Source organism: Oncorhynchus gorbuscha, unplaced genomic scaffold, assembly GCF_021184085.1.
Source record: "Oncorhynchus gorbuscha isolate QuinsamMale2020 ecotype Even-year unplaced genomic scaffold, OgorEven_v1.0 Un_scaffold_1651, whole genome shotgun sequence".
Lineage (NCBI taxonomy): Eukaryota > Metazoa > Chordata > Actinopteri > Salmoniformes > Salmonidae > Oncorhynchus > Oncorhynchus gorbuscha.
In genome coordinates, this window is record NW_025746370.1 from 31,167 (window position 1) to 103,255 (window position 72,089).

The 72,089-nt window shown below is 44.9% G+C and overlaps 2 protein-coding genes across 3 annotated transcripts; both read right to left on the reverse strand.

Moving 5' to 3' along the window:
* Positions 1 to 30,775: 30,775 nt before the first annotated feature.
* On the reverse strand, positions 30,776 to 37,511 carry LOC124023596 (uncharacterized protein C11orf98 homolog). Of its 2 annotated transcripts, XR_006836708.1 has the most exons (6): positions 37,398 to 37,511; positions 36,907 to 37,031; positions 34,104 to 34,201; positions 31,364 to 31,681; positions 31,287 to 31,309; positions 30,776 to 31,196 (listed from the first exon to the last, which is right to left on the reverse strand). XR_006836708.1 is itself a non-coding variant. In XM_046337977.1 (5 exons), exons 1-4 carry the CDS (start codon positions 37,443 to 37,445, stop codon positions 31,449 to 31,451), a joined length of 504 nt encoding a protein of 167 aa, XP_046193933.1. In that variant the 5' UTR covers positions 37,446 to 37,511; the 3' UTR covers positions 31,281 to 31,309; positions 31,400 to 31,448. The 2 variants fall into 2 exon arrangements, 1 of the variants encoding a protein (XP_046193933.1); XM_046337977.1 differs by lacking the exon at positions 30,776 to 31,196 and having other exon boundaries at positions 31,281 to 31,309; positions 31,400 to 31,681.
* Positions 37,512 to 51,430: 13,919 nt separating this feature from the next.
* LOC124023595 (extensin-2-like) lies at positions 51,431 to 55,470 on the reverse strand. Its single transcript, XM_046337975.1, has 3 exons — positions 54,330 to 55,470; positions 52,919 to 54,268; positions 51,431 to 51,651 (listed from the first exon to the last, which is right to left on the reverse strand). The coding sequence occupies exons 1-3, from the start codon at positions 55,468 to 55,470 to the stop codon at positions 51,431 to 51,433; spliced, it is 2,712 nt and encodes a 903-aa protein (XP_046193931.1).
* Positions 55,471 to 72,089: the final 16,619 nt, after the last annotated feature.

Sequence of the window (72,089 nt, forward strand, 5' to 3'; positions counted from 1 at the left end):
AGTTAACAATAAGAACAGAACAGAGTTAACAATAAGAACAGAACAGAGTTAACAATAAGAACAGAACAGAGTTAACAATAAGAACAGAACAGAGTTAACAATAAGAACAGAGTTAACAATAAGAACAGAACAGAGTTAACAATAAGAACAGAACAGAGTTAACAATAAGAACAGAACAGAGTTAACAATAAGAACAGAACAGAGTTAACAATAAGAACAGAACAGAGTTAACAATAAGAACAGAACAGAGTTAACAATAAGAACAGAACAGAGTTAACAATAAGAACAGAGTTAACAGAGTTAACAATAAGAACAGAGTTAACAATAAGAACAGAGTTAACAATAAGAACAGAACAGAGTTAACAATAAGAACAGAACAGAGTTAACAATAAGAACAGAGTTAACAATAAGAACAGAGTTAACAATAAGAACAGAACAGAGTTAACAATAAGAACAGAACAGAGTTAACAATAAGAACAGAACAATAAGAACAGTTAACAATAAGAACAGAGTTAACAATAAGAACAGAGTTAACAATAAGAACAGAGTTAACAATAAGAACAGAGTTAACAATAAGAACAGAACAGAGTTAACAATAAGAACAGAACAGAGTTAACAATAAGAACAGAACAGAGTTAACAATAAGAACAGAGTTAACAATAAGAACAGAGTTAACAATAAGAACAGAACAGAGTTAACAATAAGAACAGAACAGAGTTAACAATAAGAACAGAGTTAACAATAAGAACAGAGTTAACAATAAGAACAGAACAGAGTTAACAATAAGAACAGAACAGAGTTAACAATAAGAACAGAACAGAGTTAACAATAAGAACAGAGTTAACAATAAGAACAGAGTTAACAATAAGAACAGAACAGAGTTAACAATAAGAACAGAACAGAGTTAACAATAAGAACAGAAACAATAAGAACAGAGTTAACAATAAGAACAGAACAGAGTTAACAATAAGAACAGAACAGAGTTAACAATAAGAACAGAACAGAGTTAACAATAAGAACAGAGTTAACAATAAGAACAGAACAGAGTTAACAATAAGAACAGAGTTAACAATAAGAACAGAACAGAGTTAACAATAAGAACAGAGTTAACAATAAGAACAGAACAGAGTTAACAATAAGAACAGAGTTAACAATAAGAACAGAGTTAACAATAAGAACAGAACAGAGTTAACAATAAGAACAGAACAGAGTTAACAATAAGAACAGAACAGAGTTAACAATAAGAACAGAACAGAGTTAACAATAAGAACAGAGTTAACAATAAGAACAGAACAGAGTTAACAATAAGAACAGAACAGAGTTAACAATAAGAACAGAACAGAGTTAACAATAAGAACAGAACAGAGTTAACAATAAGAACAGAGTTAACAATAAGAACAGAACAGAGTTAACAATAAGAACAGAGTTAACAATAAGAACAGAACAGAGTTAACAATAAGAACAGAATGTCCTGTTTATGACCAAAAACTAAAACAATAAGGACCCCTATTGTGTTAACAATAAGAACAGGACAGGCCTGTATATCACAATATAACCCCTTATACCAATGGGTTGACAGGCCAGTATATCACAATATAACCCCTATACCAATGGGTTGACAGGCCTGTATATCACAATATAACCCCTATACCAATGGGTTGACAATAGGAACAAATATCACAATATAACCCCTATACCAATGGGTTGATAGGCCTGTATATCACAATATAACCCCTATACCAATGGGTTGACAGGCCTGTATATCACAATATAACCCCTATACCAATGGGTTGATAGGCCTGTATATCACAATATAACCCCTATACCAATGGGTTGACAGGCCTGTATATCACAATATAACCCCTATACCAATGGGTTGACAGGCCTGTATATCACAATATAACCCCTATACCAATGGGTTGATAGGCCTGTATATCACAATATAACCCCTATACCAATGGGTTGACAGGCCTGTATATCACAATATAACCCCTATACCAATGGGTTGATAGGCCTGTATATCACAATATAACCCCTATACCAATGGGTTGACAGGCCTGTATATCACAATATAACCCCTATACCAATGGGTTGACAGGCCTGTATATCACAATATAACCCCTATACCAATGGGTTGATAGGCCTGTATATCACAATATAACCCCTATACCAATGGGTTGACAGGCCTGTATATCACAATATAACCCCTATACCAATGGGTTGATAGGCCTGTATATCACAATATAACCCCTATACCAATGGGTTGACAGGCCTGTATATCACAATATAACCCCTATACCAATGGGTTGATAGGCCTGTATATCACAATATAACCCCTATACCAATGGGTTGACAGGCCTGTATATCACAATATAACCCCTATACCAATGGGTTGATAGGCCTGTATATCACAATATAACCCCTATACCAATGGGTTGATATATCACAATATAACCCCTATACCAATGGGTTGACAGGCCTGTATATCACAATATAACCCCTATACCAATGGGTTGACAGGCCTGTATATCACAATATAACCCCTATACCAATGGGTTGATAGGCCTGTATATCACAATATAACCCCCCCTATACCAATGGGTTGATAGGCCTGTATATCACAATATAACCCCTATACCAATGGGTTGATAGGCCTGTATATCACAATATAACCCCTATACCAATGGGTTGATAGGCCTGTATATCACAATATAACCCCTATACCAATGGGTTGACAGGCCTGTATATCACAATATAACCCCTATACCAATGGGTTGATAGGCCTGTATATCACAATATAACCCCTATACCAATGGGTTGATAGGCCTGTATATCACAATATAACCCCTATACCAATGGGTTGATAGGCCTGTATATCACAATATAACCCCTATACCAATGGGTTGATAGGCCTGTATATCACAATATAACCCCTATACCAATGGGTTGATAGGCCTGTATATCACAATATAACCCCTATACCAATGGGTTGACAGGCCTGTATATCACAATATAACCCCTATACCAATGGGTTGATAGGCCTGTATATCACAATATAACCCCTATACCAATGGGTTGATAGGCCTGTATATCACAATATAACCCCTATACCAATGGGTTGACAGGCCTGTATATCACAATATAACCCCTATACCAATGGGTTGACAGGAAAATATATCACAATATAACCCCTATACCAATGGGTTGATAGGCAAATATATCACAATTTGGTTGAAGTCGAAAGTTTAAAACTCGTTTTTCAACCACTCCACAAGTTTCTTGTTAACAAACTATAGTTTTGGCAAGTTGGTTAGGACATCTACTTTGTGACACAAGTCAATTTTTCCAACAATTGTTTAACAACAGATTAATTCACTTATAATTCACCGTATCACAATTCCAGTGGGTCAGAAGTTTACATACACTTTGTTGACTGTGCCTTTAAACAGCTTGGAAAATTCCAGAATATGATGTCATGGCTTTAGAAGCTTCTGATAGGCTAATTGAATAATTTGAGTCAATTGGAGGTGTACCTGTGGATGTATTTCAAGGCCTACCTTCAAACTCAGTGCCTCTTTGCTTGACATCATGGGAAAATCAAAATAAATCAGCCAAGACCTCAGAAAAATAATTGTAGACCTCCACAAGTCTGGTTCATCCTTGGGAGCAATTTCTAAATGCCTGAAGGTACCACGTTCATCTGTACAAACAATTGTTTGCATGCCGAAGAACACCATCGCAAACGTGAAGCATGGGGGTGGCAGCAGGCTACCAGAAATGTTTGACCCAATTTAAAGGCAATGCTACCAAATACTAATTGACTGTGTGTCATTACTCACCAACAGCCTGGGAGCAGGTCTCCATTAATATGTCTACAGGTCCACAGTTCAGCTTTCTCTCCTTCCTTCTCCCACACTCTCAATTCACAGTCCAGATCTCTCTCTTTCTCTTCTCTCAGTCCACGTCTCTCCGGCTCTCTCTCTTCTCTCAGTCCACGTCTCTCTCAGTCGATGTCTCTCCTGCTCTCTCTCTTCTCTCAGTCCACGTCTCCCTCTCTCTTCTCTCAGCCCAGGTCTCTCTCTCTTCTCTCAGTCCACGTCTCTCTCTCCTGCTCTCGTCTCTCAGTCCACGTCTCCCTCTCTCTTCTCTCAGCCCAGGTCTCTCTCTCTTCTCTCAGTCCACGTCTCTCCTCCCAGCAGAACTTTGCCCCCTCCTTGTTTCCTGAAGAAGGAACAGTATCAGTCCTACTGGTGTTATCTACTCCAGCTCTGCTGCTATCTGATCCCTGGGATTACCATGACTACTACAGGATCTGTTAAGGAGGTCTGGGATTACCATGACTACTACAGGATCTGTTAAGGAGGTCTGGGATTACCATGACTACTACAGGATCTGTTAAGGAGGTCTGGGATTACCATGACTACTACAGGATCTGTTAAGGAGGTCTGGGATTACCATGACTACTACAGGATCTGTTAAGGAGGTCTGGGATTACCATGACTACTACAGGATCTGTTAAGGAGGTCTGGGAGACATGAGAGAGAGAGGGGGAGGGAGGGAGAGGGGGAGAGGTCATGTGTGTGTGTGTGTGTGTGTGTGTGTGTGTGTGTGTGTGTGTGTGTGTGTGTGTGTGTGTGTGTGTGTGTGTGTGTGTGTGTGTGTGTGTGTGTGTGTGTGTGTGTGTGTGTGTGTGTGTGTGTGTGTGTGTGTGAGAGAGGGGTGGAGAGAGAGGGGGGAGAGAGAGAGAGAGAGAGAGAGACAGAGGGAGAGAGAGAGAGTTTGTGTGTGTTACATAGTTACAACTATTCTGCAGCTAGAGCTGGGTCCTGGTTAGAGCCAGGAGACACCATACAGCTAGAGCCAGGAGACACCGTACAGCTAGAGCTGGGTCCTGGTTAGAGCCAGGAGACACCGTACAGCTAGAGCTGGGTCCTGGTTAGAGCCAGGAGACACCGTACAGCTAGAGCCAGGAGACACCGTACAGCTAGAGCTGGGTCCTGGTTAGAGCCAGGAGACACCATACAGCTAGAGCCAGGAGACACCGTCCAGCTAGAGCTGGGTCCTGGTTAGAGCCAGGAGACACCGTACAGCTAGAGCTGGGTCCTGGTTAGAGCCAGGAGACACCGTACAGCTAGAGCCAGGAGACACCGTACAGCTAGAGCTGGGTCCTGGTTAGAGCCAGGAGACACTGTACAGCTAGAGCCAGGAGACACCGTACAGCTAGATCTGGGTCCTGGTTAGAGCCAGGAGACACCGTACAGCTAGAGCTGGGTCCTGGTTAGAGCCAGGAGACACCGCACAGCTAGAGCTGGGTCCTGGTTAGAGCCAGGAGACACTGTACAGTTAGAGCTGGGTCCTGGTTAGAGCCAGGAGACACCGTACAGCTAGAGCCAGGAGACACCGTACAGCTAGAGCTGGGTCCTGGTTAGAGCCAGGAGACACCGTACAGCTAGAGCTGGGTCCTGGTTAGTGCCAGGAGACACCGTACAGTTAGAGCTGGGTCCTGGATAGAGCCAGGAGACACCGTACAGCTAGAGCCAGGAGACACCGTACAGCTAGAGCTGGGTCCTGGATAGAGCCAGGAGACACCGTACAGCTAGAGCTGGGTCCTGGTTAGAGCCAGGAGACACCGTACAGCTAGAGCTGGGTCCTGGATAGAGCCAGGAGACACCGTACAGCTAGAGCTGGGTCCTGGTTAGAGCCAGGAGACACCGTACAGCTAGAGCTGGGTCCTGGTTAGTGCCAGGAGACACCGTACAGTTAGAGCTGGGTCCTGGTTAGAGCCAGGAGACACCGTCCAGCTAGAGCTGGGTCCTGGTTAGAGCCAGGAGACACCGTACAGCTAGAGCTGGGTCCTGGTTAGAACCAGGAGACACCGTACAGCTAGAGCTGGGTCCTGGTTAGAGCCAGGAGACACCATACAGCTAGAGCCAGGAGACACCGTACAGCTAGAGCTGGGTCCTGGTTAGAGCCAGGAGACACCGTACAGTTAGAGCTGGGTCCTGGTTAGAGCCAGGAGACACCGTACAGCTAGAGCTGGGTCCTGGATAGAGCCAGGAGACACCGTACAGTTAGAGTTGGGTCCTGGTTAGAGCCAGGAGACACCGTACAGCTAGAGCTGGGTCCTGGATAGAGCCAGGAGACACCGTACAGCTAGAGCTGGGTCCTGGTTAGAGCCAGGAGACACCGTACAGCTAGAGCCAGGAGACACCGGACAGCTAGAGCTGGGTCCTGGTTAGAGCCAGGAGACACCGTACAGTTAGAGCTGGGTCCTGGTTAGAGCCAGGAGACACCGTACAGCTAGAGCCAGGAGACACCGTAAAGCTAGAGCTGGGTCCTGGTTAGAACCAGGAGACACCGTACAGCTAGAGCTGGGTCCTGGTTAGAACCAGGAGACACCGTACAGCTAGAGCTAGGTCCTGGTTAGAGCCAGGAGACACCGTACAGCTAGAGCCAGGAGACACCGTACAGCTAGAGCTGGGTCCTGGTTAGAGCCAGGAGACACCGTACAGCTAGAGCTGGGTCCTGGTTAGAGCCAGGAGACACCGTACAGCTAGAGCTGGGTCCTGGTTAGTGCCAGGAGACACCGTACTGTTAGAGCTGGGTCCTGGATAGAGCCAGGAGACACCGTACAGCTAGAGCTGGGTCCTGGTTAGAGCCAGGAAACACCGTACAGCTAGAGCCAGGAGACACCGTACAGCTAGAGCTGGGTCCTGGTTAGAGCCAGGAGACACTGTACAGCTAGAGCCAGGAGACACCGTACAGCTAGAGCTGGGTCCTGGTTAGAGCCAGGAGACACTGTACAGCTAGAGCCAGGAGACACCGTACAGCTAGAGCTGGGTCCTGGTTAGAGCCAGGAGACACCGTACAGCTAGAGCTGGGTCCTGGTTAGAGCCAGGAGACACTGTACAGTTAGAGCTGGGTCCTGGTTAGAGCCAGGAGACACCGTACAGCTAGAGCCAGGAGACACCGTACAGCTAGAGCTGGGTCCTGGTTAGAGCCAGGAGACACCGTACAGCTAGAGCCAGGAGACACCGTACAGCTAGAGCTGGGTCCTGGTTAGAGCCAGGAGACACCGTACAGCTAGAGCTGGGTCCTGGTTAGAGCCAGGAGACACCGTACAGCTAGATCTGGGTCCTGGTTAGTGCCAGGAGACACCGTACAGTTAGAGCTGGGTCCTGGATCGAGCCAGGAGACACCGTACAGCTAGAGCCAGGAGACACCGTACAGCTAGAGCTGGGTCCTGGATAGAGCCAGGAGACACCGTACAGCTAGAGCTGGGTCCTGGTTAGAGCCAGGAGACACCGTACAGCTAGAGGTGGGTCCTGGTTAGTGCCAGGAGACACCGTACAGTTAGAGCTGGGTCCTGGTTAGAGCCAGGAGACACCGTACAGCTAGCTGGGTCCTGGTTAGAACCAGGAGACACCGTACAGCTAGAGCCAGGAGACATCGTACAGCAAGAGCTGGGTCCTGGTTAGAGCCAGGAGACACCATACAGCTAGAGCCAGGAGACACCGTACAGATAGAGCTGGGTCCTGGTTAGAGCCAGGAGACACCGTACAGCTAGAGCCAGGAGACACCATACAGCTAGAGCTGGGTCCTGGTTAGAGCCAGGAGACACCGTACAGCTAGAGCTGGGTCCTGGATAGAGCCAGGAGACACCGTACAGCTAGAGCTGGGTCCTGGTTAGAGCCAGGAGACACCGTACAGCTAGAACTGGGTCCTGGTTAGAGCCAGGAGACACCGTACAGCTAGAGCTGGGTCCTGATTAGAGCCAGGAGACACCATACAGCTAGAGCCAGGAGACACCGTACAGCTAGAGCTGGGTCCTGGTTAGAGCCAGGAGACACCGTACAGCTAGAGCTGGGTCCTGGTTAGAGCCAGGAGACACCGTACAGCTAGAGCTGGGTCCTGGTTAGAGCCAGGAGACACCGTACAGCTCGAGCTGGGTCCTGGTTAGAACCAGGAGATCTGTAATGACCCTGTATCCCAAATGATCCCCTTGACCCTTTATAGTGTCCTGCTTCTGACCAAAGGCGGGTCAAGGCTGTGTACTATAAAGGGAACAGGGTCCCATTTGGGACCGTCTTATTCAGGTTCTGTACGGTGGTCAGAGATGGTGGGGATAAAACCCAGCTGTATGGTTAACAATCTCCTTCGCAGGACTGGGTTTCTATACCTCAGTTTTCATGTGGCCGGTTTGTATTGACATTTTACTGCAAAAGAACTTACCTCCAGGGACAATAAAGATGTGTTATATTCTGCTCTGGTCGATATACTACGCACACACTGAGGTCAGGATGGGGCCAACGCACAGATACCCATAGACTTACAGTCATTGCGCTAACACTAGTTAGCATTGGCTAGCGAAACTACCTCTAACTTCCTTCATACTGGACATAAAAATCATATCAATTGTAATTCATAATATATTACACGAAATTGATGACAATCCACAAATGAATACATAGTTTACCATACGAAACGTAACATATCATACTAAATGGAGTTTATCGGATGATTTTTGTAAAGAATAATACGAAATGCTCTGAGACCGGGTTGACTTGTGTCTAATCTATTTGTTGCAGTTGAAAGTCACCGTACCTGTCCCTTCCTCCTCCCGGACATACATAAATAACGGTCCACGGCCAGACCAGCATCATCAACTGTATCCGAAGTACGACCACCTCGTGATGCAATCTTTATGAAATACGTCTTTTTCATTTAAATACAACAACAACAAAAACATAAGCTTATTATCTGTTGAGATATCATCCCCATCCCAGATACAACACGTAAATACCTAAAAACATCCCATCCGTGTTGTAATATACAGGACATCAGCTGTGAGGTTGTCCACCTACCTTGTCTGTGTGCTGGTCAAAGTAACCGAATTACTGGTGTTCGGGAAGTAGGCTAAGATACCTACAAGCGTTTTCTGTTGATTAGACACATACGCAGTTTGCATTGTGGCCCATTCATTTCAACCAAGTAGTAGTTGTCTCTAGATGATAACTGGCACACTGTCGGTAACCGATGCTCTTATCGGCTATAAGGTCGTTGGTTCAGGAAACATTAACATCCACACCAGACAAGTGTACCATTGAAACGAGGTCCCAGAGGATACATCATCCAGAGAGCCACGTTGAGAACATTGACGCGGAGTATGTTTTACATTCCCAAGCGGTTTCCAGGCTCTTCCTCGTCTGTCCGAGGAGGAGGAAGAGAGCGCCTTGTCTCCGTCCCTTTAAAACTGCGGCGCAAACCTTCGACAATGTGAAATAGCCATCTTCATTCTCAGAAGAGGAAAAACTAAAAATTGTATCCACAACAAACGTCAACAATAAAACGGGACGTCGGATGAGCTCTAGATATGTCTGTGGCCTACAGTAACGTTTGTAGCAGGAGCTATAACGTTTCCGGCAGCGACAGATCCTGGTTTCTCCAGCCTGACCCATTTGATTCTTTGTCCTCAGAGCGACTAGCGGCAGTAAGTGGGAGGAATGTTCCCTGCTCTGCCCCCATACCAGCCAGCAACACTATCTTTATCACACATTACCGTGGGTTTCACCCAAAATATCAAAATCACAGAAGTAAAATAGCCTATTCGCTGCACACCTCAAATATCTCATATCTCGACTCAGTAACTCGTAGTTACATAGTAAACCAATTTGTAAGTCGCTCTGGATAAGAGCGTCTGCTAAATGACTTAAATGTAAATGTAAATGTAAATCAAACATTTTAATTTCACAATTCATAAGGAACGGGTTTATTAATAATTGGGTAAAGAACCAATTAGAACCAGCCCAACTCCAAACTCTGAAATAACTCCTAGAAAACACGATATATCTGCATGTCTCCTCGTACGTTTCAGTTATACTGCAAATCTACCATTCCAGTAGAGTCCTGTAAACCAGCCTGTGGGGCTGAAGCACTGAGACAGACAGAGACTAAGGGAGAGTCCTATAAACCAGCCTGTGGGGCTGAAGCACTGAGACAGACAGAGACTAAGGTAGAGTCCTATAAACCAGCCTAACACTGAGACAGACAGAGACTAAGGTAGAGTCCTATAAACCAGCCTGTGGGGCTGAAGCACTGAGACAGACAGAGACTAAGGTAGAGTCCTATAAACCAGCCTAACACTGAGACAGACAGAGACTAAGGTAGAGTCCTATAAACCAGCCTGTGGGGCTGAAGCACTGAGACAGACAGAGACTGAGGTAGAGTCCTAGAAACCAGCCTAGCACTGAGACAGACAGAGACTAAGGTAGAGTCCTATGAACCAGCCTGTGGGGCTGAAGCACTGAGACAGACAGAGACTAAGGTGGGGTCCTAGAAACCAGCCTAGCACTGAGACAGACAGAGACTAAGGTAGAGTCCTATAAACCAGCCTGTGGGGCTGAAGCACTGAGACAGACAGAGACTAAGGTAGAGTCCTATAAACCAGCCTGTGGGGCTGAAGCACTGAGACAGACAGAGACTAAGGTAGAGTCCTATAAACCAGCCTAGCACTGAGACAGACAGAGACTAAGGGAGAGTCCTATAAAACCAGCCTGTGGGGCTGAAGCACTGAGACAGACAGAGACTAAGGTAGAGTCCTATAAACCAGCCTAGCACTGAGACAGACAGAGACTAAGGTAGAGTCCTATAAACCAGCCTAGCACTGAGACAGACAGAGACTAAGGTAGAGTCCTATAAACCAGCCTAGCACTGAGACAGACAGAGACTAAGGTAGAGTCCTATAAACCAGCCTGTGGTTACATATCCTGTCTGTGTGTTGCTAGGCCAACCCTTTCCTGTTACATATCCTGTCTGTGTGTTGCTAGGCCAACCCTTTCCTGTTACATATCCTGTCTGTGTGTTGCTAGGCCAACCCTTTCCTGTTACATATCCTGTCTGTGTGTTGCTAGGCCAACCCTTTCCTGTTACATATCCTGTCTGTGTGTAGCTAGGCCAACCCTTTCCTGTTACATATCCTGTCTGTATGTTGCTAGGCCAACCCTTTCCTGTAACATATCATGTCTGTGTGTAGCTAGGCCAACCCTTTCCTGTTACATATCCTGTCTGTATGTTGCTAGGCCAACCCTTTCCTGTTACATATCCTGTCTGTGTGTTGCTAGGCCAACCCTTTCCTGTTACATATCCTGTCTGTGTGTAGCTAGGCCAACCCAACCCTTTCCTGTTACATATCCTGTCTGTGTGTTGCTAGACCAACCCTTTCCTGTTACATACCCTGTCTGTGTGTTGCTAGGCCAACCCTTTCCAGTTACATATCCTGTCTGTGTGTAGGCCAACCCTTTCCTGTTACATATCCTGTCTGTGTGTTGCTAGGCCAACCCTTTCCAGTTACATATCCTGTCTGTGTGTAGGCCAACCCTTTCCTGTTACATATCCTGTCTGTGTGTTGCTAGACCAACCCTTTCCTGTTACATATCCTGTCTGTGTGTTGCTAGACCAACCCTTTCCTGTTACATATCCTGTCTGTGTGTAGCTAGACCAACCCTTTCCTGTTACATATCCTGTCTGTGTGTTGCTAGGGCTGAAATACTAACCTTTTAGTATTAATGTGCATAATGTTATTTCCCACTGCGCTGCAGTTCATATTTACATGTTAATGAGTCACCTTGGTTTACCTACAGGTCACCTTGGTTTACCTACAGGTCACCTTGGTTTATCTACAGGTATGAACAGGTCACCTTGGTTTACCTACAGGTCACCTTGGTTTATCTACAGGTCACCTTGGTTTATCTACAGGTACGAACAGGTCACCTTGGTTTACCTACAGGTCACCTTGGTTTACCTACAGGTCACCTTGGTTTATCTACAGGTCACCTTGGTTTATCTACAGGTCACCTTGGTTTATCTACAGGTCACCTTGGTTTATCTACAGGTATGAACAGGTCACCTTGGTTTACCTACAGGTCACCTTGGTTTATCTACAGGTCACCTTGGTTTATCTACAGGTCACCTTGGTTTATCTACAGGTCACCTTGGTTTATCTACAGGTATGAACAGGTCACCTTGGTTTACCTACAGGTCACCTTGGTTTATCTACAGGTCACCTTGGTTTACCTACAGGTCACCTTGGTTTATCTACAGGTCACCTTGGTTTATCTACAGGTCACCTTGGTTTATCTACAGGTATGAACAGGTCACCTTGGTTTACCTACAGGTCACCTTGGTTTATCTACAGGTCACCTTGGTTTATCTACAGGTCACCTTGGTTTACCTACAGGTAACCTTGGTTTATCTACAGGTCACCTTGGTTTACCTACAGGTATGAACAGGTCACCTTGGTTTACCTACAGGTCACCTTGGTTTATCTACAGGTCACCTTGGTTTATCTACAGGTATGAACAGGTCACCTTGGTTTATCTACAGGTCACCTTGGTTTACCTACAGGTAACCTTGGTTTATCTACAGGTATGAACAGGTCACCCTGGTTTATCTACAGGTCACCCTGGTTTATCTACAGGTCACCTTGGTTTATCTACAGGTCACCTTGGTTTATCTACAGGTCACCCTGGTTTATCTACAGGTCACCCTGGTTTATCTACAGGTATGAACAGGTCACCCTGGTTTATCTACAGGTCACCCTGGTTTATCTACAGGTCACCTTGGTTTATCTACAGGTCACCTTGGTTTACCTACAGGTATGAACAGGTCACCTTGGTTTATCTACAGGTCACCCTGGTTTATCTACAGGTCACCTTGGTTTATCTACAGGTCACCTTGGTTTACCTACAGGTATGAACAGGTCACCTTGGTTTACCTACAGGTCACCTTGGTTTACCTACAGGTCACCTTGGTTTATCTACAGGTCACCTTGGTTTATCTACAGGTATGAACAGGTCACCTTGGTTTACCTACAGGTATGAACAGGTCACCTTGGTTTACCTACAGGGCACCTTGGTTTATCTACAGGTATGAACAGGTCACCTTGGTTTACCTACAGGTATGAACAGGTCACCTTGGTTTACCTACAGGTCACCTTGGTTTATCTACAGGTCACCTTGGTTTATCTACAGGTATGAACAGGTCACCTTGGTTTACCTACAGGTCACCTTGGTTTACCTACAGGTCACCTTGGTTTATCTACAGGTATGAACAGGTCACCTTGGTTTACCTACAGGTATGAACAGGGCACCTTGGTTTATCTACAGGTCACCTTGGTTTATCTACAGGTATGAACAGGGCACCTTGGTTTATCTACAGGTATGAACAGGGCACCTTGGTTTATCTACAGGTATGAACAGGGCACCTTGGTTTATCTACAGGTATGAACAGGTCACCTTGGTTTACCTACAGGTATGAACAGGTCACCTTGGTTTACCTACAGGTATGAACAGGTCACCTTGGTTTATCTACAGGTATGAACAGGTCACCTTGGTTTATCTACAGGTATGAACAGGTCACCTTGGTTTACCTACAGGTATGAACAGGTCACCTTGGTTTATCTACAGGTATGAACAGGTCACCTTGGTTTATCTACAGGTCACCTTGGTTTACCTACAGGTAACCTTGGTTTATCTACAGGTATGAACAGGTCACCCTGGTTTATCTACAGGTCACCCTGGTTTATCTACAGGTCACCTTGGTTTATCTACAGGTCACCTTGGTTTATCTACAGGTCACCCTGGTTTATCACCAGGTCACCCTGGTTTATCTACAGGTATGAACAGGTCACCCTGGTTTATCTACAGGTCACCCTGGTTTATCTACAGGTCACCTTGGTTTATCTACAGGTCACCTTGGTTTACCTACAGGTATGAACAGGTCACCTTGGTTTATCTACAGGTCACCCTGGTTTATCTACAGGTCACCTTGGTTTACCTACAGGTCACCTTGGTTTATCTACAGGTCACCTTGGTTTATCTACAGGTCACCTTGGTTTATCTACAGGTCACCTTGGTTTATCTACAGGTATGAACAGGTCACCTTGGTTTACCTACAGGTCACCTTGGTTTATCTACAGGTCACCTTGGTTTACCTACAGGTCACCTTGGTTTATCTACAGGTCACCTTGGTTTATCTACAGGTCACCTTGGTTTATCTACAGGTATGAACAGGTCACCTTGGTTTACCTACAGGTCACCTTGGTTTATCTACAGGTCACCTTGGTTTATCTACAGGTCACCTTGGTTTACCTACAGGTAACCTTGGTTTATCTACAGGTCACCTTGGTTTACCTACAGGTATGAACAGGTCACCTTGGTTTACCTACAGGTCACCTTGGTTTATCTACAGGTCACCTTGGTTTATCTACAGGTATGAACAGGTCACCTTGGTTTATCTACAGGTCACCTTGGTTTACCTACAGGTAACCTTGGTTTATCTACAGGTATGAACAGGTCACCTTGGTTTATCTACAGGTCACCCTGGTTTATCTACAGGTCACCTTGGTTTATCTACAGGTCACCTTGGTTTATCTACAGGTCACCCTGGTTTATCTACAGGTCACCCTGGTTTATCTACAGGTATGAACAGGTCACCCTGGTTTATCTACAGGTCACCCTGGTTTATCTACAGGTCACCTTGGTTTATCTACAGGTCACCTTGGTTTACCTACAGGTCATGAACAGGTCACCTTGGTTTATCTACAGGTCACCCTGGTTTATCTACAGGTCACCTTGGTTTATCTACAGGTCACCTTGGTTTACCTACAGGTATGAACAGGTCACCTTGGTTTACCTACAGGTCACCTTGGTTTACCTACAGGTCACCTTGGTTTATCTACAGGTCACCTTGGTTTATCTACAGGTATGAACAGGTCACCTTGGTTTACCTACAGGTATGAACAGGTCACCTTGGTTTACCTACAGGGCACCTTGGTTTATCTACAGGTATGAACAGGTCACCTTGGTTTACCTACAGGTATGAACAGGTCACCTTGGTTTACCTACAGGTCACCTTGGTTTATCTACAGGTCACCTTGGTTTATCTACAGGTATGAACAGGTCACCTTGGTTTACCTACAGGTCACCTTGGTTTACCTACAGGTCACCTTGGTTTATCTACAGGTATGAACAGGTCACCTTGGTTTACCTACAGGTATGAACAGGGCACCTTGGTTTATCTACAGGTCACCTTGGTTTATCTACAGGTATGAACAGGGCACCTTGGTTTATCTACAGGTATGAACAGGGCACCTTGGTTTATCTACAGGTATGAACAGGGCACCTTGGTTTATCTACAGGTATGAACAGGTCACCTTGGTTTACCTAAAGGTATGAACAGGTCACCTTGGTTTACCTACAGGTATGAACAGGTCACCTTGGTTTATCTACAGGTATGAACAGGTCACCTTGGTTTATCTACAGGTATGAACAGGTCACCTTGGTTTACCTACAGGTATGAACAGGTCACCTTGGTTTATCTACAGGTATGAACAGGTCACCTTGGTTTATCTACAGGTCACCTTGGTTTACCTACAGGTAACCTTGGTTTATCTACAGGTATGAACAGGTCACCCTGGTTTATCTACAGGTCACCCTGGTTTATCTACAGGTCACCTTGGTTTATCTACAGGTCACCTTGGTTTATCTACAGGTCACCTTGGTTTATCACAGGTCACCCTGGTTTATCTACAGGTCACCTGAACAGGTCACCCTGGTTTATCTACAGGTCACCCTGGTTTATCTACAGGTCACCTTGGTTTATCTACAGGTCACCTTGGTTTACCTACAGGTATGAACAGGTCACCTTGGTTTATCTACAGGTCACCCTGGTTTATCTACAGGTCACCTTGGTTTATCTACAGGTCACCTTGGTTTACCTACAGGTATGAACAGGTCACCTTGGTTTACCTACAGGTCACCTTGGTTTACCTACAGGTCACCTTGGTTTATCTACAGGTCACCTTGGTTTATCTACAGGTATGAACAGGTCACCTTGGTTTACCTACAGGTATGAACAGGTCACCTTGGTTTACCTACAGGGCACCTTGGTTTATCTACAGGTATGAACAGGTCACCTTGGTTTACCTACAGGTATGAACATGTCACCTTGGTTTACCTACAGGTCACCTTGGTTTATCTACAGGTCACCTTGGTTTATCTACAGGTATGAACAGGTCACCTTGGTTTACCTACAGGTCACCTTGGTTTACCTACAGGTCACCTTGGTTTATCTACAGGTATGAACAGGTCACCTTGGTTTACCTACAGGTATGAACAGGGCACCTTGGTTTATCTACAGGTCACCTTGGTTTATCTACAGGTATGAACAGGGCACCTTGGTTTATCTACAGGTATGAACAGGGCACCTTGGTTTATCTACAGGTATGAACAGGGCACCTTGGTTTATCTACAGGTATGAACAGGTCACCTTGGTTTACCTACAGGTATGAACAGGTCACCTTGGTTTACCTACAGGTATGAACAGGTCACCTTGGTTTATCTACAGGTATGAACAGGTCACCTTGGTTTATCTACAGGTATGAACAGGTCACCTTGGTTTACCTACAGGTATGAACAGGTCACCTTGGTTTACCTACAGGTCACCTTGGTTTATCTACAGGTCACCTTGGTTTATCTACAGGTCACCTTGGTTTATCTACAGGTATGAACAGGTCACCTTGGTTTACCTACAGGTATGAACAGGTCACCTTGGTTTACCTACAGGTATGAACAGGTCACCTTGGTTTACCTACAGGTATGAACAGGTCACCTTGGTTTACCTACAGGTCACCTTGGTTTATCTACAGGTCACCTTGGTTTATCTACAGGTCACCTTGGTTTATCTACAGGTCACCTTGGTTTATCTACAGGTATGAACAGGTCACCTTGGTTTACCTACAGGTCACCTTGGTTTATCTACAGGTCACCTTGGTTTATCTACAGGTCACCTTGGTTTACCTACAGGTATGAACAGGTCACCTTGGTTTATCTACAGGTCACCTTGGTTTACCTACAGGTCACCTTGGTTTATCTACAGGTATGAACAGGGCACCTTGGTTTATCTACAGGTATGAACAGGGCACCTTGGTTTATCTACAGGTATGAACAGGTCACCTTGGTTTATCTACAGGTCACCTTGGTTTATCTACAGGTCACCTTGGTTTATCTACAGGTATGAACAGGTCACCTTGGTTTATCTACAGGTATGAACAGGTCACCTTGGTTTATCTACAGGTATGAACAGGTCACCTTGGTTTATCTACAGGTCACCTTGGTTTACCTACAGGTCACCTTGGTTTATCTACAGGTCACCTTGGTTTATCTACAGGTATGAACAGGTCACCTTGGTTTATCTACAGGTATGAAACAGGTCACCTTGGTTTACCTGAACAGGTCACCTTGGTTTACCTACAGGGCACCTTGGTTTATCTACAGGTATGAACAGGTCACCTTGGTTTACCTACAGGTATGAACAGGTCACCTTGGTTTACCTACAGGTCACCTTGGTTTATCTACAGGTCACCTTGGTTTATCTACAGGTATGAACAGGTCACCTTGGTTTACCTACAGGTCACCTTGGTTTACCTACAGGTCACCTTGGTTTATCTACAGGTATGAACAGGTCACCTTGGTTTACCTACAGGTCACCTTGGTTTATCTACAGGTCACCTTGGTTTATCTACAGGTATGAACAGGTCACCTTGGTTTATCTACAGGTATGAACTTGGTTTATCTAGGTATGAACAGGTCACCTTGGTTTATCTACAGGTATGAACAGGGCACCTTGGTTTATCTACAGGTATGAACAGGTCACCTTGGTTTATCTACAGGTATGAACAGGTCACCTTGGTTTATCTACAGGTATGAACAGGTCACCTTGGTTTATCTACAGGTCACCTTGGTTTATCTACAGGTCACCTTGGTTTATCTACAGGTATGAACAGGTCACCTTGGTTTACCTACAGGTATGAACAGGTCACCTTGGTTTATCTACAGGTATGAACAGGTCACCTTGGTTTATCTACAGGTCACCTTGGTTTACCTACAGGTCACCTTGGTTTATCTACAGGTATGAACAGGTCACCCTGGTTTATCTACAGGTCACCTTGGTTTATCTACAGGTCACCTTGGTTTATCTACAGGTCACCTTGGTTTATCTACAGGTCACCCTGGTTTATCTACAGGTCACCTTGGTTTATCTGGTTTATCTACAGGTATGAACAGGTCACCCTGGTTTATCTACAGGTCACCTGGTTTATCTACAGGTCACCTTGGTTTATCTACAGGTCACCTTGGTTTACCTACAGGTATGAACAGGTCACCTTGGTTTATCTACAGGTCACCCTGGTTTATCTACAGGTCACCTTGGTTTATCTACAGGTCACCTTGGTTTACCTACAGGTATGAACAGGTCACCTTGGTTTACCTACAGGTATGAACAGGTCACACAGGTCACCTTGGTTTACCTACAGGTCACCTTGGTTTATCTACAGGTCACCTTGGTTTATCTACAGGTATGAACAGGTCACCTTGGTTTACCTACAGGTATGAACAGGTCACCTTGGTTTATCCTACAGGTCACCTTGGTTTATCTACAGGTATGAACAGGTCACCTTGGTTTACCTACAGGTATGAACAGGTCACCTTGGTTTACCTACAGGTCACCTTGGTTTATCTACAGGTCACCTTGGTTTATCTACAGGTATGAACAGGTCACCTTGGTTTACCTACAGGTCACCTTGGTTTACCTACAGGTCACCTTGGTTTATCTACAGGTATGAACAGGTCACCTTGGTTTACCTACAGGTATGAACAGGGCACCTTGGTTTATCTACAGGTCACCTTGGTTTATCTACAGGTATGAACAGGGCACCTTGGTTTATCTACAGGTATGAACAGGGCACCTTGGTTTATCTACAGGTATGAACAGGGCACCTTGGTTTATCTACAGGTATGAACAGGTCACCTTGGTTTACCTACAGGTATGAACAGGTCACCTTGGTTTACCTACAGGTATGAACAGGTCACCTTGGTTTATCTACAGGTATGAACAGGTCACCTTGGTTTATCTACAGGTATGAACAGGTCACCTTGGTTTACCTACAGGTTTACCTGACAGGTCACCTTGGTTTACCTACAGGTCACCTTGGTTTATCTACAGGTCACCTTGGTTTATCTACAGGTCACCTTGGTTTATCTACAGGTATGAACAGGTCACCTTGGTTTACCTACAGGTATGAACAGGTCACCTTGGTTTACCTACAGGTATGAACAGGTCACCTTGGTTTACCTACAGGTATGAACAGGTCACCTTGGTTTACCTACAGGTCAGGTCACCTTGGTTTATCTACAGGTCACCTTGGTTTATCTACAGGTCACCTTGGTTTATCTACAGGTCACCTTGGTTTACCTACAGGTATGAACAGGTCACCTTGGTTTACCTACAGGTCACCTTGGTTTATCTACAGGTCACCTTGGTTTATCTACAGGTCACCTTGGTTTACCTACAGGTATGAACAGGTCACCTTGGTTTATCTACAGGTCACCTTGGTTTACCTACAGGTCACCTTGGTTTATCTACAGGTATGAACAGGGCACCTTGGTTTATCTACAGGTATGAACAGGGCACCTTGGTTTATCTACAGGTATGAACAGGTCACCTTGGTTTATCTACAGGTCACCTTGGTTTATCTACAGGTCACCTTGGTTTATCTACAGGTATGAACAGGTCACCTTGGTTTATCTACAGGTATGAACAGGTCACCTTGGTTTATCTACAGGTCACCTTGGTTTATCTACAGGTATGAACAGGTCACCTTGGTTTATCTACAGGTCACCTTGGTTTATCTACAGGTATGAACAGGTCACCCTGGTTTATCTACAGGTATGAACAGGTCACCTTGGTTTATATACAGGTCACCCTGGTTTACCTACAGGTATGAACAGGTCACCTTGGTTTATCTACAGGTATGAACAGGTCACCTTGGTTTATCTACAAGTCACCTTGGTTTACCTACAGGTCACCTTGGTTTATCTACAGGTCACCTTGGTTTATCTACAGGTATGAACAGGTCACCTTGGTTTATCTACAGGTCACCTTGGTTTATCTACAGGTATGAACAGGTCACCTTGGTTTATCTACAGGTATGAACAGGTCACCTTGGTTTATCTACAGGTCACCTTGGTTTATCTACAGGTATGAACAGGTCACCTTGGTTTATCTACAGGTATGAACAGGGCACCTTGGTTTACCTACAGGTCACCTTGGTTTACCTACAGGTCACCTTGGTTTATCTACAGGTATGAACAGGTCACCTTGGTTTACCTACAGGTATGAACAGGGCACCTTGGTTTATCTACAGGTCACCTTGGTTTATCTACAGGTATGAACAGGGCACCTTGGTTTATCTACAGGTATGAACAGGGCACCTTGGTTTATCTACAGGTATGAACAGGGCACCTTGGTTTATCTACAGGTATGAACAGGTCACCTTGGTTTACCTACAGGTATGAACAGGTCACCTTGGTTTACCTACAGGTATGAACAGGTCACCTTGGTTTATCTACAGGTATGAACAGGTCACCTTGGTTTATCTACAGGTATGAACAGGTCACCTTGGTTTACCTACAGGTATGAACAGGTCACCTTGGTTTACCTACAGGTCACCTTGGTTTATCTACAGGTCACCTTGGTTTATCTACAGGTCACCTTGGTTTATCTACAGGTATGAACAGGTCACCTTGGTTTACCTACAGGTATGAACAGGTCACCTTGGTTTACCTACAGGTATGAACAGGTCACCTTGGTTTACCTACAGGTATGAACAGGTCACCTTGGTTTACCTACAGGTCAGCTTGGTTTATCTACAGGTCACCTTGGTTTATCTACAGGTCACCTTGGTTTATCTACAGGTCACCTTGGTTTACCTACAGGTATGAACAGGTCACCTTGGTTTACCTACAGGTCACCTTGGTTTATCTACAGGTCACCTTGGTTTATCTACAGGTCACCTTGGTTTACCTACAGGTATGAACAGGTCACCTTGGTTTATCTACAGGTCACCTTGGTTTACCTACAGGTCACCTTGGTTTATCTACAGGTCACCTTGGTTTATCTACAGGTATGAACAGGGCACCTTGGTTTATCTACAGGTATGAACAGGTCACCTTGAACAGGTCACCTTGGTTTATCTACAGGTCACCTTGGTTTATCTACAGGTCACCTTGGTTTATCTACAGGTATGAACAGGTCACCTTGGTTTATCTACAGGTATGAACAGGTCACCTTGGTTTATCTACAGGTCACCTTGGTTTACCTACAGGTATGAACAGGTCACCTTGGTTTATCTACAGGTCACCTTGGTTTATCTATCACCTTGGTTTACACAGGTATGAACAGGTCACCTTGGTTTATCTACAGGTATGAACAGGTCACCTTGGTTTATACAGGTACAGGTCACCTTGGTTTACCTACAGGTATGAACAGGTCACCTTGGTTTATCTACAGGTATGAACAGGTCACCTTGGTTTATCTACAGGTATGTCACCTTGGTTTCACCTTGGTTTACAGGTCACCTTGGTTTATCTACAGGTATGAACAGGTCACCTTGGTTTATCTACAGGTATGAACAGGTCACCTTGGTTTATCTACAGGTATTGGTTTATCTACAGGTCACCTTGGTTTATCTACAGGTATGAACAGGTCACCTTGGTTTATCTACAGGTCACCTTGGTTTATCTACAGGTATGAACAGGTCACCTTGGTTTATCTACAGGTATGAACAGGTCACCTTGGTTTATCTACAGGTCACCTTGGTTTATCTACAGGTATGAACAGGTCACCTTGGTTTATCTACAGGTATGAACAGGTCACCTTGGTTTATCTACAGGTATGAACAGGTCACCTTGGTTTATCTACAGGTCACCTTGGTTTATCTACAGGTCACCTTGGTTTATCTACAGGTATGAACAGGTCACCCTGGTTTATCTACAGGTATGAACAGGTCACCTTGGTTTATCTACAGGTCACCTTGGTTTATCTACAGGTATGACCTTGGTTTATCTACAGGTCACCTTGGTTTATCTACAGGTATGAACAGGTCACCCTGGTTTATCTACAGGTATGAACAGGTCACCTTGGTTTATATACAGGTCACCCTGGTTTACCTACAGGTATGAACAGGTCACCTTGGTTTATCTACAGGTATGAACAGGTCACCTTGGTTTATCTACAAGTCACCTTGGTTTACCTACAGGTCACCTTGGTTTATCTACAGGTATGAACAGGTCACCTTGGTTTATCTACAGGTATGAACAGGTCACCTTGGTTTATCTACAGGTCACCTTGGTTTATCTACAGGTATGAACAGGTCACCTTGGTTTATCTACAGGTATGAACAGGTCACCTTGGTTTATCTACAGGTCACCTTGGTTTATCTACAGGTCACCTTGGTTTATCTACAGGTATGAACAGGTCACCCTGGTTTATCTACAGGTATGAACAGGTCACCTTGGTTTATCTACAGGTCACCTTGGTTTACCTACAGGTATGAACAGGTCACCTTGGTTTATCTACAGGTATGAACAGGTCACCTTGGTTTACCTACAGGTCACCTTGGTTTACCTACAGGTCACCTTGGTTTATCTACAGGTCACCTTGGTTTATCTACAGGTCAGGGCACCTTGGTTTATCTACAGGTATGAACAGGTCACCTTGGTTTATCTACAGGTCACCTTGGTTTATCTACAGGTCACCTTGGTTTAACAGGTCACCTTGGTTTATCTACAGGTCACCTTGGTTTATCTACAGGTCACCTTGGTTTATCTACAGGTCAGGTCACCTTGGTTTATCTACAGGTATGAACAGGGTCACCTTGGTTTATCTACAGGTCACCTTGGTTTATCTACAGGTATGAACAGGTCACCTTGGTTTAGGTCCAGGTCACCTTGGTTTACCTACAGGTCACCTTGGTTTATCTACAGGTCACCTTGGTTTATCTACAGGTATGAACAGGTCACCTTGGTTTACCTACAGGTATGAACAGGTCACCTTGGTTTACCTACAGGTCACCTTGGTTTATCTACAGGTCACCTTGGTTTATCTACAGGTATGAACAGGTCACCTTGGTTTATCTACAGGTATGAACAGGTCACCTTGGTTTATCTACAGGTCACCTTGGTTTATCTACAGGTATGAACAGGTCACCTTGGTTTATCTACAGGTATGAACAGGTCACCTTGGTTTATCTACAGGTCACCTTGGTTTATCTACAGGTCACCTTGGTTTATCTACAGGTCACCTTGGTTTATCTACAGGTATGAACAGGTCACCTTGGTTTATCTACAGGTCACCTTGGTTTACCTACAGGTCACCTTGGTTTATCTACAGGTATGAACAGGTCACCTTGGTTTACCTACAGGTATGAACAGGGCACCTTGGTTTATCTACAGGTCACCTTGGTTTATCTACAGGTATGAACAGGTCACCTTGGTTTATCTACAGGTATGAACAGGGCACCTTGGTTTATCTACAGGTATGAACAGGTCACCTTGGTTTATCTACAGGTCACCTTGGTTTATCTACAGGTATGAACAGGTCACCTTGGTTTATCTACAGGTATGAACAGGGCACCTTGGTTTATCTACAGGTCACCTTGGTTTACCTACAGGTATGAACAGGGCACCTTGGTTTACCTACAGGTATGAACAGGGCACCTTGGTTTATCTACAGGTATGAACAGGTCACCTTGGTTTACCTACAGGTCACCTTGGTTTACCTACAGGTCACCTTGGTTTATCTACAGGTCACCTTGGTTTACCTACAGGTCACCTTGGTTTATCTACAGGTATGAACAGGGCACCTTGGTTTATCTACAGGTCACCTTGGTTTATCTACAGGTCACCTACACAGGTACCTTGTCACCTTGGTTTATCTACAGGTATGAACAGGTCACCTTGGTTTATCTACAGGTCACCTTGGTTTACCTACAGGTCACCTTGGTTTATCTACAGGTATGAACAGGTCACCTTGGTTTACCTACAGGTATGAACAGGGCACCTTGGTTTATCTACAGGTCACCTTGGTTTATCTACAGGTATGACAGGTCACCTTGGTTTATCTACAGGTCACCTTGGTTTATCTACAGGTCACCTTGGTTTATCTACAGGTATGAACAGGTCACCTTGGTTTATCTACAGGTATGAACAGGTCACCTTGGTTTAGGTCACCTTGGTTTATCTACAGGTATGAACAGGTCACCTTGGTTTATCTACAGGTATGAACAGGGCACCTTGGTTTATCTACAGGTATGAACAGGGCACCTTGGTTTATCTACAGGTATGAACAGGTCACCTTGGTTTATCTACAGGTATGAACAGGTCACCTTGGTTTATCTACAGGTCACCTTGGTTTACCTACAGGTCACCTTGGTTTATCTACAGGTATGAACAGGTCACCTTGGTTTACCTACAGGGCCTTGGTTTATCTACAGGTCACCTTGGTTTACCTACAGGTCACCTTGGTTTATCTACAGGTCACCTTGGTTTATCTACAGGTATGAACAGGTCACCTTGGTTTATCTACAGGTCACCTTGGTTTACCTACAGGTCACCTTGGTTTATCTACAGGTATGAACAGGTCACCTTGGTTTATCTACAGGTATGAACAGGTTTATCTACAGGTACCTTGGTTTATCTACAGGTCACCTTGGTTTATCTACAGGTATGAACAGGTCACCTTGGTTTACCTACAGGTCACCTTGAACAGGTTTGATCTACAGGTCACCTTGGTTTATCTACAGGTATGAACAGGTCACCTTGGTTTATCTACAGGTATGAACAGGTCACCTTGGTTTATCTACAGGTATGAACAGGGCACCTTGGTTTATCTACAGGTATGAACAGGTCACCTTGGTTTATCTACAGGTATGAACAGGTCACAGGTCTTGGTTTATCTACAGGTCACCTTGGTTTATCTACAGGTATGAACTACAGGTCACCTTGGTTTACAGGTCACCTTGGTTTACTACAGGTCACCTTGGTTTATCTACAGGTCACCTTGGTTTATCTACAGGTCACCTTGGTTTATCTACAGGTCAGGTCACCTTTTTATCTACAGGTTTACCTTGGTTTATCTAGGTATGAACAGGTCACCTTGGTTTATCTACAGGTCACCTTGGTTTATCTACATCTACAGGTATGAACAGGTCACCTTGGTTTATCTACAGGTATGAACAGGTCACCTTGGTTTATCTACAGGTATGAACAGGTCACCTTGGTTTATCTACAGGTCACCTTGGTTTATCTACAGGTATGAACAGGTCACCTTGGTTTATCTACAGGTCACCTTGGTTTATCTACAGGTCACCTTGGTTTACCTACAGGTATGAACAGGTCACCTTGGTTTACCTACAGGTATGAACAGGTCACCTTGGTTTACCTACAGGTCACCTTGGTTTATACACCTTGGTTTATCTACAGGTCACCTTGGTTTATCTACAGGTATGAACAGGTCACCTTGGTTTATCTCAGGTATGAACAGGTATGATCTACACAGGTCACCTTGGTTTATCTACAGGTCACCTTGGTTTATCTACAGGTCAGGTCACCTTGGTTTATCTACAGGTCACCTTGGTTTATCTACAGGTCAGGTCACCTTGGTTTATCTACAGGTCACACCTTGGTTTATCTACAGGTATGAACAGGTCACCTTGGTTTATCTACAGGTCACCTTGGTTTATCTACAGGTCACCTGGTTTAACACCTTGGTTTATCTACAGGTCACACCTTGGTTTATCTACAGGTATGAACAGGTCACCTTGGTTTATCTACAGGTATGAACAGGTCACCTTGGTTTATCTACAGGTATGAACAGGTCACCTTGGTTTATCTACAGGTATGAACAGGTCACCTTGGTTTACCTACAGGTCACCTTGGTTTACCTACAGGTCACCTTGGTTTATCTACAGGTCACCTTGGTTTACCTACAGGTCACCTTGGTTTATCTACAGGTATGAACAGGTCACCTTGGTTTACCTACAGGGCACCTTGGTTTATCTACAGGTCACCTTGGTTTACCTACAGGTCACCTTGGTTTATCTACAGGTATGAACAGGTCACCTTGGTTTACCTACAGGTCACCTTGGTTTATCTACAGGTCACCTTGGTTTATCTACAGGTCACCTTGGTTTATCTACAGGTCACCTTGGTTTATCTACAGGTATGAACAGGTCACCTTGGTTTATCTACAGGTATGAACAGGTCACCTTGGTTTGGTTTACCTACAGGTCACCTTGGTTTATCTACAGGTATGAACAGGTCACCTTGGTTTATCTACAGGTATGAACAGGGCACCTTGGTTTATCTACAGGTCACCTTGGTTTATCTACAGGTATGAACAGGTCACCTTGGTTTACCTACAGGTATGAACAGGTCACCTTGGTTTACCTACAGGTCACCTTGGTTTATCTACAGGTATGAACAGGTCACCTTGGTTTATCTACAGGTATGAACAGGGCACCTTGGTTTATCTACAGGTATGAACAGGGCACCTTGGTTTATCTACAGGTATGAACAGGGCACCTTGGTTTATCTACAGGTATGAACAGGTCACCTTGGTTTATCTACCTTGGTTTATCTACAGGTATGAACAGGGCACCTTGGTTTATCTACAGGTATGAACAGGTCACCTTGGTTTACCTACAGGGCACCTTGGTTTATCTACAGGTCACCTTGGTTTACCTACAGGTCACCTTGGTTTATCTACAGGTCACCTTGGTTTATCTACAGGTATGAACAGGTCACCTTGGTTTATCTACAGGTCACCTTGGTTTACCTACAGGTCACCTTGGTTTATCTACAGGTATGAACAGGTCACCTTGGTTTACCTACAGGTATGAACAGGGCACCTTGGTTTATCTACAGGTATGAACAGGGCACCTTGGTTTATCTACAGGTCACCTTGGTTTATCTACAGGTATGAACAGGTCACCTTGGTTTACCTACAGGTCACCTTGGTTTATCTACAGGTCACCTTGGTTTATCTACAGGTATGAACAGGTCACCTTGGTTTACCTACAGGTATGAACAGGTCACCTTGGTTTACCTACAGGTCACCTTGGTTTATCTACAGGTCACCTTGGTTTATCTACAGGTATGAACAGGTCACCTTGGTTTATCTACAGGTATGAACAGGTCACCTTGGTTTATCTACAGGTCACCTTGGTTTATCTACAGGTATGAACAGGTCACCTTGGTTTATCTACAGGTCACCTTGGTTTATCTACAGGTATGAACAGGTCACCTTGGTTTATCTACAGGTCACCTTGGTTTATCTACAGGTATGAACAGGTCACCTTGGTTTATCTACAGGTCACCTTGGTTTATCTACAGGTCACCTTGGTTTACCTACAGGTATGAACAGGTCACCTTGGTTTACCTACAGGTATGAACAGGGCACCTTGGTTTATCTACAGGTATGAACAGGTCACCTTGGTTTATCTACAGGTATGAACAGGTCACCTTGGTTTATCTACAGGTATGAACAGGTCACCTTGGTTTATCTACAGGTATGAACAGGTCACCTTGGTTTATCTACAGGTCACCTTGGTTTACCTACAGGTCACCTTGGTTTATCTACAGGTCACCTTGGTTTACCTACAGGTCACCTTGGTTTATCTACAGGTATGAACAGGGCACCTTGGTTTATCTACAGGTATGAACAGGGCACCTTGGTTTATCTACAGGTCACCTTGGTTTATCTACAGGTATGAACAGGTCACCTTGGTTTATCTACAGGTCACCTTGGTTTACCTACAGGTCACCTTGGTTTATCTACAGGTATGAACAGGGCACCTTGGTTTATCTACAGGTCACCTTGGTTTATCTACAGGTATGAACAGGTCACCTTGGTTTATCTACAGGTATGAACAGGTCACCTTGGTTTACCTAACAGGTCACCTTGGTTTACCTACAGGTATGAACAGGTCACCTTGGTTTATGAACAGGTCACCTTGGTTTATCTACAGGTATGAACAGGTCACCTTGGTTTATCTAGGTGCACCTTGGTTTATCTACAGGTATGAACAGGGCACCTTGGTTTATCTACAGGTATGAACAGGGCACCTTGGTTTATCTACAGGTATGAACAGGTCACCTTGGTTTATCTACAGGTCACCTTGGTTTACCTACAGGTCACCTTGGTTTATCTACAGGTATGAACAGGTCACCTTGGTTTATCTACAGGTATGCAGGTCACCTTGGTTTATCTACAGGTCACCTTGGTTTACCTACAGGTCACCTTGGTTTATCTACAGGTCACCTTGGTTTATCTACAGGTATGAACAGGTCACCTTGGTTTATCTACAGGTCACCTTGGTTTACCTACAGGTCACCTTGGTTTATCTACAGGTATGAACAGGTCACCTTGGTTTACCTACAGGTATGAACAGGGCACCTTGGTTTATCTACAGGTCACCTTGGTTTATCTACAGGTATGAACAGGTCACCTTGGTTTACCTACAGGTATGAACAGGTCACCTTGGTTTACCTACAGGTCACCTTGGTTTATCTACAGGTATGAACAGGTCACCTTGGTTTATCTACAGGTATGAACAGGGCACCTTGGTTTATCTACAGGTATGAACAGGGCACCTTGGTTTATCTACAGGTATGAACAGGGCACCTTGGTTTATCTACAGGTATGAACAGGTCACCTTGGTTTATCTACAGGTCACCTTGGTTTACCTACAGGTCACCTTGGTTTATCTACAGGTATGAACAGGTCACCTTGGTTTACCTACAGGGCACCTTGGTTTATCTACAGGTCACCTTGGTTTACCTACAGGTCACCTTGGTTTATCTACAGGTCACCTTGGTTTATCTACAGGTATGAACAGGTCACCTTGGTTTATCTACAGGTCACCTTGGTTTACCTACAGGTCACCTTGGTTTATCTACAGGTATGAACAGGTCACCTTGGTTTACCTACAGGTCACCTTGGTTTATCTACAGGTCACCTTGGTTTATCTACAGGTATGAACAGGTCACCTTGGTTTACCTACAGGTATGAACAGGTCACCTGAACAGGTCACCTTGGTTTACCTACAGGTCACCTTGGTTTATCTACAGGTCACCTTGGTTTATCTACAGGTATGAACAGGTCACCTTGGTTTATCTACAGGTATGAACAGGTCACCTTGGTTTATCTACAGGTATGAACAGGTCACCTTGGTTTATCTACAGGTCACCTTGGTTTATCTACAGGTATGAACAGGTCACCTTGGTTTATCTACAGGTCACCTTGGTTTACCTACAGGTATGAACAGGTCACCTTGGTTTATCTACAGGTCACCTTGGTTTATCTACAGGTATGAACAGGTCACCTTGGTTTATCTACAGGTCACCTTGGTTTATCTACAGGTCACCTTGGTTTATCTACAGGTATGAACAGGTCACCTTGGTTTACCTACAGGTATGAACAGGTCACCTTGGTTTATCTACAGGTATGAACAGGTCACCTTGGTTTATCTACAGGTATGAACAGGTCACCTTGGTTTATCTACAGGTATGAACAGGTCACCTTGGTTTATCTACAGGTATGAACAGGTCACCTTGGTTTATCTACAGGTATGAACAGGTCACCTTGGTTTATCTACAGGTATGAACAGGGCACCTTGGTTTATCTACAGGTATGAACAGGTCACCTTGGTTTATCTACAGGTATGAACAGGTCACCTTGGTTTATCTACAGGTCACCTTGGTTTACCTACAGGTCACCTTGGTTTATCTACAGGTATGAACAGGTCACCTTGGTTTACCTACAGGTATGAACAGGTCACCTTGGTTTATCTACAGGTCACCTTGGTTTATCTACAGGTCACCTTGGTTTACCTACAGGTCACCTTGGTTTACCTACAGGTCACCTTGGTTTACCTACAGGTCACCTTGGTTTATCTACAGGTATGAACAGGGCACCTTGGTTTATCTACAGGTATGAACAGGGCACCTTGGTTTATCTACAGGTCACCTTGGTTTATCTACAGGTCACCTTGGTTTACCTACAGGTCACCTTGGTTTACCTACAGGTCACCTTGGTTTATCTACAGGTATGAACAGGGCACCTTGGTTTATCTACAGGTCACCTTGGTTTATCTACAGGTCACCTTGGTTTACCTACAGGTCACCTTGGTTTATCTACAGGTATGAACAGGGCACCTTGGTTTATCTACAGGTATGAACAGGTCACCTTGGTTTATCTACAGGTATGAACAGGTCACCTTGGTTTATCTACAGGTATGAACAGGTCACCTTGGTTTATCTACAGGTATGAACAGGTCACCTTGGTTTATCTACAGGTATGAACAGGTTGGTTTATGAAACAGGTCACCTTGGTTTATCTACAGGTATGAACAGGTCACCTTGGTTTACCTACAGGTCACCTTGGTTTATCTACAGGTATGAACAGGTCACCTTGGTTTACCTACAGGTATGAACAGGTCACCTTGGTTTATCTACAGGTCACCTTGGTTTATCTACAGGTCACCTTGGTTTACCTACAGGTCACCTTGGTTTATCTACAGGTCACCTTGGTTTACCTACAGGTCACCTTGGTTTATCTACAGGTATGAACAGGGCACCTTGGTTTATTTACAGGCACATGACGGGAGGCTGTAGTCATCGGGTTCGATCCCACATGGCATCTATCCCCAATACAATTCACTACTTTTGACAAGAGTCCGACGGTCCTTAGTGAACAGCGAGCCATTTGGGATGCAGGCATAACTTCCACCATGGTTGAACAAGGCCACTGACTCCAGATCAGATTCCACATTCATTCCTCCTTTGTAGTTGGGAGGGAAAAAAAACAATTCCCCCATTCCGTCTGTTTTTTTATTTTATTTAAACTAGGCAAGTCAGTTAAGAACAAATTCTTATTTACAATGACGGCATTCAGATACACAAACACAAGGCTCTCTGGCTCAGGACCAGGCCTCCCCTGTCCATGTAATCATATTCATTAGGTCTAAAAGGCTAAAACTGATCCAGGATCAGGCCTCCCTGTCCATGTAATCATATTCATTAGGTCTAAAAGGCTAAAACTGATCCAGGATCAGGCCTCCCCGTCCATAAAATCATATTTATATATATGGGTCTGGTCTGAATATGGGGCCCGGTCTGAATATGGGGCCCGGTCTGAATATGGGACCCGGTCTGAATATGGGGCCCGGTCTGAATATGGGGCCCGGTCTGAATACGGGGCCCGGTCTGAATATGGGGCCTGGTCTGGCCTTGGCATGGGGACTGGTCTGAATATGGGGCCCGGTCTGAATATGGGGCCCGGTCTGAATATGGGGCCTGGTATGATTATGGGGCCCGGTCTGAATATGGAGCCTGGTCTGGCCTTGGCATGGGGCCTGGTCTGAATATGGGGCCCGGTCTGAATATGGGGCCCGGTCTGAATATGGGGCCTGGTCTGAATATGGGGCCTGGTCTGAATATGGAGCCTGGTCTGGCCTTGGCATGGGGCCAACAGAACAGTCTCTCATCCTCTTCTCATTCTATATCTGCCATTTCCACATCCCCCTGGGACACACCCCCTTTCTGGCGTCTGGCTGCCTTCGTTGGTGCTGCTGCCTTCGTTGGTGCTGCTGCCTTCGTTGGTGCTGCTGCCTTCGTTGGTGCTGCTGCCTTCGTTGGTGCTGCTGCCTTCGTTGGTGCTGCTGCCTTCGTTGGTGCTGCTGCCTTCGTTGGTGCTGCCAACGCCTTAGTCTTTGTTGCTGCCTCAACTAAGGAGGGAGAAAGAGAGACAGACCTCAGATGCTGCACACACAGAGATATAGATATATATAGCCTATACACAGGCCAGTTTATTAGGTACACTCCCCCGTTCCCCTAAAGGAGAAGAATGGTGCCAGCTAACAGGCCAGTTTATTAGGTACACTACCCCGTTCCCCTAAAGGAGAAGAATGGTGCCAGCTAACAGGCCAGTTTATTAGGTACACTACCCCGTTCCCCTAAAGGAGAAGAATGGTGCCAGCTAACAGGCCAGTTTATTAGGTACACTACCCCGTTCCCCTAAAGGAGAAGAATGGTGCCAGCTAACAGGCCAGTATATTAGGTACACTACCCCGTTCCCCTAAAGGAGAAGAATGGTGCCAGCTAACAGGCCAGTTTATTAGGTACACTACCCCGTGCCCCTAAAGGAGAAGAATGGTGCCAGCTAACAGGCCAGTTTATTAGGTACACTACCCCGATCCCCTAAAGGAGAAGAATGGTGCCAGCTAACAGGCCAGTTTATTAGGTACACTACCCCGATCCCCTAAAGGATAAGGTGCAGTACAACAGTGTTGTGCAGAACAGCCTCCCAGAATACACAACTCGTCAGTCCTCGAATCCCACTTCCTGTTGAATCGCATTTCCTGTTGAGTCATGCTGATGGCAGAGTCAGGAGTCCGTGTCTCCTCCGTCTGGTTTCAACAGTAGCGCTGGTGTAATGCCGCGGGGAATGATTCCCTAGCACACGTCAGGTCCCCTTGATACCGACGGAGAAACGTTTGAACGCCGCAGCATCTGTGAACATCGTTGCCGTCAAACCCCAATAGATCATCTCTGGGTTGAGATGGAACGGGGCTGTTGGCAGCATGACTGTACCGCCGGCCAATCAGCAGCAACTGCGCGATGACATCACGTCAGCATGGACCAACAACCCTGTTGAACGTTTCCCGAACTTGTAGAATCCATGCCCGAAGAAGTCAGGCTGTTCTGGAGGCAAAGAGGGGTCTGACCAGGTATTAGATGGGTGTACCTAATAAAATGGCCATAGAATGGTACCAAACATTAGGAACACCTCCCTTTGCCCTCAGAACAGCCTCAATATGTCGGGGCATGGTCTCTTCATATGCTGATTAATGCATGCATGGCCGTCTACATGGACTGGAAGGCCAGAACAACGAGACGGTTCATATGATGAGGTGACTAAAGTCAGCTACTCTACATTATGAGGGTTGAATAAAGTCAGCTGCTCTACATTATGAGGGGTGACTAAAGTCAGCTGCTCTACATTATGAGGGGTGACTAAAGTCAGCTGCTCTACATTATGAGGGGTGACTAAAGTCAGCTACTCTACATTATGAGGGGTGACTAAAGTCAGCTACTCTACATTATGAGGGGTGACTAGTCAGCTGCTCTACATTATGAGGGGTGACTAAACTCAGCTACTCTACATTATGAGGGGTGACTAGTCAGCTACTCTACATTATGAGGGGTGACTAGTCAGCTACTCTACATTATGAGGGGTCACTAGTCAGCTGCTCTACATTATGAGGGGTGACTAGTCAGCTACTCTACATTATGAGGGGTCACTAGTCAGCTACTCTACATTATGAGGGGTCACTAGTCAGCTGCTCTACATTATGAGGGGTGACTAAACTCAGCTACTCTACATTATGAGGGGTGACTAGTCAGCTACTCTACATTATGAGGGGTGACTAAACTCAGCTACTCTACATTATGAGGGGTGACTAGTCAGCTACTCTACATTATGAGGGGTGACTAAAGTCAGCTGCTCTACATTATGAGGGGCGACTAAAGTCAGCTGCTCTACATTATGAGGGGCGACTAGTCAGCTACTCTACATTATGAGGGGCGACTAGTCAGCTACTCTACATTATGAGGGGTGACTAGTCAGCTACTCTACATTATGAGGGGTGACTAGTCAGCTACTCTACATTATGAGGGGTGACTAGTCAGCTACTCTACATTATGAGGGGTCACCAGTCAGCTACTCTACATTATGAGGGGTCACTAGTCAGCTACTCTACATTATGAGGGGTGACTAGTCAGCTACTCTACATTATGAGGGGTGACTAAAGTCAGCTACATGTCGAGGGGTGACTAAACTCAGCTACTCTACATTATGAGGGGTGACTAAAGTCAGCTACTCTACATTATGAGGGGTGACTAAACTCAGCTACATTGTGAGGGGTGACTAAACTCAGCTACTCTACATTATGAGGGGTGACTAAAGTCAGCTACATTGTGAGGGGTAACTAAAGTCAGCTACATGTCGAGGGGTGACTAAACTCAGCTACATTGTGATTGACAGGTGGAGAGTTGATCCTTTCTGAAGTGGATACGAGAGCACATGACAACTCAGAGGAAATGTGATTCAACAACCCAGTTTAAAATGTATAGTTATTCACTTCTTACCTTCCATAGCGGCCTTCTCTGCTTTCATGTGTTGCAGCTGTTTGAGCAGCTTGCGTTTCTTCTTCCCAGACAGAGTGATGTTGGCTCTGGGGCTGGAGCTGAGCAGGGACGACAATCATCAACAACAACATCAGACTACAGAGTGATGTTGGCTCTGGGGCTGAGCAGAGACTACAATCAACAACAACACTTTCAGACTACAGAGTGATGTTGGCTCTGGGGCTGAGCAGGGACGACAATCATCAACAACAACATCAGACTACAGAGTGATGTTGGCTCTGGGGCTGAGCAGGGACGACAAAACAACAACACTTTCAGACTACAGAGTGATGTTGGCTCTGGGGCTGAGCAGGGACGACAAAACAACAACACTTTCAAACTACAGAGTGATGTTGGCTCTGGGGCTGAGCAGGGACGACAAAACAACAACACTTTCAGACTACAGAGTGATGTTGGCTCTGGGGCTGAGCAGGGACGACAATCATCAACAACATCAGACTACAGAGTGATGTTGGCTCTGGGGCTGAGCAGAGACGACAATCATCAACATCACTTTCAGACTACAGAGTGATGTTGGCTCTGGGGCTGAGCAGAGACGACAATCATCAACAACAACATCAGACTACAGAGTGATGTTGGCTCTGGAGCTGAGCAGAGACGACAAACATCAACAACAACATCAGACTACAGAGTGATGTTGGCTCTGGGGCTGAGCAGAGACGACAATCATCAACAACAACATCAGACTACAGAGTGATGTTGGCTCTGGGGCTGAGCAGGGACGACAAAACAACAACACTTTCAGACTACAGAGTGATGTTGGCTCTGGAGCTGAGCAGAGACGACAAACATCAACAACAACATCAGACTACAGAGTGATGTTGGCTCTGGGGCTGAGCAGAGACGACAATCATCAACAACACTTTCAGACTACAGAGTGATGTTGGCTCTGGGGCTGAGCAGGGACGACAAAACAACAACACTTTCAGACTACAGAGTGATGTTGGCTCTGGGGCTGAGCAGAGACGACAAAACAACAACACTTTCAGACTACAGAGTGATGTTGGCTCTGGGGCTGAGCAGAGACGACAATCATCAACAACACTTTCAGACTACAGAGTGATGTTGGCTCTGGGGCTGAGCAGAGACGACAATCATCAACAACAACATCAGACTACAGAGTGATGTTGGCTCTGGGGCTGAGCAGGGACGACAATCATCAACAACAGACTACAGAGTGATGTTGGCTCTGGAGCTGAGCAGAGACGACAATCATCAACAACAACATCAGACTACAGAGTGATGTTGGCTCTGGGGCTGAGCAGGGACGACAATCATCAACAACACTTTCAGACTACAGAGTGATGTTGGCTCTGGGGCTGAGCAGAGACGACAAAACAACAACACTTCACCTGGTCAGGATCCTGGACAACAACACTTCACCTGGTCAGGATCCTGGACAACAACACTTCACCTGGTCAGGATCCTGGACAACAACACTTCACCTGGTCAGGATCCTGGACAACAACACTTCACCTGGTCAGGATCCTGGACAACAACACTTCACCTGGTCAGGATCCTGGACAACAACACTTCACCTGGTCAGGATCCTGGTCAACAACACTTCACCTGGTCAGGATCCTGGTCAACAACACTTCACCTGGTCAGGATCCTGGTCAACAACACTTCACCTGGTCAGGATCCTGGTCAACAACAACACTTCACCTGGTCAGGATCCTGGTCAACAACAACACTTCACCTGGTCAGGATCCTGGTCAACAACAACACTTCACCTGGTCAGGATCCTGGACAACAACAACACTTCACCTGGTCAGGATCCTGGACAACAACAACACTTCACCTGGTCAGGATCCTGGACAACAACAACACTTCACCTGGTCAGGATCCTGGACAACAACAACACTTCACCTGGTCAGGATCCTGGACAACAACAACACTTCACCTGGTCAGGATCCTGGACAACAACAACACTTCACCTGGTCAGGATCCTGGACAACAACAACACTTCACCTGGTCAGGATCCTGGACAACAACAACACTTCACCTGGTCAGGATCCTGGACAACAACAACACTTCACCTGGTCAGGATCCTGGACAACAACAACACTTCACCTGGTCAGGATCCTGGACAACAACAACACTTCACCTGGTCAGGATCCTGGACAACAACAACACTTCACCTGGTCAGGATCCTGGACAACAACAACACTTCACCTGGTCAGGATCCTGGACAACAACAACACTTCACCTGGTCAGGATCCTGGACAACAACAACACTTCACCTGGTCAGGATCCTGGACAACAACAACACTTCACCTGGTCAGGATCCTGGACAACAACAACACTTCACCTGGTCAGGATCCTGGACAACAACAACACTTCACCTGGTCAGGATCCTGGACAACAACACTTCACCTGGTCAGGATCCTGGACAACAACAACACTTCACCTGGTCAGGATCCTAGACAACAACAACACTTCACCTGGTCAGGATCCTAGACAACAACACTTCACCTGGTCAGGATCCTGGACAACAACAACAACAACACTTCACCTGGTCAGGATCCTGGACAACAACACTTCACCTGGTCAGGATCCTGGACAACCACATTCAGAACACAGGCCCATTGGTCAGGCAGTTTGCTTGTTGTTCATCTACCCATAAATATACCACTGTTTTATTATATCTATGACCGAACCACCAAGTACATTTGTCTCTGCCCCGTCCCATGAGTCACTGGCTTACAGTATGAAGTACAAACAGTCTGGAAACAGGACCTACTTTCTCTTCCTGAGATGGTGGATGGTGGTGAGTCCTTCGTCCACCACAGCTCCCACCTTGATGTGTCTCCTCCTCTTCTCTCGGGTCAGATTCCTCCGCCGCTTATAGAGCTTCTTGCCCAGCTCCTGATGAACATACATCACAACATGAGGCAGCAAGGCTTTCTGGGGGTTTTAGCCAGCTAGTAACACAACGTAGACAGTATTGATTCACATCTTAATTAAAATGTTACATTTTTGGTGCAGTGTTACTAGAAATAACAACGTTGTAGCGAGCTTACATTGAAATGTGTCATAACGAAATAATGCCATGTGATCTAACTGCAGCTTAGCTAGTTAGCCGTTTTGCTAACACGAACTTCTTGGATGTAATTTTACCTTCAACATTAAACGAGCTGTCTTTCTGGTTCTAGGTTATGATGTAGTAACCTTTCTACATCTCGTACTGGTGTAAATATCAAAGTAAAGTTAGGTTTTATATGTGTAACTTACTGTCTTGGGTCTGTTGATCTTCCCACCCGGTGTTCCAGTCTTCCCCATGCTTGCTGCTGTAATATGAGAGGCGTTAGGAGAGTTCCGGGTTAACTTCTCATTGGCTGGAAGAGACCGCTTTCTCCCATTTTCATTGGCTGGAACGTTTCCACTTCTTCTTCTTCTTCCAAAACAATGCTGAGGTTTAACGGCGGGTTGGCATCCAATAAATGTTGCATTACGGCCACCTACTAGGCTGGAGTATATCAACAACAACAAAAGAATACAGCAAATACCCATCTAACACTACACTCACAACAAGTATTAATAAATACCCTACCATCTAACACTACACTCACAACAAGTATTAATACATACCCTACCATCTAACACTACACTCACAACAAGTATTAATACATACCCTACCATCTAACACTACACTCACAACAAGTATTAATACATACCCTACCATCTAACACTACACTCACAACAAGTATTAATACATACCCTACCATCTAACACTACACTCACAACAAGTATTAATAAATACCCTACCATCTAACACTACACTCACAACAAGTATTAATACATACCCTACCATCTAACACTACACTCACAACAAGTATTAATACATACCCTACCATCTAACACTACACTCACAACAAGTATTAATACATACCCATCTAACACTACACTCACAACAAGTATTAATACATACCCTACCATCTAACACTACACTCACAACAAGTATTAATACATACCCTACCATCTAACACTACACTCACAACAAGTATTAATAAATACCCTACCATCTAACACTACACTCACAACAAGTATTAATACATACCCATCTAACACTACACTCACAACAAGTATTAATACATACCCTACCATCTAACACTACACTCACAACAAGTATTAATACATACCCTACCATCTAACACTACACTCACAACAAGTATTAATACATACCATACCATCTAACACTACACTCACAACAAGTATTAATACATACCCATCTAACACTACACTCACAACAAGTATTAATACATACCCTACCATCTAACACTACACTCACAACAAGTATTAATACATACCCATCTAACACTACACTCACAACAAGTATTAATACATACCCTCTAACACTACACTCACAACAAGTATTAATACATCTATCTAACACTACACTCACAACAAGTATTAATACATACCCTACCATCTAACACTACACTCACAACAAGTATTAATACATACCCTACCATCTAACACTACACTCACAACAAGTATTAATACATACCCTACCATCTAACACTACACTCACAACAAGTATTAATACATACCCATCTAACACTACACTCACAACAAGTATTAATACATACCCTACCATCTAACACTACACTCACAACAAGTATTAATACATACCCTACCATCTAACACTACACTCACAACAAGTATTAATACATACCCTACCATCTAACACTACACTCACAACAAGTATTAATACATACCCTACCATCTAACACTACACTCACAACAAGTATTAATAAATACCCTACCATCTAACACTACACTCACAACAAGTATTAATAAATACCCTACCATCTAACACTACACTCACAACAAGTATTAATAAATACCCATCTAACACTACACTCACAACAAGTATTAATACATACCCATCTAACACTACACTCACAACAAGTATTAATACATACCCATCTAACACTACACTCACAACAAGTATTAATACATACCCTACCATCTAACACTACACTCACAACAAGTATTAATACATACCCTACCATCTAACACTACACTCACAACAAGTATTAATAAATACCATACCATCTAACACTACACTCACAACAAGTATTAATACATACCCATCTAACACTACACTCACAACAAGTATTAATAAATACCCTACCATCTAACACTACACTCACAACAAGTATTAATAAATACCCTACCATCTAACACTACACTCACAACAAGTATTAATAAATACCCATCTAACACTACACTCACAACAAGTATTAATAAATACCCATCTAACACTACACTCACAACAAGTATTAATACATACCCATCTAACACTACACTCACAACAAGTATTAATACATACCCATCTAACACTACACTCACAACAAGTATTAATAAATACCCTACCATCTAACACTACACTCACAACAAGTATTAATAAATACCCATCTAACACTACACTCACAACAAGTATTAATACATACCCTACCATCTAACACTACACTCACAACAAGTATTAATAAATACCCATCTAACACTACACTCACAACAAGTATTAATACATACCCATCTAACACTACACTCACAACAAGTATTAATAAATACCATCTAACACTACACTCACAACAAGTATTAATAAATACCCATCTAACACTACACTCACAACAAGTATTAATAAATACCCATCTAACACTACACTCACAACAAGTATTAATAAATACCATCTAACACTACACTCACAACAAGTATTAATAAATACCCATCTAAAACTACACTCACAACAAGTATTAATAAATACCCATCTAACACTACACTCACAACAAGTATTAATACATACCCTACCATCTAACACTACACTCACAACAAGTATTAATAAATACCCTACCATCTAACACTACACTCACAACAAGTATTAATACATACCCTACCATCTAACACTACACTCACAACAAGTATTAATAAATACCATCTAACACTACACTCACAACAAGTATTAATACATACCCTACCATCTAACACTACACTCACAACAAGTATTAATAAATACCCATCTAACACTACACTCACAACAAGTATTAATACATACCCTACCATCTAACACTACACTCACAACAAGTATTAATAAATACCCATCTAACACTACACTCACAACAAGTATTAATACATACCCATCTAACACTACACTCACAACAAGTATTAATAAATACCCTACCATCTAACACTACACTCACAACAAGTATTAATAAATACCATACCATCTAACACTACACTCACAACAAGTATTAATACATACCCATCTAACACTACACTCACAACAAGTATTAATACATACCCTACCATCTAACACTACACTCACAACAAGTATTAATAAATACCATCTAACACTACACTCACAACAAGTATTAATACATACCCATCTAACACTACACTCACAACAAGTATTAATACATACCCTACCATCTAACACTACACTCACAACAAGTATTAATAAATACCATCTAACACTACACTCACAACAAGTATTAATACATACCCTACCATCTAACACTACACTCACAACAAGTATTAATACATACCCTACCATCTAACACTACACTCACAACAAGTATTAATAAATACCCTACCATCTAACACTACACTCACAACAAGTATTAATAAATACCCATCTAACACTACACTCACAACAAGTATTAATACATACCCTACCATCTAACACTACACTCACAACAAGTATTAATACATACCCTACCATCTAACACTACACTCACAACAAGTATTAATAAATACCCTACCATCTAACACTACACTCACAACAAGTATTAATACATACCCATCTAACACTACACTCACAACAAGTATTAATACATACCCATCTAACACTACACTCACAACAAGTATTAATAAATACCCTACCATCTAACACTACACTCACAACAAGTATTAATACATACCCATCTAACACTACACTCACAACAAGTATTAATACATACCCATCTAACACTACACTCACAACAAGTATTAATACATACCCTACCATCTAACACTACACTCACAACAAGTATTAATAAATACCCATCTAACACTACACTCACAACAAGTATTAATACATACCCTACCATCTAACACTACACTCACAACAAGTATTAATAAATACCCATCTAACACTACACTCACAACAAGTATTAATAAATACCATCTAACACTACACTCACAACAAGTATTAATAAATACCCATCTAACCATCTAATACATACCCATCTAACACTACACTCACAACAAGTATTAATACATACCCATCTAACACTACACTCACAACAAGTATCAATACATACCCATCTAACACTAAACTCACAACAAGTATTAATAAATACCATCTAACACTACACTCACAACAAGTATTAATAAATACCCTACCATCTAACACTACACTCACAACAAGTATTAATAAATACCATCTAACACTACACTCACAACAAGTATTAATAAATACCCTACCATCTAACACTACACTCACAACAAGTATTAATAAATACCATCTAACACTACACTCACAACAAGTATTAATACATACCCTACCATCTAACACTACACTCACAACAAGTATTAATACATACCCTACCATCTAACACTACACTCACAACAAGTATTAATACATACCCATCTAACACTACACTCACAACAAGTATTAATACATACCCTACCATCTAACACTACACTCACAACAAGTATTAATACATACCCATCTAACACTACACTCACAACAAGTATTAATAAATACCCATCTAACACTACACTCACAACAAGTATTAATACATACCCATCTAACACTACACTCACAACAAGTATTAATACATACCCTACCATCTAACACTACACTCACAACAAGTATTAATACATACCCATCTAACACTACACTCACAACAAGTATTAATTAATACCATCTAACACTACACTCACAACAAGTATTAATACATACCCTACCATCTAACACTACACTCACAACAAGTATTAATACATACCCTACCATCTAACACTACACTCACAAAAAGTATTAATAAATACCCATCTAACACTACACTCACAACATGTATTAATACATACCCATCTAACACTACACTCACAACAAGTATTAATACATACCCATCTAACACTACACTCACATCAAGTATTAATAAATACCCATCTAACACTACACTCACAACAAGTATTAATACATACCCTACCATCTAACACTACACTCACAACAAGTATTAATACATACCCTACCATCTAACACTACACTCACAACAAGTATTAATACATACCCTACCATCTAACACTACACTCACAACAAGTATTAATAAATACCCATCTAACACTACACTCACAACAAGTATTAATACATACCCATCTAACACTACACTCACAACAAGTATTAATAAATACCCTACCATCTAACACTACACTCACAACAAGTATTAATAAATACCCATCTAACACTACACTCACAACAAGTATTAATACATACCATCTAACACTACACTCACAACAAGTATTAATACATACCCATCTAACACTACACTCACAACAAGTATTAATACATACCCATCTAACACTACACTCACAACAAGTATTAATACATACCCTACCATCTAACACTACACTCACAACAAGTATTAATAAATACCATCTAACACTACACTCACAACAAGTATTAATACATACCCATCTAACACTACACTCACATCAAGTATTAATACATACCCATCTAACACTACACTCACAACAAGTATTAATACATACCATACCATCTAACACTACACTCACAACAAGTATTAATACATACCCATCTAACACTACACTCACAACAAGTATTAATACATACCCATCTAACACTACACTCACAACAAGTATTAATAAATACCATCTAACACTACACTCACAACAAGTATTAATAAATACCCTACCATCTAACACTACACTCACAACAAGTATTAATAAATACCCATCTAACACTACACTCACAACAAGTATTAATAAATACCCTACCATCTAACACTACACTCACAACAAGTATTAATACATACCCATCTAACACTACACTCACAACAAGTATTAATAAATACCATACCATCTAACACTACACTCACAACAAGTATTAATACATACCCTACCATCTAACACTACATTCACAACAAGTATTAATAAATACCCATCTAACACTACACTCACAACAAGTATTAATACATACCCATCTAACACTACACTCACAACAAGTATTAATACATACCCTACCATCTAACACTACACTCACAACAAGTATTAATAAATACCCTACCATCTAACACTACACTCACAACAAGTATTAATAAATACCCATCTAACACTACACTCACAACAAGTATTAATAAATACCCATCTAACACTACACTCACAACAAGTATTAATACATACCCTACCATCTAACACTACACTCACAACAAGTATTAATAAATACCATCTAACACTACACTCACAACAAGTACTAATAAATACCCATCTAACACTACACTCACAACAAGTATTAATAAATACCCATCTAACACTACACTCACAACAAGTATTAATAAATACCCTACCATCTAACACTACACTCACAACAAGTATTAATACATACCCTACCATCTAACACTACACTCACAACAAGTATTAATACATACCCATCTAACACTACACTCACAACAAGTATTAATAAATACCCATCTAACACTACACTCACAACAAGTATTAATACATACCCTACCATCTAACACTACACTCACAACAAGTATTAATAAATACCATCTAACACTACACTCACAACAAGTACTAATAAATACCCATCTAACACTACACTCACAACAAGTATTAATAAATACCCTACCATCTAACACTACACTCACAACAAGTATGAATAAATACCCTACTATTTGAACTTGCAACCCTTTCGGTTACTAGTCCTACACTCTAACCACTAGGCTACCCTGCCACCTCTACACTCTAACCACTAGGCTACCCTGCCACCTCTACACTCTAACCACTAGGCTACCCTGCCACCTCTACACTCTAACCACTAGGCTACCCTGCCACCTCTACACTCTAACCACTAGGCTACCCTGCCGCCTCTACACTCTAACCACTAGGCTACCTGCCTCCTCTACACTCTAACCACTAGGCTACCCTGCCACCTCTACACTCTAACCACTAGGTTACCTGCCTCCTCTAACCACTAGGCTACCCTGCCTCCTCTACACTCTAACCACTAGGCTACCTGCCACCTCTACACTCTAACCACTAGGCTACCCTGCCACCTCTACACTCTAACCACTAGGCTACCCTGCCACCTCTACACTCTAACCACTAGGCTACCCTGCCACCACTACACTCTAACCACTAGGCTACCCTGCCACCTCTACACTCTAACCACTAGGCTACCCTGCCACCTCTACACTCTAACCACTAGGCTACCCTGCCACCTCTACACTCTAACCACTAGGCTACCCTGCCACCTCTACCCTCTAACCACTAGGCTACCCTGCCACCTCTACACTCTAACCACTAGGCTACCCTGCCACCTCTACCCTCTAACCACTAGGCTACCCTGCCACCTCTACACTCTAACCACTAGGCTACCCTGCCACCTCTACACTCTAACCACTAGGCTACCCTGCCACCTCTACACTCTAACCACTAGGCTACCCTGCCACCTCTACACTCTAACCACTAGGCTACCCAGCCGCCTCTACACTCTAACCACTAGGCTACCTGCCTCCTCTACACTCTAACCACTAGGCTACCCTGCCGCCTCTACACTCTAACCACTAGGTTACCTGCCTCCTCTAACCACTAGGCTACCCTGCCTCCTCTACACTCTAACCACTAGGCTACCTGCCACCTCTACACTCTAACCACTAGGCTACCCTGCCACCTCTACACTCTAACCACTAGGCTACCCTGCCACCTCTACACTCTAACCACTAGGCTACCCTGCCACCTCTACACTCTAACCACTAGGCTACCCTGCCACCTCTACACTCTAACCACTAGGCTACCCTGCCACCTCTACACTCTAACCACTAGGCTACCCTGCCACCTCTACCCTCTAACCACTAGGCTACCCTGCCACCTCTACACTCTAACCACTAGGCTACCCTGCCACCTCTACCCTCTAACCACTAGGCTACCCTGCCACCTCTACACTCTAACCACTAGGCTACCCTGCCACCTCTACACTCTAACCACTAGGCTACCCTGCCACCTCTACACTCTAACCACTAGGCTACCCTGCCACCTCTACACTCTAACCACTAGGCTACCCAGCCGCCTCTACACTCTAACCACTAGGCTACCTGCCTCCTCTACACTCTAACCACTAGGCTACCCTGCCGCCTCTACACTCTAACCACTAGGTTACCTGCCTCCTCTAACCACTAGGCTACCCTGCCTCCTCTACACTCTAACCACTAGGCTACCTGCCACCTCTACACTCTAACCACTAGGCTACCCTGCCACCTCTACACTCTAACCACTAGGCTACCCTGCCACCTCTACACTCTAACCACTAGGCTACCCTGCCACCTCTACACTCTAACCACTAGGCTACCCTGCCACCTCTACACTCTAACCACTAGGCTACCCTGCCACCTCTACACTCTAACCACTAGGCTACCCTGCCACCTCTACACTCTAACCACTAGGCTACCCTGCCACCTCTACCCTCTAACCACTAGGCTACCCTGCCACCTCTACACTCTAACCACTAGGCTACCCTGCCACCTCTACCCTCTAACCACTAGGCTACCCTGCCACCTCTACACTCTAACCACTAGGCTACCCTGCCGCCCCAGTAGAGGAAGATGGTTCAAGGTGGAGGGATCCTGAGAGGAGTGGTGTGACTAGTAGATCTGTTGGGTTTATCCCTCTGTTCTGGTACAGATCTACTAGTCACACCACTCCTCTCAGGATCCCTCCACCTTGAACCACCTTCCTCTACTTTCTTCACTGCCTCAGCATATGACAACTTCTGCACTACTCTAACCCTGGAATCCTCAACCTGCCTCTTTCGCATGGCACATTTCCGATCCCCAGCCCCATGAGCACCCCTACAATTAACACATACCTTTTCTTTCCACAATGCTACACATTCCTTTATCTCATGCCCTTCTGCACACTTCTCACATCTCGGAACCTCCCTTCTGCACACTTCTCACATCTAGGAACCTCCCTTCTACACACTTCTCACATCTAGGAACCTCCCTTCTACACACTTCTCACATCTAGGAACCTCCCTTCTCACATCTAGGAACCTCCCTTCTACACACTTCTCACATCTAGGACTTTCTTTTTTTCTATTGTGTTATTGACTGTATGTTTGTTTATTCCATGTGTAACTCTGTTTTGTTGTTTTGTGTCGCACTGCTTTGCTTTATCTTGGCCAGGTCACAGTTGTAAATGAGAACTTGTTCTCAACTAGCCTACCTGGTTAAATAAAGGTGAAATAAATAAATAAATAAACATAGCCAATCTGTGTATAAACCCTAAAACGTTTGGTTTTCATCAGTTCAGAACCTAGTTATGAACCTCAGCTATCATAGCCAGTTGTATCAACTTCAAAACAGTCTGACGGACATTAATGAAGCCTATGGATTGAGTAGAATATAATATAACTTTGTGCCAAGGATGCAAGTCGTATATACATGTAGTTATTACTATGTATGAGGTCCCCACATTGTAGCCTGTACATTTAATATATTCACTGATCATCTACTGTAGTTATTACCACATTGTAGCCTGTACATTTAATATATTCACTGATCATCTACTGTAGTTATTACCACATTGTAGCCTGTACATTTCATATATTCACTGATCATCTACTGTAGTTATTACCACATTGTAGCCTGTACATTTAATATATTCACTGATCATCTACTGTAGTTATTACCACATTGTAGCCTGTACATTTCATATATTCACTGATCATCTACTGTAGTTATTACCACATTGTAGCCTGTACATTTAATATATTCACTATATTCACAATGACACAAACATTAATTTTCACAGTCTGCTGCCTCAGTTTGTATGATGGCAATTTGCATATACTCCAGAATGTTATGAAGAGTGATCAGATGAATTGCAATTAATTACCAAGTCCCTCTTTGCCATGCAAATGAACTGAACCCCCCCAAAACATTTCCACTGCATTTCAGCCCTGCCACAAAAGGACCAGCTGACATCATGTCAGTGATCCTCTCGTTAACACAGGTGTGAGTGTTGACGAGGACAAGGCTGGAGATCCATCTGTCATGCTGATTGAGTTTGAATAACAGACTGGAAGCTTCAAAAGGAGGGTGGTGCTTGGAATCACTGTTCTTCCTCTGTCAACCATGGTTACCTGCAAGGAAACACGTGCCGTCATCATTGCTTTGGACAAAAAGGGCTTCACAGGCAAGGATATTGCTGCCAGTAAGATTGCACCTAAATCAACCATTTATCGGATGATCAAGAACTTCAAGGAGAGAGGTTAAATTGTTGTGAAGAAGGCTTCGCTTTCTTAATCTAATGTATTTGTTTCCGTATCAGGGCATAAAAACTACAATTTGTCTCCTGAATTAGCCTAGTACACATGTGCACCCAGCTATATCCTGTTCCTGAGCCTTTACCCGGATTCCCTGGCTAAACTAGGGTCGTCTCTAGTTACCACATCCACAAAGTCGGAAGACCCGCCTACTCGACCAATCAAATGAGGGAGTGTGACGACGCGTACGGCGATTAACGGTTTGTGGGAAACGACCAATCAGACGAGGGAGTGGGATGACTCGGTATGCCACCGATTGACAGACGAGAGCTAGAAACGGTTGACACTAGAAACAAGCATTTCTCTGCACCTGTAATAAGACCTGTAGAGGATGTGTATGAGACAATGCAATTTAATTAGATGTTATATCTATAGCTAGTTAACCAATCATTGTAAAATGATTTGAAACACAAGCAAATACTTTACTGTGCAAATGTATTGATGTTTCCAGTAAACATCTGAATAGGAAATATAGCTATCAGGTGGTCAGTAATCCTTTGATTTGTAAACCAACCCCGTCTGTTTCTGGCCTCTTGGATGTGTTCCGCATCGGGTTTGTCGGTCAACAGCCAGTCCCTCCATACAGTCATTGGTTTTACCACGAGTGTCCGCTGCTCTTGTCTATGCTCCTCTCCTCTGATATACATGTAGTAATTCACAATACCCACCACACGATGGCAGTGTTTCCTAACAAAGCCCGAGTTTGAGTTTGAGATTATTTTATTTTTACAGGGACAATGCACATTAATCAACGTTTCAGTAAAAATGCTGGTTTTAGCCAGCCGGCTAATTTTCAACCGCAGTCCCTGGGCAGGTTATTAAAAACAATTACAATATAGACAATAGCAACATAGGACAAGCAAGACATAGCAACATAGGACAAGCAAGACGTAGCATACAGACAGAGCAACATAGGACAAGCAAGACATAGCATACAGACAGAGCAACATAGGACAAGCAAGACGTAGCATACAGACAGAGCAACATAGGACAAGCAAGACGTAGCATACAGACATAGCAACATAGGACAAGCAAGAAATAGCATACAGACAGAGCAACATAGGACAAGCAAGACATAGCATACAAACAGAGCAACATAGGACAAGCAAGACGTAGCATACAGACAGAGCAACATAGAACAAAAAGCAGCAAGACAAAATTCATAAAAGCAACAGCTTTGAATGGTGGTTTAATTATTTATTTGTTTGACTAAAAATGTACTGATTATGACCTCAATATCATTAAAAAAATGGATTTCAATCTTTCCTGAAATTGTCAGTATTTAATTTAACATACGTGTTACTTTTAATGGCACAATTTTTCGACTCCCAATTTCAGTCATGTAGAATGTAACGGAACCATATTCTAATGACAGACCAAACAGGACGGTGTGAGTTCTATAGAATGTAACGGAACCATATTCTAATGAAAGACCAAACAGGACGGTGTGAGTTCTATAGAATGTAACGGAACCATATTCTAATGAAAGACCAAACAGGACGGTGTGAGTTCTATAGAATGTAACGGAACCATATTCTAATGACAGACCAAACAGGACGGTGTGAGTTCTATAGAATGTAACGGAACCATATTCTAATGAAAGACCAAACAGGACGGTGTGAGTTCTATAGAATGTAACGGAACCATATTCTAATGAAAGACCAAACAGGACGGTGTGAGTTCTATAGAATGTAACGGAACCATATTCTAATGAAAGACCAAACAGGACGGTGTGAGTTCTATAGAATGTAACGGAACCATATTCTAATGAAAGACCAAACAGGACGGTGTGAGTTCTATAGAATGTAACGGAACCATATTCTACTGAAAGACCAAACAGGACGGTGTGAGTTCTATAGAATGTAACGGAACCATATTCTAATGAAAGACCAAACAGGACGGTGTGAGTTCTATAGAATGTAACAGAACCATATTCTAATGAAAGACCAAACAGGACGGTGTGAGTTCTATAGAATGTAACGGAACCATATTCTAATGAAAGACCAAACAGGACGGTGTGAGTTCTATAGAATGTAACGGAACCATATTCTAATGAAAGACCAAACAGGACGGTGTGAGTTCTATAGAATGTAACGGAACCATATTCTAATGAAAGACCAAACAGGACGGTGTGAGTTCTATAGAATGTAACGGAACCATATTCTAATGAAAGACCAAACAGGACGGTGTGAGTTCTATAGAATGTAACAGAACCATATTCTAATGAAAGACCAAACAGGACGGTGTGAGTTCTATAGAATGTAACAGAACCATATTCTAATGAAAGACCAAACAGGACGGTGTGAGTTCTATAGAATGTAACAGAACCATATTCTAATGAAAGACCAAACAGGACGGTGTGAGTTCTATAGAATGTAACGGAACCATATTCTAATGAAAGACCAAACAGGACGGTGTGAGTTCTATAGAATGTAACAGAACCATATTCTAATGAAAGACCAAACAGGACGGTGTGAGTTCTATAGAATGTAACGGAACCATATTCTAATGAAAGACCAAACAGGACGGTGTGAGTTCTATAGAATGTAACGGAACCATATTCTAATGAAAGACCAAACCAAACAGGACGGTGTGAGTTCTATAGAATGTAACAGAACCATATTCTAATGAAAGACCAAACAGGACGGTGTGAGTTCTATAGAATGTAACGGAACCATATTCTAATGAAAGACCAAACCAAACAGGACGGTGTGAGTTCTATAGAATGTAACGGAACCATATTCTAATGAAAGACCAAACCAAACAGGATGGTGTGAGTTCTATAGAATGTAACGGAACCATATTCTAATGAAAGACCAAACCAAACAGGACGGTGTGAGTTCTATAGAATGTAACAGAACCATATTCTAATGAAAGACCAAACAGGACGGTGTGAGTTCTATAGAATGTAACGGAACCATATTCTAATGAAAGACCAAACCAAACAGGACGGTGTGAGTTCTATAGAATGTAACGGAACCATATTCTACTGAAAGACCAAACAGGACGGTGTGAGTTCTATAGAATGTAACGGAACCATATTCTAATGAAAGACCAAACAGGACGGTGTGAGTTCTATAGAATGTAACGGAACCATATTCTAATGAAAGACCAAACAGGACGGTGTGAGTTCTATAGAATGTAACAGAACCATATTCTAATGAAAGACCAAACAGGACGGTGTGAGTTCTATAGAATGTAACGGAACCATATTCTAATGAAAGACCAAACAGGACGGTGTGAGTTCTATAGAATGTAACGGAACCATATCTTAATGTAGGTCTGTAGGGAAGATAGGTCCTGTGGAGATGCTCATATTGAAACGTTTCATATGTTTCCTTTGTCCGGCATCTCGCAAACACACTCATCAGCGTCCCTGACTCTAGTTGTCTACTTGAGTCTACTGCGAGCTGGGCTAGTTCGTTCCACGCCAGGCAAGCTGGGCTAGTTCGTTCCACGCCAGGCAAGCTGGGGTAGTTCGTTCCACGCCAGGCAAGCTGGGGTAGTCCATTTCACGCCAGGCAAGCTGGGGTAGTCCGTTCCACGCCAGGCAAGCTAGGCTAGTCCGTTTCACGCCAGGCAAGCTGGGGTAGTCCGTTCCACGCCAGGCAAGCTGGGCTAGTCCGTTTCACGCCAGGCAAGCTGGGGTAGTCCATTTCACGCCAGGCAAGCTGGGGTAGTCCGTTCCACGCCAGGCAAGCTGGGCTAGTCCGTTTCACGCCAGACAAGCTGGGGTAGTCCGTTCCACGCCAGGCAAGCTGGGGTAGTCCGTTTCACACCAGGTGAGCTGGGCTTGTCCGTTCCACGCCAGGTGAGCTGGGCTTGTCCGTTCCACGCCAGGCGAGCTGGGCTTGTCCATTCCACGCCAGGCGAGCTGGGCTAGTCCGTTCCACGCCAGGCGAGCTGGGCTAGTCCGTTCCACACTAGACCCCTGGCCTGTGCCGAGAGACTGTTAGCCGTTTGTGAGACTGGTGCTAAAAAGTTGCTAAGAAGGCAAATCCGGGGAGACGGAGGTGAACATAACGAACACACCACCGATTCCACTCAGTCGTGAAGAGCCAGACGCTAATAGAACTCAGTCAGATCCATAATATAAACATTCTGAGCTTTGTTCAACATATATAGTTTTATTATTAGCCAATCATTTAAAACAAAACAAAATGACAAGAAGTCTGGACTTCAGTGTTCTCATAAATGTTGTTCCAGACATGGGTGTGGGGGATGAAGAGTTGGGTTGGATCCCGTCCAGGTTGGGGGATGAAGAGTTGGGTTGGATCCCGTCCAGGGGGACCACGTTTACTACCGTGCCACTGGCTCTCAACCTTGGCTGCTAGGACCTCTCCCCTGCATCTCCCTAGCCAATCCACCAGGGGTACTTGGGAAGACCCATGAGAACATACAGTAGACATGATGATCAGTTGTACAAACAGGGGGGGTACTTCGGGCAGAGAGAAATGTGATTGTGGGTACCATATAGGAAATAAAACCGGTTGAGAAGCTCTCCTTCAACAGCCCTTTACTGTACGCTGAGTCAGTACTGGCTAGAGCTACGAGCTACACACTCATTAGTGTTCTAACTGGTCCTCATTACCAGGATGCATGCTGGGAGAGGGACGCAGCCTGGGGGCCCATGTGGCGATGGAGTCAGGATGGGGGGGGATTAGGGTACATGGGTGTGTGGGGGGTAAGAGACAGAGGGACCTCACTGAGCGAACATGGAAAGAAACATTTGGCTTCAGTTCACCATTTTTACAACTCAGCACCACTACATGTCAAATCACTATGGATATCAAACTACAACTACAATTCACTAAGGTGTGTAAAACGTAACTTTACCACAAACAATAACACAACAGAAAGAGGGCTAAACCTGACCTAATGTTAGGAGGTGGCAAGAAGGCCCAATGTGTAGGAGGTGGCAGGAAGGCCCAACGTGTAGGAGGTAGCAGGAAGGCCCAATGTGGAGGAGGTAGCAGGAAGGCCCAACGTGGAGGAGGTAGCAGGAAGGCCCAACGTGTAGGAGGTAGCAGGAAGGCCCAACGTGGAGGAGGTAGCAGGAAGGCCCAACGTGTAGGAGGTGGCAGGAAGGCCCAACATGTAGGAGGTGGCAGGAAGGCCCAACGTGTAGGAGGTGGCAGGAAGGCCCAACAGGTAGGAGGTAGCAGGAAGGCCCAATGTATAGGAGGTGGCAGGAAGGCCCAACGTGTAGGAGGTGGCAGGAAGGCCCAACAGGTAGGAGGTGGCAGGAAGGCCCAACGTGTAGGAGGTGGCAGGAAGGCCCAACGTGTAGGAGGTGGCAGGAAGGCCCAACGTGTAGGAGGTGGCAGGAAGGCCCAACGTGTAGGAGGTGGCAGGAAGGCCCAACGTGTAGGAGGTGGCAGGAAGGCCCAACAGGTAGGAGGTGGCAGGAAGGCCCAACAGGTAGGAGGTGGCAGGAAGGCCCAACAGGTAGGAGGTGGCAGGAAGGCCCAACAGGTAGGAGGGTAGGAGGCAGGAAGGCCCAACGTGTAGGAGGTGGCAGGAAGGCCCAACAGGTAGGAGGTGGCAGGAAGGCCCAACAGGTAGGAGGTGGCAGGAAGGCCCAACAGGTAGGAGGTGGCAGGAAGGCCCAACAGGTAGGAGGTGGCAGGAAGGCCCAACAGGTAGGAGGTGGCAGGAAGGCCCAACAGGTAGGAGGTGGCAGGAAGGCCCAACAGGTAGGAGGTGGCAGGAAGGCCCAACAGGTAGGAGGTGGCAGGAAGGCCCAACAGGTAGGAGGTGGCAGGAAGGCCCAACAGGGAGGTGGGAAGGCCCAGGTGGGAGGTGGCAGGAAGGCCCAACAGGTAGGAGGTGGCAGGAAGGCCCAACAGGTAGGAGGTGGCAGGAAGGCCCAACATGTAGGAGGTGGCAGGAAGGCCCAACAGGTAGGAGGTGGCAGGAAGGCCCAACATGTAGGAGGTGGCAGGAAGGCCCAACAGGTAGGAGGTGGCAGGAAGGCCCAACGTGTAGGAGGTAGCAGGAAGGCCCAACAGGTAGGAGGTGGCAGGAAGGCCCAACGTGTAGGAGGTGGCAGGAAGGCCCAACAGGTAGGAGGTGGCAGGAAGGCCCAACATGTAGGAGGTGGCAGGAAGGCCCAACGTGTAGGAGGTGGCAGGAAGGCCCAACGTGTAGGAGGTGGCAGGAAGGCCCAACGTGTAGGAGATGGCAAGAAGGCCCAACAGGTAGGAGGTAGCAGGAAGGCCCAACGTGTAGGAGATGGCAGGAAGGCCCAACAGGTAGGAGGTAGCAGGAAGGCCCAACGTGTAGGAGGTGGCAGGAAGGCCCAACAGGTAGGAGGTAGCAGGAAGGCCCAACATGTAGGAGGAGGAAGGCCCAACAGGTAGGAGGTAGGGAAGGCCCAACATGGGAAGGCCCAACATGTAGGAGGTAGCAGGAAGGCCCAACATGTAGGAGGTGGCAGGAAGGCCCAACATGTAGGAGGTGGCAGGAAGGCCCAATGTGTAGGAGATGGCAGGAAGGCCCAACAGGTAGGAGGTAGCAGGAAGGCCCAACGTGTAGGAGGTGGCAGGAAGGCCTAACGGGTAGGAGGTGGCAGGAAGCAGGAAGGCCCAACGTGTAGGAGGTGGCAGGAAGGCCCAACGTGTAGGAGGTGGCAGGAAGGCCCAACGTGTAGGAGGTGGCAGGAAGGCCCAATGTGTAGGAGGTGGCAGGAAGGCCCAACAGGTAGGAGGTAGCAGGAAGGCCCAACATGTAGGAGGTGGCAGGAAGGCCCAACATGTAGGAGGTAGCAGGAAGGCCCAACATGTAGGAGGTGGCAGGAAGGCCCAACATGTAGGAGGTGGCAGGAAGGCCCAACGTGTAGGAGGTGGCAGGAAGGCCCAATGTGTAGGAGGTGGCAGGTAGGCCCAACATGTAGGAGGTGGCAGGAAGGCCCAACGTGTAGGAGGTAGCAGGAAGGGCCAACAGGTAGGAGGTGGCAGGAAGGCCCAACGTGTAGGAGGTGGCAGGAAGGCCCAACGTGGAGGAGGTAGCAGGAAGGGCCAACAGGTAGGAGGTGGCAGGAAGGCCCAACATGTAGGAGGTGGCAGGAAGGCCCAACAGGTAGGAGGTGGCAGGAAGGCCCAACATGTAGGAGGTAGCAGGAAGGCCCAACAGGTAGGAGGTAGCAGGAAGGCCCAACAGGTAGGAGGTGGCAGGAAGGCCCAACATGTAGGAGGTAGCAGGAAGGCCCAACAGGTAGGAGGTGGCAGGAAGGCCCAACGTGTAGGAGGTGGCAGGAAGGCCCAACATGTAGGAGGTGGCAGGAAGGCCCAACAGGTAGGAGGTAGCAGGAAGGCCCAACAGGTAGGAGGTAGCAGGAAGGCCTAACATGTAGGAGGTAGCAGGAAGGCCCAACATGTAGGAGGTAGCAGGAAGGCCCAACATGTAGGAGGTAGCAGGAAGGCCCAACATGTAGGAGGTAGCAGGAAGGCCCAACATGTAGGAGGTAGCAGGAAGGCCCAACATGTAGGAGGTGGCAGGAAGGCCCAATGTGTAGGAGGTGGCAGGAAGGCCCAACAGGTAGGAGGTAGCAGGAAGGCCCAACAGGTAGGAGGTAGCAGGAAGGCCCAACATGTAGGAGGTGGCAGGAAGGCCCAATGTGTAGGAGATGGCAGGAAGGCCCAACAGGTAGGAGGTGGCAGGAAGGCCCAACATGTTGGTAATGGCAGGAAGGTGGGTAGAGGTTAGATTGTTAATCAGGCTGTAATACGCAGGGCGCTCGTTTATGAGGCGCATCGTACCATTAGCATTACCGTTCGCTTGCTAGCAACATTTTCCATTATTTGTGAGCAAAGTATTAAAACACACTTGTGTTATAGGTTCAGAAGTCAATGCTTTACAAAGGAGCACAGTGTATATTATACCATTTTATTGGGAGGGAATTAAAACATCGTTTGGAATCCATTTAAATGTTCTAGAGCTTTTTTAAAAATATTTGAGAGTGGTTCAGAGACTTGTGCTTCCCTACGGAACTCCTTGTGAAATTTGGAACTCAGGACGTTCAGATCATTAAATATAGTTGGCTGAGGGTTCTTGTACACTAAAGTGGTTGGACTGGACGGGCGGCTCCACAGTGAAATGGTGTCATGAAACCAAAACCAGTAGTGGTGCTGATGGCTCTGTACTCATTTACATACAGTACCAGTCATACGTCTGGACACACCTACTCATTAAAGGGTTTATCTTTATTTTGACTATTTTCTACATTGTAGAATAATAGTGAAGACATCAACTATGAAATAACACATATGGAATCATGTAGTAACCAACAAAGGTGTTAAACAAATCAAAGTATGTTTTATATTTGAGATTCTTCAAAGTAGCCACTCTTTTCCTTGATGACAGCTTTGCACACTCTTGGCATTCTCTCAACCAGCTTCACCTGGAATGCTTTCCCAACAGTCTTGAAGGAGTTCCCACATATGCGTAGCACTTGTTGGCTGCTTTTCCTTCACTCTGCGGTCCAACTCATCACAAACCATCTCAATTGGGTTGAGGTCAGTTGATTGTGGAGGCCAGGTCATCTGATGCAGCACTCCATCACTCTCCTTCTTGGTCAAATAGCCCTTACACAGCCTGGAGGTGTGTTGGGTCATTGTCCTGTTGAAAAACAAATGATAGTTCCAATAACTGCAGACCAGAAGGGATGGCGTATCGCTACAGAATGCTGTGGTAGCCATGCTGATTAAGTGTGCCTTGAATTCTAAATAAATCACAGAAAGTGTCACCAGCAAAGCACCCTCACACCATTACACCTCCTCCTCCATGCTTCACGGTGGGAACCACACATGCAGAGATCATCCGTTCACCTACTCTGCATCTCACAAAGACACAGTTTTTCAGTTTTTTTATTTATTAACTAGGCAAGTCAGTTAAGAACAAATTCTAATTTCCAATGACGGCCTACCGGGGAACAGTGGGTTAACTGCCATGTTCAGGGGCAGAACGACAGATTTGTACCTTGTCAGCTCGGGGATTCGATCTTGCAACCTTTCAGTTACTAGTTCATCGCTCTAACTACAATGCTACCTGCTGCCCCTAATGTCCATTGCTCGTGTTTCTTGGACCAAGCAAGTCTCTTCTTCTTATTGGTGTCCTTTAGTAGTGGTTTCTATGCAGCAATACAACCATGAAGGCCTGATTCACACAGTCTCCTCAGAACAGTTGATGTTGAGATGTGTCTGTTAGTTGAACTCTGTGATTGTCAGCGCCGTGTGTATAGGTGGCAGGGAAGTCAGGCGCAGGAGAGTCAAAATGGAGTCTTTTAATAAATGTCCACGGAACATGCTCCATAACACCAAAAGTACAGACATGAAGAAACATGGGTACGAGGACCCGTCGCGCACCAACACAACAATAAACAACACTGACAATAAAACAATAAAACATTTAGTTATTTGGGCTGCAATTTCTGAGGCTGGTATATCTAATGAACTGATCCTCTGCAGCAGAGGTAACTCTGGGTCTTCCTTTCCAATCTGAGGCTGATATATCTAATAAACTTATCCTCTGCAGCAGAGGTAACTCTGGGTCTTCCTTTCCAATCTGAGGCTGGTATATCTAATAAACTTATCCTCTGCAGCAGAGGTAACTCTGGGTCTTCCTTTCCTGTGGCGGTCCTCATGAGAGCCAGTTTCATCACAGCGCTTGATGGTTTTTGCGACTGCACTTGAAGAAACTTTCAAAGTTCTTGACATTTTCCGTATTGACTGACCTTCATGTCTTAAAGTAATGATGGACTGTCATTTCTCTATGCTTATTTGAGCTTTTCTTGCCATAATGTGGACTTGGTCTTTTGCCAAATAGGGCTGTCTCCTGTATACCACCTCTACCTTGTAACAGCACAACTGATTGGCTCAAATGCATTAAGAAGGGAAGATATTCCACAAATGAACTTTTAACAAGGCACACCTGTTAATTGAAATGCGTTCCAGGTGACTACCTCATGAAGCTGGTTGAGAGAATGCCAAGAGTGTGCAAAGCTGTCATCAAGGCAAAGGATGGCTACTTTGAAGAATCTCAAAAATAAAATATATTTTGATTTGTTAAACACTTTTTTGGTTACTACATGATTCCATATGTGTTATTTCATAGTTGTGACGTCTTCACTATTATTCTACAATGATGAAAATAGTAAAAATAAAGAAAAACCTTCGAATGACCATTTTGAATCCCACCGTACCTTCTCCGCTATGCAATCTGGTTCCCGAGCTGGTCATGGGTGCACCTCAGCCACGCTCAAGGTCCTAAACTATATCATAACCGCCATCGATAAAAACAGTACTGTGCAGCCGTCTTCATCGACCAGGCCAAGGCTTTCGACTCTGTCAATCACCACATCCTCATCAGCAGACTCAATAGCCTTGGTTTTTCAAATGATTGCCTCGCCTGGTTCATCAACTACTTCTCAGATAGAGTTCAGTGTGTCAAATCGGAGGGCCTGTTGTCCAGACCTCTGGCAGTCTCTATGGGGGTGCCACAGGGTTCAATTCTCGGGGCGACTCTTTTTGTCTGTATGTATCAATGATGTCGCTCCTGCTGCTGGTGATTCTCTGATCCACCTGTACGCAGACGACACCATTCTGTATACACCTGGTCCTTCTTTGGACACTGTGTTAACTAACCTCCAGACGAGCTTCTGTGGCCTGTATATACCAAGCTGCCTGTATTTACCAAGCTGCCTGTAGCCTGTATATACCATGCTGCCTGTGGCCTGTATATACCAAGCTGCCTGTGGCCTGTATATACCAAGCTGCCTGGAGCCTGTATATACCATGCTGCCTGTGGCCTGTATATACCAAGCTGCCTGGAGCCTGTATATACCAAGCTGCCTGTAGCCTGTATATACCAAGCTGCCTGTAGCCTGTATATACCAAGCTGCCTGTGACCTGTATATACCAAGCTGCATGTATATACCAAGCTGCCTGTTTATACCAAGCTGCATGTACATGCCAAGCTGCCTGTATATACCAAGCTGCCTGTATTTACCAAGCTGCCTGTCTATACCAAGCTGCCTGTATATACCAATATGCCTGTATATACCAAGCTGCCTGTGGCCTGTATTTACCAAGCTGCCTGTATATACCAATATGCCTGTATATACCAAGCTGCCTGTGGCCTGTATATACCAAGCTGCCTGTCTATACCAAGCTGCCTGTCTATACCAAGCTGCCTGTATATACCAATATGCCTGTATATACCAAGCTGCCTGTCTATACCAATATGCCTGTATATACCAAGCTGCCTGTGGCCTGTATATACCAAGCTGCCTGTATATACCAATATGCCTGTATATACCAAGCTGCCTGTGGCCTGTATATACCAAGCTGCCTGTCTATACCAAGCTGCCTGTCTATACCAAGCTGCCTGTATATACCAATATGCCTGTATATACCAAGCTGCCTGTCTATACCAATATGCCTGTATATACCAAGCTGCCTGTATATACCAATATGCCTGTATATACCAAGCTGCCTGTATATACCAATATGCCTGTATATACCAAGCTGCCTGTCTATACCAAGCTGCCTGTATATACCAATATGCCTGTATATACCAAGCTGCCTGTGGCCTGTATATACCAAGCTGCCTGTCTATACCAAGCTGCCTGTCTATACCAAGCTGCCTGTATATACCAATATGCCTGTATATACCAAGCTGCCTGTCTATACCAATATGCCTGTATATACCAAGCTGCCTGTATATACCAATATGCCTGTATATACCAAGCTGCCTGTATATACCAATATGCCTGTATATACCAAGCTGCCTGTGGCCTGTATTTACCAAGCTGCCTGTATATACCAAGCTGCCTGTATATACCAAGCTGCCTGTATATACCAATATGCCTGTATATACCAAGCTGCCTGTGGCCTGTATTTACCAAGCTGCCTGTATATACCAAGCTGCCTGTGGCCTGTATTTACCAAGCTGCCTGTATATACCAAGCTGCCTGTATATACCAAGCTGCCTGTATATACCAATATGCCTGTATATACCAAGCTGCCTGTGGCCTGTATTTACCAAGCTGCCTGTATTTACCAAGCTGCCTGTATATACCAAGCTGCCTGTGGCCTGTATTTACCAAGCTGCCTGTATATACCAAGCTGCCTGTGGCCTGTATTTACCAAGCTGCCTGTATTTACCAAGCTGCCTGTATTTACCAAGCTGCCTGTATATACCAAGCTGCCTGTCTATACCAAGCTTGTCATGTTTTGTCATTTATTGTCTTGTCCTTGTGCTTTCCCTTCTGTTCGTTTCCCCCTGCTGGTCTTATTAGGTTCGTTCCCTTTTTCTATCCCTCTCTCTCCCCCTCCCTCTCTCTCTTCTCTCTATCGTTCCGTTCCTGCTCCCAGCTGTTCCTCATTCTCCTAACTCACTCATTTACTCTTTTCACACCTGTCCCCTATTTTGTCCTCTGATTAGAGCCTCTATTTCTCCCCTTGTTTTCCGCTTCTGTCCCTGTCAGATCCTTGTATGATGTTCGCTGTTCTGTGTCCTGGTCTCGCCCTGTCGTGTTTTGTCTTCTTCAGATGCTGCGTGTGAGCAGGTGTCTTAGTCTGCTACGGTCGGTGCCTTCCCTAAGCAACCTGCAGTCTGTGGTCGAGTCTCCAGTCAGTCCTCGCTACTACGAGTGGATTTCAGTTTTTCCTGTTTTGTTTTCTCCTTGTTATATCCAGGATTATTACTTTTGTCATATACTGGAATAAAGACTCTGTTTTCGTTAAGTCGCTTTTGGGTCCTCATTCACCAGCATAACAAAGCTGCCTGTATATACCAATCTGCCTGTTTATACCAAGCTGCATGTACATACCAAGCTGCCTGTATATACCAATCTGCCTGTTTATACCAAGCTGCATGTACATACCAAGCTGCCTGTATATACCAATCTGCCTGTTTATACCAAGCTGCATGTACATACCAAGCTGCCTGTATATACCAAGCTGCTTGGTCCATAGAGCCTCTGGTAAAGGGTTAGGGTAAACACTGCTGGTACATAGAGCCTCTGATAAATGGTTAGGGTTAACACTGCTGGTCCATAGAGCCTCTGGTATAGGGTTAGGGTAAACACTGCTGGTACATAGAGCCTCTGGTAAAGGGTTAGGGTTAGGGTTAAACACTGCTGGTACATAGAGCCTCTGATAAATGGTTAGGGTTAACACTGCTGGTCCATAGAGCCTCTGGTATAGGGTTAGGGTAAACACTGCTGGTACATAGAGCCTCTGGTAAAGGGTTAGGGTTAGGGTAAACACTGCTGGTACATAGAGCCTCTGGTAAAGGGTTAGGGTTAGGGTTAACACTGCTGGTCCATAGAGCCTCTGGTAAAGGGTTAGGGTAAACACTGCTGGTACATAGAGCCTCTGGTAAAGGGTTAGGGTAAACACTGCTGGTACATAGAGCCTCTGGTAAAGGGTTAGGGTTAGGGTTAACACTGCTGGTCCATAGAGCCTCTGGTAAAGGGTTAGGGTAAACACTGCTGGTACAAGAGCACACTGCTGGTACATAGAGCCTCTGGTAAAGGGTTAGGGTTAACACTGCTGGTCCATAGAGCCTCTGGTAAAGGGTTAGGGTTAGGGTTAACACTGCTGGTCCATAGAGCCTCTGGTAAAGGGTTAGGGTAAACACTGCTGGTCCATAGAGCCACTGGGAAAGGGTTAGGGTTAGGGTTAACACTGCTGGTCCATAGAGCCTCTGGTAAAGGGTTAGGGTTAACACTGCTGGTCCATAGAGCCTCTGGTAAAGGGTTAGGGTTAACACTGCTGGTCCATAGAGCCTCTGGTAAAGGGTTAGGGTAAACACTGCTGGTACATAGAGCCTCTGGTAAAGGGTTAGGGTAAACACTGCTGGTACATAGAGCCTCTGGTAAAGGGTTAGGGTTAGGGTAAACACTGCTGGTCCATAGAGCCTCTGGTAAAGGGTTAGGGTTAGGGTAAACACTGCTGGTCCATAGAGCCTCTGGTAAAGGGTTAGGGTTAGGGTAAACACTGCTGGTCCATAGAGCCTCTGGTAAAGGGTTAGGGTTAACACTGCTGGTCCATAGAGCCTCTGGTAAAGGGTTACCGTGGTATTATATACAGCTACAGAGCAGAACCAGGGTATTATATACAGCTACAGAGCAGAACCAGAGTATTATATACAGCTACAGTACAGAACCAGGGTATTATATACAGCTACAGAGCAGAATAGAGACATGGTATTATATACAGCTACAGAGCAGAACCAGGGTATTATATACAGCTATAGAGCAGAACCAGGGTATTATATACAGCTACAGAGCAGAACCAGGGTATTATATACAGCTACAGAACAGAACCATGGTATTATATACAGCTACAGAGCAGAACCAGGGTATTATATACAGCTACAGAACAGAACCAGGGTATTATATACAGCTACAGAGCAGAACCAGGGTATTATATACAGCTACAGAGCAGAGACATGGTATTGTAAACAGCTACAGAGCAGATACATTGTATTATATACAGCTACAGAGCAGAACCAGGGTATTATAAACAGTTACAGAGCAGAACCAGGGTATTGTATACAGCTACAGGGGCAGAACCAGGGTATTATAAACAGCTACAGAACAGAACCAGGGTATTATATACAGCTACAGAGCAGAGCCATGGTATTATATACAGCTACAGAGCAGAACCAGGGTATTATATACAGCTACAGAGCAGAACCAGGGTATTATATACAGCTACAGAGCAGAGCAGAACCAGGGTATTATATACAGCTACAGAGCAGAACCAGGGTATTATATACAGCTACAGAGCAGAACCAGGGTATTATATACATCTACAGTACAGAACCAGGGTATTATATACAGCTACAGAGCAGAACCAGGGTATTATATACAGCTACAGAGCAGAACCAGGGTATTATATACATCTACAGTACAGAACCAGGGTATTATATACGGCTACAGAGCAGAACAAGGGTATTATATACAGCTACAGAGCAGAGCAGAACCAGGGTATTATATACAGCTACAGAGCAGAACCATGGTAATATATACAGCTACAGGCAGAGCCATGGTATTATATATAACTACAGAGCAGAACCATGGTATTATATACAGCTACAGAGCAGAACCAGGGTATTATATACAGCTACAGAGCAGAACCAGGGTATTATATACAGCTACAGAGCAGAACCAGGGTATTATATACAGCTACAGAACAGAACCAGGGTATTATATACAGCTAGAGAGCAGAACCAGGGTATTATATACACAGCTACAGAGCAGAACCATGGTATTATATACAGCTACAGAGCAGAACCAGGGTATTATATACAGCTACAGTACAGAACCAGGGTATTATATACAGCTACAGAGCAGAACCATGGTATTATATACAGCTACAGAGCAGAACAGAACCATGGTATTATATACAGCTAAAGAGCAGCACAGAGACATGGTATTATATACAGCTACAGAGCAGAACCAGGGTATTATATACATCTACAGAGCAGAACCAGGGTATTATATACAGCTACAGAGCAGAACCAGGGTATTATATACAGCTACAGAGCAGAACCAGGGTATTATATACAGCTACAGAACAGAACCAGGGTATTATATACAGCTACAGAGCAGAGCCATGGTATTATATACAGCTACAGAGCAGAACCAGGGTATTATATACAGCTACAGAGCAGAGCAGAACCAGGGTATTATATACAGCTACAGAGCAGAACCAGGGTATTATATACAGCTACAGAGCAGAACCAGGGTATTATATACATCTACAGTACAGAACCAGGGTATTATATACAGCTACAGAGCAGAACCAGGGTATTATATACAGCTACAGAGCAGAACCAGGGTATTATATACATCTACAGTACAGAACCAGGGTATTATATACGGCTACAGAGCAGAACCAGGGTATTATATACAGCTACAGAGCAGAACCATGGTAATATATACAGCTACAGGCAGAGCCATGGTATTATATACAACTACAGAGCAGAACCATGGTATTATATACAGCTACAGAGCAGAACCAGGGTATTATATACAGCTACAGAGCAGAACCAGGGTATTATATACAGCTACAGAGCAGAACCAGGGTATTATATACAGCTACAGAACAGAACCAGGGTATTATATACAGCTAGAGAGCAGAACCAGGGTATTATATACACAGCTACAGAGCAGAACCATGGTATTATATACAGCTACAGAGCAGAACCAGGGTATTATATACAGCTACAGTACAGAACCAGGGTATTATATACAGCTACAGAGCAGAACCATGGTATTATATACAGCTACAGAGCAGAACAGAACCATGGTATTATATACAGCTAAAGAGCAGCACAGAGACATGGTATTATATACAGCTACAGAGCAGAACCAGGGTATTATATACATCTACAGAGCAGAACCAGGGTATTATATACATCTACAGAGCAGAACCAGGGTATTATATACAGCTACAGAGCAGAGACATGGTATTATATACAGCTACAGAACAGAACCAGGGTATTATATACAGCTACAGAGCAGAGCAGAACCAGGGTATTATATACAGCTACAGAGCAGAACCAGGGTATTATATACAGCTACAGAGCAGAACCAAGGTATTATATACAGCTACAGAGCAGAACCAGGGTATTATATACAGCTACAGAGCAGAACCAGGGTATTATATACAGCTACAGAGCAGAACCATGGTATTATATACAGCTACAGAGCAGAACCAGGGTATTATATACTGCTAGAGAACAGAACCATGGTATTAAATACAGCTACAGAGCAGAACCACGGTATTATATACAGCTACAGTACAGAACCAGGGTATTATATACAGCTACAGAGCAGAACAGAACCAGGGTATTATATACAGCTACAGAGCATAACCAGGGTATTATATACAGCTACAGAGCAGAACCATGGTATTATATACAGCTACAGAGCAGAACCAGGGTATTATATACAGCTACAGAACAGAACCATGGTATTATATACAGCTACAGAGCAGAACCAGGTTTTTATATACAGCTACAGAACAGAACCAGGGTATTATATACAGCTTCAGTACAGAACCAGGGTATTATATACAGCTACAGAGCAGAACCATGGTATTATATACAGCTACAGAACAGAAGCAGGGTATTATATACAGCTACAGAGCAGAATAGAGACATGGTATTATATACAGCTACAGAGCAGAATAGAGACATGGTATTATATATAGCTACAGAGCAGAACCATGGTATTATATACAGCTACAGAGCAGAACCATGGTATTATATACAGCTACAGAACAGAACCATGGTATTATATACAGCCACAGAACAGAACCAGGGTATTATATACAGCTACAGAGCAGAACCTGGTTATTTTATACAGCTACAGAACAGAACCAGGGTAGTATATACAGCTACAGAACAGAACCAGGGTATTATATACAGCTACAGAGCAGAACCAGGGTATTATATACAGCTACAGTGCAGAATAGAGACATGGTATTATATACAGCTACTGAACAGAACCAGGGTATTATATACAGCTACAGAACAGAACCAGGATATTATATATAGCTACAGAACAGAACCAGGGTATTATATACAGCTACAGAACAGAACCAGGATATTATATATAGCTACAGAACAGAACCAGGGTATTATATACAGCTACAGAGCAGAATAGAGACATGGTATTATATACAGCTACAGAACAGAACCAGGGTATTATATACAGCTACAAAGCAGAATAGAGACATGGTATTATATACAGCTACAGAGCAGAACCAGGGTATTATATACAGCTATAGAGCAGAACCATGGTATTATATACAGCTATAGAGCAGAACCATGGTATTATATACAGCTACAGAGCAGAACCAGGGTATTATATACAGCTATAGAGCAGAACCATGGTATTATATACAGCTACAGAACAGAACCATGGTATTATATACAGCTACAGAACAGAACCAGGGTATTATATACAGCTACAGAGCAGAACCTGGGTATTATATACAGCTACAGAACAGAACCAGCGTATTATATACAGCTACAGAACAGAACCAGGGTATTATATACAGCTACAGAGCAGAACCAGGGTAATATATACAGCTACAGAACAGAACCAGAGTATTATATACAGCTACAGAGCAGAACCTGGGTATTATATACAGCTACAGAACAGAACCAGCGTATTATATACAGCTACAGAGCAGAACCAGGGTATTATATACAGCTACAGAGCAGAACCAGCGTAATATATACAGCTACAGAACAGAACCAGGGTATTATATACAGCTACAGAGCAGAACCAGGGTATTATATACAGCTACAGAGCAGAACAGAGCCAAGGTATTATATACATCTACAGAGCAGAACCAGGGTATTATATACAGCTACAGAGCAGAACCATGGTATTATATACAGCTACAGAGCAGAACCATGGTATTATATACAGCTACAGAACAGAACCATGGTATTATATACAGCCACAGAACAGAACCAGGGTATTATATACAGCTACAGAGCAGAACCAGGTTATTATATACAGCTACAGAACAGAACCAGGGTAGTATATACAGCTACAGAACAGAACCAGGGTATTATATACAGCTACAGAGCAGAACCAGGGTATTATATACAGCTACAGTGCAGAATAGAGACATGGTATTATATACAGCTACAGAACAGAACCAGGGTATTATATACAGCTACAGAACAGAACCAGGGTATTATATACAGCTACAAAGCAGAATAGAGACATGGTATTATATACAGCTACAGAGCAGAACCAGGGTATTATATACAGCTATAGAGCAGAACCATGGTATTATATACAGCTATAGAGCAGAACCATGGTATTATATACAGCTACAGAGCAGAACCAGGGTATTATATACAGCTATAGAGCAGAACCATGGTATTATATACAGCTACAGAACAGAACCATGGTATTATATACAGCTATAGAGCAGAACCATGGTATTATATACAGCTACAGAACAGAACCAGGGTATTATATACAGCTACAGAACAGAACCAGGGTATTATATACAGCTACAGAATAGAACCAGGGTATTATATACAGCTAAAGAGCAGAACCAGGGTAATATATACAGCTACAGAACAGAACCAGGGTATTATATACAGCTACAGAGCAGAACCAGGGTATTATATACAGCTACAGAGCAGAACAGAGCCAAGGTATTATATACAGCTACAGAGCAGAACCAGGGTATTATATACAGCTACAGAGCAGAACAGAGACATGGTATTATATACAGCTACAGAGCAGAACCAGGGTATTATAAACAGCTACAGAGCAGAGACATGGTATTATATAAAGCTACAGAACAGAACCAGGGTATTATATACAGCTACAGAGCAGAACCAGGGTATTATATACAGCTACAGAGCAGAACCAGGGTATTATATACAGCTACAGTACAGTCATGAAAAGGTCACATATTAAACAAAACAAGGCCTTTTTTAGATCAAAGACAGTGGAGTTGGAAAGATGTCATTATTAGAGAGGGGTAACAGAGGAGTAGAGAGGGGTAACAGATGGGTAGAGTGGGGTAACAGAGGAGTAGAGAGGGGTAACAGGCACGGAAGAGACACTCACTCTAACAGAGGGGTAGAGAGGGGTAACAGAGGAGTAGAGAGGGGTAACAGAGGGGTAGAGAGGGGTAACAGAGGGTTAGAGAGGGGTAACAGGCACGGAAGAGACACTCACTCTAACAGAGGGGTAGAGAGGGGTAACAGAGGAGTAGAGAGGGGTAACAGAGGAGTAGAGAGGGGTAACAGAGGGGTAGAGAGGGGTAACAGAGGGATAGAGAGGGGTAACAGAGGGGTAGAGAGGGGTAACAGAGGGGTAGAGAGGGATAACAGAGGGGTAGAGAGGGGTAACAGAGGGTTAGAGAGGGGTAACAGAGGGTTAGAGAGGGGTAACAGGCACGGAAGAGACACTCACTCTAACAGAGGGGTAGAGAGGGGTAACAGAGGAGTAGAGAGGGGTAACAGAGGAGTAGAGAGGGGTAACAGAGGAGTAGAGAGGGGTAACAGAGGGATAGAGAGGGGTAACAGAGGGGTAGAGAGGGGTAACAGAGGGGTAGAGAGGGGTAACAGAGGGGTAGAGAGGGGTAACAGAGGAGTAGAGAGGGGTAACAGAGGGGTAGAGAGGGGTAACAGAGGGATAGAGAGGGGTAACAGAGGGGTAGAGAGGGGTAACAGAGGGTTAGAGAGGGGGGTTAACAGAGGGGTAGAGAGGGGTAACAGAGGGGTAGAGAGGGGTAATAGAGCGATAGAGAGGGGTAACAGAGGGGAGAGGGGTAACAGAGGGGTAGAGAGGGGTAACAGAGGGGTAGAGAGGGGTAACAGAGGGGTAGAGAGGGGTAACAGAGGGATAGAGAGGGGTAACAGAGGGGTAGAGAGGGGTAACAGAGGGGTAGAGAGGGGTAACAGAGGGATAGAGAGGTGTAACAGAGCGATAGAGAGGGGTAACAGAGGGATAGAGAGGGGTAACAGAGGGGTAGAGGGGTAGAGAGGGGTAACAGAGGGGAGAGGGGTAGAGAGGGGTAACAGAGGGATAGAGAGGGGTAACAGAGGGATAGAGAGGGGTAACAGAGGGATAGAGAGGGGTAACAGAGGGGTAGAGAGGGGTAACAGAGGGGTAGAGAGGGGTAACAGAGGGGTAGAGAGGGGTAACAGAGGGGTAGAGAGGGGTAACAGAGGGGAGAGGGGGTAACAGAGGGGTAGAGAGGGGTAACAGAGGGGTAGAGAGGGGTAACAGAGGAGTAGAGAGGGGTAACAGAGGGGTAGAGAGGGGTAACAGAGGGGTAGAGAGGGGTAACAGAGGGATAGAGAGGGGTAACAGAGGGGTAGAGAGGGGTAACAGAAGAGAGGGGTAGAGAGGGGGGTAACAGAGGGAGGGGTAACAGAGGGGTAGAGAGGGGTAACAGAGGATAGAGAGGGGTAACAGGCACAGAGGAGACACTCTCTTTAACAGAGGGGTAGAGAGGGGTAACAGAGGGTTAGAGGGGGGTAGAGAGGGGTAACAGAGGGGTAGAGAGGGGTAACAGAGGGGTAGAGAGGGGGAGAGGGGTAACAGAGGGGTAGAGAGGGGTTACAGAAGATAGAGAGGGGTAACAGAGGGGTAGAGAGGGGTAACAGAAGATAGAGAGGGGTAACAGAGGGGGGGGACACTAGAGAAGGGTAACAGAGGATAGTGAGGGGTAACAGGCACAGAGGAGACACTCTCTTTAACAGAGGGGTAGAGAGGGGTAACAGAGGGTTAGAGAGGGGTAACAGAGGGGTAGAGAGGGGTAACAGAGGGGTAGAGAGGGGTAACAGGAACCGAGGGGACACTCACTTTAACAGAGGGGTAGAGAGGGGTAACAGAGGGATAGAGAGGGGTAACAGAGGGATAGAGAGGGGTAACAGAGGGGTAGAGAGGGGCAACAGAGGGGTAGAGAGGGGTAACAGAGGGATAGAGAGGGGTAACAGAGGGGATAGAGAGGGGTAACAGAGGGGTAGAGAGGGGTAAGAGGGGTAGAGGGGTAGAGAGGGGTAACAGAGGGGTAGAGAGGGGTAACAGAGGAGTAGAGAGGGGTAACAGAGGGGTAGAGAGAGGGGGTAACAGAGGGGTAGAGAGGGGTAACAGAGGGGTAGAGAGGGGTAACAGAGGGGTAGAGAGGGGTAACAGAGGGGTAGAGAGGGGTAACAGAGGGGTAGAGAGGGGTAACAGAGGGGTAGAGAGGGGTAACAGAGGGGTAGAGAGGGGTAACAGAGGGATAGAGAGGGGTAACAGAGGGGTAGAGAGGGGTAACAGAGGGGTAGAGAGGGGTAACAGAGCGATAGAGAGGGGTAACAGAGGGATAGAGAGGGGTAACAGAGGGGTAGAGAGGGGTTACAGAAGATAGAGAGGGGTAACAGAGGGGTAGAGAGGGGTTACAGAAGATAGAGAGGGGTAACAGAGGGGTAGAGAGGGGTTACAGAAGATAGAGAGGGGTAACAGACGACAGAGAGGGGTAACAGAGGGGTAGAGAGGGGTAACAGAGGATAGCGAGGGGTAACAGGCACAGAGGAGACACTCTCTTTAACAGAGGGGTAGAGAGGGGTAACAGAGGGTTAGAGAGGGGTAGAGAGGGGTAACAGAGGGGTAGAGAGGGGTAACAGAGGGGTAGAGAGGGGTAACAGAGGGGTAGAGAGGGGTAACAGAGGGGTAGAGAGGGGTTACAGAAGATAGAGAGGGGTAACAGAGGGGTAGAGAGGGGTAACAGACGACAGAGAGGGGTAACAGAGGGGTAGAGAAGGGTAACAGAGGATAGTGAGGGGTAACAGGCACAGAGGAGACACTCTCTTTAACAGAGGGGTAGAGAGGGGTAACAGAGGGTTAGAGAGGGGTAACAGAGGGGTAGAGAGGGGTAACAGAGGGGTAGAGAGGGGTAACAGGAACCGAGGAGACACTCACTTTAACAGAGGGGTAGAGAGGGGTAACAGAGGATAGAGAGGGGTAACAGGTACAGAGGAGACACTCACTCTAACAGAGGGGTAGAGAGGGGTAACAGAGGGGTAGAGAGGGGTAACAGGCACATAGGATACACTCACTCTAACAGAGGGGTAGAGAGGGGTAACAGGCACAGAGGAGACACTCACTCTAACAGAGGGGTAGAGAGGGGTAACAGAGGGGTAGAGAGGGGTAACAGAGGATAGAGAGGGGTAACAGGTACAGAGGAGACACTCACTCTAACAGAGGGGTAGAGAGGGGTAACAGGAACAGAGGAGACACTCACTCTAACAGAGGGGTAGAGAGGGGTAACAAAGGATAGAGATGGGTAACAGGCACAGAGGAGACACTCTAACAGAGGGGTAGAGGGGTAACAGAGGGGTAGAGAGGGGTAACAGAGGGATAGAGAGGGGTAACAGGCACGTAGGAGACACTCACTCTAACAGAGGGATAGAGAGGGGTAACAGGCACGTAGGAGACACTCACTCTAACAGAGGGATAGAGAGGGGTAACAGGCACGTAGGAGACACTCACTCTAACAGAGGGATAGAGAGGGGTAACAGGCACGTAGGAGACACTCACTCTAACAGAGGGATAGAGAGGTAGAGAGGGGTAACAGGCACGGGAGACACTCACTCTAACAGAGGGATAGAGAGGGGTAACAGGCACGTAGGAGACACTCACTCTAACAGAGGGATAGAGAGGGGTAACAGGCACGTAGGAGACACTCACTCTAACAGAGGGATAGAGAGGGGTAACAGGCACATAGGAGACACTCACTCTAACAGAGGGATAGAGAGGGGTAACAGGCACGGAGGAGACACTCACTCTAACAGAGGGATAGAGAGGGGTAACAGGCACGGAGGAGACACTCACTCTAACAGAGGGGTAGAGAGGGGTAACAGAGGGGTAGAGAGGGGTAACAGGCGGAGACACTCACTAAAGAGGGGTAGAGGGATAACAGAGGGGTAACAGGCAGGGAGACAGAGGGATAGAGAGGGGTAACAGGCACGTAGGAGACACTCACTCTAACAGAGGGATAGAGAGGGGTAACAGGCACGTAGGAGACACTCACTCTAACAGAGGGATAGAGAGGGGTAACAGGCACGGAGGAGACACTCACTCTAACAGAGGGATAGAGAGGGGTAACAGGCACGGAGGAGACACTCACTCTAACAGAGGGATAGAGAGGGGTAACAGAGGGGTAGAGAGGGGTAACAGGCGGAGACACTCACTCTAACAGAGGGATAGAGAGGGGTAACAGAGGGGTAGAGAGGGGTAACAGAGGGGTAGAGAGGGGTAATAGAGGGGTAGAGAGGGGTAACAGGAGGAGACACTCACTCTAACAGAGGGATAGAGAGGGGTAACAGGCACGGAGGAGACACTCACTCTAACAGAGGGGTAGAGAGTGGTAACAGAGGGGTAGAGAGGGGTAACAGGCGGAGACACTCACTCTAACAGAGGGGTAGAGAGGGGTTAAGAGGGGTAGAGAGGGGTAACAGAGGGGGGTAACAGAGGGGTAGAGGGGGTAACAGAGGGGTAGAGAGGGGTAACAGAGGGGTAGAGAGGGGTAACAGGCGGAGACACTCACTCTAACAGAGGGGTAGAGAGGGGTAACAGAGGGGTAGAGAGGGGTAACAGAGGGGTAGAGAGGGGTAACAGGGGGGTAGAGAGGGGTAACAGAGGGGTAGAGAGGGGTAACAGAGGGGTAGAGAGGGGTAACAGGCGGAGACACTCACTCTAACAGAGGGGTAGAGAGGGGTAACAGAGGGGTAGAGAGGGGTAACAGGCGGAGACACTCACTCTAACAGAGGGGTAGAGAGGGGTAACAGAGGGGTAGAGAGGGGTAGGCGGAGACACTCACTCT

Excerpts from the sequence above, each read along its gene's own strand:
- LOC124023596 (XM_046337977.1), bottom strand. The coding sequence starts at position 37,445 with ATGGGGAAGACTGGAACACCGGGTGGGAAGATCAACAGACCCAAGACA. Across the intron at positions 37,032-37,397 it reads AGATCAACAGACCCAAGACA|GAGCTGGGCAAGAAGCTCTA; the intron begins GTAAGTTACACA and ends TATGTTCATCAG. Across the intron at positions 31,682-34,103 it reads AGAGAAGGCCGCTATGGAAG|TTGAGGCAGCAACAAAGACT; the intron begins GTAAGAAGTGAA and ends CTCCCTCCTTAG.
- LOC124023595 (XM_046337975.1), bottom strand. The coding sequence starts at position 55,470 with ATGCGCCTCATAAACGAGCGCCCTGCGTATTACAGCCTGATTAACAAT. Across the intron at positions 54,269-54,329 it reads TGCCACCTCCTACACGTTGG|GCCTTCCTGCCACCTCCTAC; the intron begins GCCTTCCTGCCA and ends CCTACCCGTTAG. Across the intron at positions 51,652-52,918 it reads CTTCCTGCCACCTCCTACAC|GCCAGGGGTCTAGTGTGGAA; the intron begins GTTGGGCCTTCC and ends CTCTCGGCACAG.